Source organism: Triticum urartu, chromosome 5 (genome assembly GCF_003073215.2).
Source record: "Triticum urartu cultivar G1812 chromosome 5, Tu2.1, whole genome shotgun sequence".
Classification (NCBI taxonomy): domain Eukaryota; kingdom Viridiplantae; phylum Streptophyta; class Magnoliopsida; order Poales; family Poaceae; genus Triticum; species Triticum urartu.
The window spans coordinates 608,566,323-608,638,411 of record NC_053026.1 but is presented as its reverse complement, the minus strand read 5'-3'; positions in this window follow the sequence as shown (position 1 = coordinate 608,638,411).

The window sequence follows — 72,089 nt, the reverse complement described above, 5'->3', positions numbered from 1 at the left end:
TTGCTATGCCTCTCTTTCTTAGATTATCACATGTCATGATTTTATTATGTGAAAAAAGCCACAGGAAACCCTGAACTCTAGGTGGTACTTTCACATTCCAAACAGCAGGAAGATAAACAGGCTGCACTTCCCTGAAATTAACAATAGCATAGAGGGATTTAGAAGAGTAAACTCCTTTAGACTCATATTTCCAAATCAAAGAATCAGTCCCCTGAGTAAAATCAGTCAGGGAAAGGATTTCAACCAACTCAAACCATTGTGACATCAATTCATCCGAGAAGGTCCTTCTGAAGGTGCATTTAAGCTCATGTCCATCCCAGATCTCTGCAATGGTTTTATTCTTCTCATTTACCAAGACATACAGGTCCCAGTACTGCGTGGCTAGAGGAGTGTTACCATACCAGGTATCTTCCCAAAATCTAATCAATATACCATCATCTACTTGCCATTTGTATCCCATCTTCACTACCTGCAAAACCCACATAAAACTTTTCCAAAACTGGGAAGGGTGTGGATCTCTACAACATAGAATATTGGGATTTTTAGTATTATATTTGCTATCTACAATCTTTCTCCAAAGTGACCCCTCTCCGGCTATGTATCTCTTAACCCAGAAACCAATTAGGCAAAGGTTCATATCCTGGAGGTTTGGGACCCCCATCCCTCCAAACTCTTTCTTCATGCAAATGGAAGGCCAGTTAGCTAGGTGAATTTTGTGAGCACCATCAGCGTCACTCCACAGACAATTAGCCATGTGAGAATTAATCAAGTTAAGCGCCCACTTTGGGAATTTAAAAAAAGACAGTAAGTAAAGAGGAATGCTAGCTAAACAAGTTTTAATAAGAGTAATTTTCCCTAGGTAAGACAACAACTTCCCTCTCCACCCTGCTATTCTGGCCAAAATCTTATCAATCAGGTACTGCAGGTCATCCCTGCTCAATTTATCAAAATGCAGGGGAATACCTAAATATTTAATTGGGAAGGATCCCACTACACATTGAAAAATATCTACAAACTCATCCAACTCCTGAGGGGCAACATTTATAGGGACTAAAGCACTTTTATGGTAGTTGATCCTCATACCAGAGACCTGTTCGAAATAGGTAAGAATCCATTTAAGATTTAAAGCCACTCTACTATCTTTTTCTAAAAATAATAAAGTATCATCAGCATATTGCAAACGCATAACCCCTCCAGGAACCAATTCAGGGCACAACCCCTAATCAGCCCAGAGTGGGAGCCTTTAACTAGCATCCTAGAGAAAACATCCACCACCAAATTAAAAAGCAAAGGAGCTACAGGATCTCCATGTCTCAAACCTTTGCCAGTTAGGAAGAAATCACTTTCCTCCCCATTTAGTTTGACTCCCACGGAGCCTCTTTGGGTGATACTCTTAATCCAAGCGATCCATCTAGACCCAAACCCTCTCAGAGCCAACATCTCATAAAGGAAATCTAGGTTTACTTTGTCATATGCTTTCTCATAATCTATTTTAACACACTAACCCTTCTCTACCAGTAGAATGCACTGCATGCACAACTTCATGGGTAGACACCACACTCTCTAAGATATATCTCCCCCTTACAAAGGAAGATTGGAAGTCGGAGATTAGTCTACCGATCACTCCAGCAAGCCTATTAGTGAGTACCTTAGTAAAAATCTTGAACACACAATTGAGGAGACTAATAGGTCTAAATTTGCTCATAGTCTTTGCATCATTTTATTTAGGAATCAAGGTAATCATGGAAAAATTAAGTCTAAAAAGGTCCAGATTACCTTCAAACCAAGCATTAAACATCTCAATCAGATCACCCTTCACCAATTCCTAGAAGTTTTGATAAAACATAAAAGGTAGCCCATCAGGCCCAGGGGCTCCATCTGAATAGGAACCAAACACAACATTTTTAATCTCATCTTCTGAGAACTTGGCCTCTAACCTAGCATTCTCCTCAGGAGATACTTTATCCTATTCACTATAAAATTCATCCTGCAGATGTATGTCAGGTTTAGGCTCCCACCCAAACAATTTCTTGTAATAATCAATAGCTATTTTCTTCATACCTTCACTATCACTAAAAGGGCCATCATCCCCTTCTAGAACATGAATCAACTTCTTCCTCCTCCTCTGATTGGCTACTGCTTGAAAATAAGCAGTATTCTATCTCCCTCTAGGATATCTCTATCCCTAGACCTTTGCCTGGCTTTGATCCACTCTATCACCCACACATGTTGCAACTCTTTAAGGATGCAACACATTCTCTCCTTATCCTCTTCAGTCACTACACCAGATTCAACCCTGATGTCTAGAGAATCATATTCCTCCATAAGCTCTTTTTTATCTTTTCTCAGGGCAGCTTCTATATTCCTACTCCACCCTTTGGCTAGCTTCCTAAAGGTTCTGACCTTATGTTGCCAAATGTCTACAGGGTTATTACTGTTACACCCACTAGCCCAAGATTTTTCTACTACATCTTTAAAGTCAGGCCTGGTCAACCACCATTTCTCAAACTTAAAACTACAGTTTTTGGAAATCAAATTGACTCCAGACTCCCAATCTATAGGGGTGTGATCACTACCCACCCTAGGTAAGACTCTAGCACTAGCCAGAGGATATGCAGCATCAAACTCAGTGGTGCAGAAGATTCTATCAATCTTAGACATAATCAAATTCTCGTGGTTGTTACCCCAAGTATACAATCTACCAGACATGTTGATCTCCAACAGAGACCACATATCTACCCACACATTGAATTTATCTGCCCACCTAAAGTTGATATTACCATTATTTTTGTATTATGTGGATCTAACTAGATTAAAGTCACCACCAATAATAGCAGCACCAACCCAATCTAGAAACAAACTATGTAACTCAGAAAGAAAAGCAGCCTTCTCCTCTTCATAAGTAGGACCATAGACTGTGGTAATTCTAGATACCAACCCTCTACTTTTCTCCTTAACTAAAACTTTAACAGAAAACTGCTTGATATCCCAACTAATTACATCAAAGTAATCTAAATCTACTCCTACTAAAATGCCTCCAGCAGAGCCATTAGAGGGTAAAATATTCCAATCAAAATTCCTATTACCCAAAAGGTTCTCGAGATAATTCCTAGTAAAACTTCTTTGCTTAGTTTCCTGAAAACCAACATAAACATGATTTAGAGGAACAATCATATCCTCAATACACTTCTTTCTCCCAGGAGCCATAATGCCCCTAGCATTCCAGAAGATGTATCTCATTGACACTCCCCTCTGGGGTGCTTGCCCCATTTATGTCTAACAGGAGTCCACTCTGCTCCATCTTCTACAGTAGAACCTTTATCTATACTATTATTTTGACCAAGACTACCAGAACCAAGATTAGACTCACTTAAACTACTAATAGCATTTAAAGACATATTTTCACCAATTCTAACACCAACATTACTAGTTATATCAACTAATTCATCAACGGGAAGAACACAGAAAGGGTTTTTTGAAGCAATACCTCTCATTGTAGGGATCTCAAGATTTTGCTTCATTTTCAACATTTGGGCTTTTTCAATAGTGTTTTGATTTCCAATCACCCTGGCACTTTTTCTGGCAGCTTGAACAGGGCCGCAGTTTTTCTACTTCCTCCTTTTCTGAACCCCTTGTTCCTCTGGCACCTTTTGCCCTTGATGCTCCCCAGTAGCATCCAAAGACTGAAAGGTGGGCATGATATCCTCAGGGAGATTATCAGCTTGGTCCAGCTCCTCCAAGGCAACCTCCTGAACCTCAATTTCCAGCTCTTCCAATTCTTCAACCACCTTATCCAATTGCTGCAGCTCACAAAAACATGAAGGTAGTAGCCTCCATCTTAGGGTTCTCCACCGGCATCACAGATGAACTGTCCAAGCCTACATCACATTGAGGTTGAAATTCTCCATAATCCAAGCTAGCCAAGTTGGCAGAACAGCCTCCCAGAGATCTTTTCTGAACATTAGTATTACTGCAGCTTCCTTTTCCAATCAAGGACCCTCCATTACTCCCAGGGTTATTACTGTTTTCCTCACCATTGTTTTGAATTTCCATGCCATCAGTGTCCATACCTCTGTTTTTGCTTGAATCCTCATTCGTGTCATCATCTTCTCCATCTCCCACAGTATCCGTGCTAGCTAAATCAACAATGGGTATCTCAACAGTCATCCTAACCTTAAAGGTTTTCCCTCCAATACCAAACACTCTTTCAGTAGGAATCTTGGAGGGATCCCTACATTGAACTTTAACTCTAACACACTCAAATAATGATTGAAACATTCCATGCCAATCTAGGTCTATCAGCAAACCAAATGTTGAGGTGCACTGGTCCAAGACAGACCACTCACACCATTTGGGTAGCAAACCCCTGATCTGCACCCAAACTTCTTTCAGATCTTCCATGCACTTCAGATCTTCTTTCCACACCTCCACATTCACAGTAATATCTGGATTTGTCAAACCAAAACAGGGATATCCTGCAACTTGCTCAACTGGGATGTGTGATGGGAATTTGACCACATAAGACCATCTTCCCAAAGCTCTCACTTGCCAAGGCCAATTTGTCTTATTAATCTCAGAGAATTCTTTGATCAGTTCCTCCTTGGACAGCTCTCCAGCTTCCACATATACAATTCCACAGTTCCTCATATTTCCCAAAGCATTTGCACCTAAGTCTGGAGCTTCCACATGGTAAAACCCAAGTCCTGGAGCAGCGCTCCCAATATACTTCGCCACCTGATGTGGTCTTTTTTTGACTGGGCAAGCATCAACCTGATGAGCAGAGGACTTGCAGACAAAGCACTTTTTTGGTAGATCACACATGGCCACAGTTAAAGTAGGTCACCTGAGCATAATCTATAAATTCTCCATTGCTTGGCCCCTGCACATGAGACTAAGCATAATTTCCTCCAGCACCCTTGTCCAAATTCTTCTTCAGTTTCTCCTTCCCTGGCACTCCACCCTGTCCCTGGTGGGCTTGCATTTTACCAATCCCCTGTTTCTTCAACTGTGGATCAGCCACCTGCGGCCGCAGCTGGCCCTGCCCTCCAGAGTGATCCCACTGCTGCCCCTGCGGGTGAACCATGGGAGGGGCAGGGTATGGAGGATACCCACCCGCAAACATCCATGGCGGTGGAGCCCCCGGAAAACCGAAGAACGGGGGCGGATAACCAAACTGCTGTGTCCCCCCCGGCTCTAGAACCGACCCCTGTTGCTACTGCTGTAGAGAAGAAGCTGGGCGAGACCCGCGCCCTCTTCCCCTACCTCTGCCATCAGCCATCACGCACTTCTCCTGGATCTCGATAAAACTTGGTCCTGTGGTATCCTGTCTTGATCTTCGCTGTTTTTAACCCCTTCGTACATCACCCAGGTACTTCTCGTGGTTAGGTTAGCTACCTTCTTACAATAGAATTCTCTTGCGTTTCTCATCGACGATGATAGCAACGGCATGATTCTACAATCCCTAAACTGGTACAACAAATGTTTTTATTGGGTTTCTTTTAGACAAATGTTTTTATTAGGTTTTTTCAGCAATATGTGTTTATTAGGTTATTTTAGTCTAAACGCACATCACTTTATTCATTATAAAAGTTTGTAGGGATACAATCTAGATTCAGGGGATTAAGGAGCCACATATGACATCACAAAGAAAAGGTCTAGAGTATGTTCAGCGAGGCTACATGCCTGATACGTCTCTGTCGTATCTACTTTTCCAAACACTTTTGCCCTTGTTTTGGACTCTAACTTGTATGATTTGAATGGAACTAACCCGGACTGACGCTGTTTTCAGCAGAATTGCCATGGTGTTGTTTTATATGCAGAAAACAAATATTCTTGGAATGACCTGAAACTCCACGGAACATCTTAGAAAAAACAATAAAAAATCCTCGCCAAAGATGAAGACCAGGGGGCCCACACCCTTCTCACGAGGGTGGGGGCGCAACCCAGGGCGCCCCCCAGGGCGCGCCCCCCCACCTCGTGAGCCCCCTAGATGCCCTCCGATGCCAACTCCAACTCTATATATTTGCTTTCTGAGAGAAAAAATCAGGAAGAAGAAATCATTGCGTTTTACGATACGGAGCCGCCGCCAAGCCCTAAAACCTCTTGGGAGGGCTGATCTGGAGTCCGTTCGGGGCTCCGGAGAGGGGGATTCGTCGCCATCGTCATCATCAACCATCCTCCATCACCAATTTCATGATGCTCACCGCCGTGCGTGAGTAATTCCATCGTAGGCTTGCTGGACGGTGATGGGTTGGATGATATTTATCATGTAATCGAGTTAGTTTTGTTAGGGTTTGATCCCTAGTATCCATTATGTTCTGAGATTGATGTTGCTATGACTTTGCTATGCTTAATGCTTGTAACTAGGGCCCGAGGGCCATGATTTCAGATCTGAACCTATTATGTTTTCATGAATATATGTGAGTTCTTGATCCGATCTTGCAAGTCTATAGTCACCTACTATGTGTTATGATCCGGCAACCCCGAAGTGACAATAATCGGGACCACTCCCGATGATGACCATAGTTTGAGGAGTTAATGTATTCACTATGTGCTAATGCTTTGTTTCGGTTCTCTATTAAAAGGAAGCCTTAATATCCCTTAGTTTCCAATAGGACCCCGTTGCCACGGGAGGGTAGGACAAAAGATGTCATGCAAGTTCTTTTCCATAAGCACGTATGACTATATACAGAATACATGCCTACATTACATTGATGAATTGGAGCTAGTTCTGTGTCACCCTATGTTATGACTGTTACATGATGAACCGCATCTGGCATAATTATCCGTCACTGATCCGATGCCTACGAGTTTTCCATATACTGGTTTACGCTTATTTACTTTCCCGCTGCTACTGTTACACTCACTATAAAATACAAAAAAAACATTACTTTTGTTGTCTTTACTTTTGTTGCCGCTACCGCCACTATCATATTACTTTGCTACTAAACACTTTGCTGCAGATACTAAGTTTCCAGGTGTGGTTGAATTGACAACTCAGCTGCTAATACTTGAGAATATTCTTTGGCTCCCCTTGTGTCGAATCAATAAATTTGGGTTGAATACTCTACCCTCGAAAGCTGTTGCGATCCCCTATACTTGTGGGTTATCAAGACTAATTTCTGGCGCCGTTGCTGGGGAGCATAGCTCTATTCTTTGAGTCACTTGGGATTTATATCTGCTGGACACTATGAAGAACTTGAGAGATCCAAAAACCAAGATCTATCCCTCAACTACGAGGGGAGGTAAGGAACTACCATCTAGCTCTGCACTTGATTCACCTTCTGTTATGAGTAAGTTTGCGACACCTACACCTGCTTCTGCTATTCGTTCTGATATGTCGCATGTTATTGATGACGCCACTTCTGCTATGCATGATACTTATGATGAAACTGCTTCTATGCCTGATACTAGTGTGCCCCTTGGTGAATTTCTTGATGAACAAATTGCTAGGGCTAGAGAAAAAGAAATTATTGAATCTGAATACGATGATGATAGTGATGATGAAAATATGCCTGTTATTCCTGAGGGCTATCTTTTTGATATGGAATCTTCTGCCGCTATTTTAGCTTGCCGAGATAGATATGAGCTTAAGAGGTTATTAATTAAATGGAACAAAGAATCACTTAGATATAAAATGAAACCTGACCCTGCTTTTGCTACTTCACCTATTTGTGTTCCTGATAAGGATTATGAATTCTTTGTTGATCCTGATATAATTATTTTGGTTGAATCTGATCCGTTTTATAGCTATGAATCTGAAACTGTTGTGGCACATCTTACTAAGTTAAAGGATATAGCTGCCCTGATTACTAATGATGAGAGATCACGTGATTTTATATACTCAAAATATTTCCGTTCTCATTAAAGGGTGATGCTAAGATATGGTTTAATTCTCTTGATCCTGGTTGTGTGCGTAGTCCCCAGGATATGATTTATTACTTCTCTGCTAAATATTTCCCTGCTCATAAGAAACAAGCTGCTTTGAGGAAAATATACAATTTCATGCAAATTAAAGAAGAGAGTCTCCCACAAGCTTGGGGAGGCTTCTCAAGTTACTTAATGCTTTGCCTGATCATCCTCTTAAGAAACCCGAAATACTTGATATCTTTTATAATGGACTAACCGATGCTTCCAGAGATTACCTGGATAGTTGTGCTGGTTCTCTTTTCAGGGAAAGAACACTGGATGAAGCTGAAATTCTATTGAATAATATGTTGACAAATGAAAATAATTGGGCACCTCCTGAGCCAGCTCCTGCTCCAATTACTGAGCCTATTCTTAAACCAACTCCGAAGAAGAGATGTGTTTTATTTCTCAGTCCCGAAGATATGAAAGAGGCAAAGAAATCTATGAAAGAAAAAGGTATTAAAGCTGAAGACGTTAAGAATTTACCTCCTATTGAAGAAATACATGGTCTTAATATACCGCCTATTGAAGAAACATATGATCTTAACTCTTTATTTACTGAAGAACCTCCTGATCCCGATATCCCGACACAGGTAGTAAAGGTAAATTCTCTCTATAGATATGATAAAGCTGTAGTCCCTCCTACTAAAATTTCTAGTCAGTGTTTGGATGAGTTTGATAACTTTATGTTTAAGCAAGACGACTTCAATGCTTATTTTGGTAGACAATTAAAAGAAAATGCTTATATGATTAGACGCTTGGGTAATTATATGGCTAATATTAAAGATGAACTTAAACTTGTTAGCAAGCATGCTTCTATGGTTACCACTCAAGTAGAACAAGTACTTAAGGCTCAAAAGGAAGTGCTTGATGAAATGAATAGTGAGAAAAATGATTATGCTGTTAGAGTGGATACTAGAACTAGTAGAATGACTCAGGAACCTTTGTATCCTGAAGGCCACCCTAAGAGAATCGAGCAAGATTCTCAAAGAAATAATATTGATGTTCCTAGTTCTTCTAAAAAGAAGAAGAAGAAAAATGATAGAACTGTGCAAAATTCTAGTGAACCTATTGCTGAACCACCTGATAATCCAAATGATATTTCTATGTCTGATGCTGAAACACAATCTGGTAATGAACATGAACCTAATGAAAATATTAATAATGATGTTCATGATGATGCTCAACCTAGTAATGACAATGATGTAGAAGCTGAACCTGCTGCTGATCTTGATAACCCATAATCAAAGAATCAACGTTATGATAAAAGATACTTTGTTGCTAGGAAGCATGGTAAAGAAAGGGAACCTTGGGTTCAGAAACCCATGCCTTTTCCTCCAAAACCAGCCAAGAAAAAGGATGATGAGGATTTTGAGCGCTTTGCTGAAATGATTAGGCCTATCTTTTTGCGTATGCGATTAACTGATGTGCTCAAAACAAATCCTTATGCTAAATATATGAAGGAGATCATTACTAATAAAAGAAAGATACCGGAAGATGAAATTTCCACCATGCTTGCTAATTATACTTTTAAGGGTGGAATACCAAAGAAACTTGGAGACCCTGGAGTACCTACTATACCTTGCTCCATTAAAAGAAATTATATTAAAACTTCTTTATGTGATCTTGGAGCCGGTGTTAGTGTTATGCCTCTCTCTTTATATCGTAGACTTGACTTGAATAAGTTGACACCTACCGAAATATCTTTGCAAATGGCTGATAAATCAACTCCTATACATGTCGGTGTCTGTGAGGATGTGCCTGTTGTGGTTGCAAACATTACTATTTTAACGGACTTTGTTATACTTGATATTCCCGAGGATGATAGTATGTCTATTATTCTTGGAAGACCTTTTCTTAATACTGCAGGGGCTGTTATTGATTGCAACAAAGGTAATGTCACTTTTCATGTTAATGGTAATGAGCATACTGTACACTTTCCGAGGAAACAACCTCAAGTTCATAGTATCAATTCTATTGGAAAAATTCCATCGATTATATTTGGAGGTTTTGAATTTCCTCTACCAACTGTCAAGAAGAAATATGATATACTTATTATTGGGGATGTGCATATCCCCGTTGAGGTAACTTAGTGTTATTCGAAATTTCTCCGGTTTCATGATTATCGGAATGAGTTTGTTAACAAGACTTGATCAACCTTGTTAGTGGATTCTTTTTGATGAGCATGAGATGGATGAAACTAGAAGCACAAACTTCTGTACCCCACTTTTACTTTCTGTTATTTATATTAAATAAAGTAAAAATAGTATTTCTGTCTGTTTCCTGACTTATCCGTGCAATATAAAAATATCCCGAAAAATAAAAGTCCTCAGAATGCCATGCCAATTTAATATGATTTTTTCAGGAATATTTGAGGATTTACTGTGCAAAAATTACCACGGGAGGAGCTGCCAGCTGGCCATGAGGGTGGTGGGCGCCCCCCCTAGGGCGCGCCCCCTGCCTCGTGGGCCCACGGTGGCCCTCCTCCACTTATCCCAGCACCCATCTTCTTCCTCTATCTCACACAAACCCGAAAAACCAACTCAAGCACGAGTTCCAGCCACTTTTGCTGCGATTTTTGATCTCCTTGCTCAAACTGCTTGGGGAGATTGTTCCTTGGTATGTGACTCCTCCATTGGTCCAATTAGTTTTTGTTCTAGTGCTTTATTCTTTGCAAATTTGTGCTGCATAGGTGACCATGTTCTTGAGCTTGCATGTCAAATTTATATGGTTCCAAGTAGTTCTAATGCTTGATTTAGGCTCTAGGCACTTGTAGGAGTAGTTGCTATCAATATTATTGAAGTTGGTTCATTTTTGTTTGAAGTTACTAAAAATTACAGATTGTTTCAGAAAAATAATGATGAGATTTTTGAGGGGCTCGTCGAGCCAAAGCTCGAAGGAAAAGGCACCGAAGCCTAAGTATAATTTGCCGCGCACCGCGGAGATTCGGGCGTGTGAATGGCCTTCTGAAGATTTCTTAAGAGCAGCCGGTATCTATGAAGATTTTCATGAATTGGCTCACAATGCAGGCCTCACCGCTTTCCTCCACGACCAATGCGATCAGTATCTCTTACTCACAAATACTTTTGTGCAAAACTTTCATTTTCATTCTAGGAACTCACCACCTATGGTGGAGTTTCATTTATATGATGAGCATAAGGAGATGTCACTTTATGATTTCTGTCGGATTTGTTTAATCCCTTTTGAGGGCAAGACAGAAGAACCACATCATGATGATGCGGCTGGGTTTATTGATACTATCACTGTAGGAGAAACTAGAAAGGTTTCCGATGCACGAATCACTAGCATACATTTTCCTGTTTTACGTTACTTTGCATTATTTGCTAGTCGTTGTCTAATTGGACGCGGAAACAGTGGAAACCTTAGTATCCCTGATATAATTATTCTGCACCACGGTTTATACAGTGATAACACTTTTAGTATGGGCGGTATTATTGCTAGACGGTTAAGTATGAACCGTACTAAGGGTCCCATCTTTGGAGGCGTCTATACCTATTAGGCATGCTGAGAAGGAAGAAAAGGTGATGCCCCGTGTTTATCTAGATCATAAAAGTATGGTGGCACATGATTTTATTGTTAAGAATAGGGCAGGAGAGCTTAAATATCAATTGTTCTTTAACAAACATCATCATGAGACTATTATCCTGCCTGCTCCTTCTTTGTTTAATTTTGTAGGACCCGGAACAGGAACCACAAGATGAGCCTCCATGACAATCTGTTTATTCTTGGGATCCAGAGATGACTGTCAGCCAGTGGCAGTCAGAGTCTTCTTCTTCATCACAGTATGATCTCAACTATTCCTCCTCATCACAGTACGACCCCAACAACTATTATTATGCATATCCGCCAGGCCAGCCGTGGCCATAGACCAACTTAGGCCAAAAGCCTAAGCTTGGGGGAGTACGTGTTTCTCACCGACATTACATTTATGTTCACACACACTCATTGCTAGATGTCGGTGCTCATACTTTTTCACTGTAATATCCATGCTAGTTTATTTACTTTTTTCTGCTTTCTTCTTGTGTGTTTGCGAAACCTTAAGAAAAACCCAAAAAAAATAGTAGTAGTTTATTTTTCTGCTGTAGTAGTAATAATTAAAAAGAAAACCCAAAAATATTTCCCGTTCTTCTTTTGCTTGTTGGGAGCTTTCCCGTGTAAATAGTTTTTTTTTCTTTTTTTCTTTGGGGGTCAGTAGGAGAAGACCATAATTAAATTGTTGAAGTTACTCTTATATGCATTATTGTTGAATTAACCCAAAGCCCATATTGCCTTGTCTTCTCCTGTTTATTGAATGCTCGCAGATTCCAGCTTAGTCCAATGCACGTACACTCTTATTTATGTTCGGTTGTGCAAGTGAAAGGCAATTATGATGATATATGATGGACTGACTGAGATGAGAAAAGCTGGTATGAACTCGACCTCTTTTGTTTTTGTAAATATGATGAGTCCCTCGTTCTTGATTCAGCTTATTATGAATAAACATGTTTGCAATGACAATTAGAGATCATAGTTGCTTGTGCCATGCTTGATTAGCTATGAGTTATAATGGTTTACCTTGTGTGCCAACATGCTATTGAGATGATTATGATGTGGTATGATGGGGTGGTATCCTCCTTTGAATTACTTAAGTGACTTGACTTGGCACATGTTCACACATGTAGTTGAAACAAATCAACATAGCCTTCACGATATTTATGTTCATGGTGGATTATATCCTACTCATGCTTGCATCCAATGTTAATTAATTTTAATGCATGTACATGGCTGTTGTCGCTCTCTAGTTGGTCGCTTCCCAGTCTTTTGCTAGCCTTCACCTGTACTAAGCGGGAATACTGCTTGTGCATCCAATACCTTAAACCCCAAAGTTATTCCAGATGAGTCCACTATACCTTCCAATATGCGGTATCTACCTACCGTTCCAAGTAAATTTGTATGTGCCAAACTCTAAACCTTCAAATAATCATTCTGTTTTGTATACTCGAATAGCTCATGTATCAACAAAGGTTGTCCGTATCTTCCGTGTTAGGCGGGTTATTCTCAAGAGGAGTGGACTCGGCTCCTCACTCACGACAAAATGGCTGGTCACCGGGATGCCTAGTCCCATGCTTTATGCAAACTAAATCAAAATTAATTGCAAACAAAACTCCCCCTGGGACCTGATGTATGTTGGAGGCACTCGTTGTTTCGAGCAAGCCATGGATTGATGCTGGTTGGTGGAGGGGGAGTATAAACTTTACCATTCTGTTTGGGAACCGCCTATAATGTGTGTAGCATGGAAGATATCGCCATCTCTTAGTTGTTACATTGACAATGAAAGTATACCGCTCAAAATACAATTTACCTCTATTGCAAAACTGAGCTCTGGCACCTCTACAAATCTCTGCTTCCCTCTACGAAGGGCCTATCCATTTACTTTTATGTTGAGTCATCACCCTCTTATTAAAAAGCACTAGCTGGAGAGCACAGCCGTCATTTGCATTCATCACTGTTAATGTATATTGCGTATGACTATGATTGGATCTCTTTTACCATGAATTACAATGTCTAGTCAGTCCTTGATCTTTAAAGGTGCTCTGCATTTATGTTTTGCGGTCTCAGAAAGGGCTAGCGAGATACCATCTTGTTATATCATATTATGATTGTTTTGAGAAAGTGTTTGTTGGAAATATGCCCTAGAGGCAATAATAAAATGATTATTATTATATTTCCTTGTTTCCCTAGAGGCAATAATAAAATGATTATTATTATATTTCCTTGTTCATGATAATTGTCTATTGTTCATGCTATAATTGTGTTATCCGGAAATCATAATACATGTGTGAATACATAGACCAACATGTCCCTAGTAAGCCTCTAGTTAACTAGCTCGTTGATCAATAGATAGTACATGGTTTCCTGACTATGGACATTGGATGTCATTGATAACGGGAATCACATCATTAGGAGAATGATGTGATGGACAAGACCCAATCCTAAGCATAGCACAAGATCGTGTAGTTCGTTTGCTAGAGCTTTTCCAATGTCAAGTATCTATTTCCTTAGACCATGAGATCGTGTAACTCCCGGATACCGTAGGAGTGCTTTGGGTGTACCAAACGTCACAACGTAACTGGGTGACTATAAAGGTATACTACAGGTATCCGAAAGTATCTGTTGGGTTGACACGGATCAAGACTGGGATTTGTCACTCCGTATGACAGAGAGGTATCTCTGGGCCCACTCGGTAATGCATCATCATAATGAGCTCAATGTGACCAAGTGTTGGTCACGGGATCATGCATTACGGTACGAGTAAAGTGACTTGCCGTAACGAGATTGAACGAGGTATTGGGATACCGACGATCGAATCTCGGGCAAGTAACGTACCGATTGACAAAGGGAATTGTATGCGGGATTGATTGAATCCTCGACATCGTGGTTCATCCGATGAGATCATCGAGGAGCATGTGGGAGCCAACATGGGTATCCAGATCCCGCTGTTGGTTATTGACCGGAGAGTCGTCTCGGTCATGTCTGCGTGTCTCCCGAACCCGTAGGGTCTACACACTTAAGGTTCGGTGACGCTAGGGTTGTTGAGATATTAGTATGCGGTAACCCGAAAGTTGTTCGAAGTCCCGGATGAGATCCTGGACGTCATGAGGAGTTCCGGAATGGTCTGGAGGTGAAGATTTATATATAGGAAGTCCAGTTTCGGCCATCGGGAAGGTTTCGGGGTAATCGGTATTGTACCGGGACCACCGGAAGGGTCCCGGGGGTCTACCGGGTGGGGCCACCTATCCCAGAGGGCCCCATGGGCTGAAGTGGGAGGGGAACCAGCCCCTGTTCGGCTGGTGCGCCCCCATGGGTCTCCCCCTGCGCCTAGGGTTGGAAACCCTAGGGGTGGGAGGCGCCCCACCTGACTTGGGGGGCAAGTCCCCCCTTGGCCGCCGCCCCCCTTTGGAGATGGGATCTCCTAGGGCCTGCGCCCCCCTAGGGCCCCTATATATAGTGGGGGGAGGGAGGGAAGCCGCACCTAAGTCCCTGGCGCCTCCCTCTCCCCTCGTAACCCCTCTCCCTCTCGTTGGAGCTTGGCGAAGCCCTGCCGAGATCACCGCTGCTTCCACCACCACACCGTCGTGCTGCTGGATCTCCATCAACCTCTCCTTCCCCTTGCTGGATCAAGAATGAGGAGACGTCTTCCCAACTGTACGTGTGTTGAACGCGGAGGTGTCGTCCGTTCGGCGCTTGGTCATTGGTGATTTGGATCACGACGAGTACGACTCCATCAACCCCGTTCTCTTGAACGCTTCCGCTCGCGATCTACAAGGGTGTGTAGATGCACTCCTCTTCCCCTCGTTGCTAGATGATTCCATAGATTGATCTTGGTGATGCATAGAAAATTTTAAAATTCTGCTACGTTCCCCAACAGTGGTATCAGATCTAGGTCTATGTGTAGTTTCTATGCGCGAGTAGAACACAAGTTGTTGTGGGCGTTGATTTTGTCAATTTACTTGCCGTTACTAGTCTTATCTTGATTCGGCGGCATCGTGGGATGAAGCGGCCCGGACCGACCTTACACGTACGCTTACGTGAGACTGGTTCCACCGACTGACATGCACTAGTTGCATAAGGTGGCTAGCGGGTGTCTGTCTCTCCCACTTTAGTCGGATCGGATTCGATGAAAAGGGTCCTTATGAAGGGTAAATAGAAATTGGCATATCAGTTGTGGTTTTGGCGTAGGTAAGAAATGTTCTTGCTAGAAACCTATAGCAGCCACGTAAAAACTTGCAACAACAATTAGAGGACGTCTAACTTGTTTTTGCAGCATATGCCGTGTGATGTGATATGGCCAAAAGGATGTGATGAATGATATATGTGATGTATGAGATTGATCATGTTCTTGTAATAGGAATCACGACTTGCATGTCGATGAGTATGACAACCGGCAGGAGCCATAGGAGTTGTCTTAATTTATTTATGACCTGCGTGTCAACATAAACGTCATGTAATTACTTTACTTTATTGCTAACCGTTAGCCATAGTAGTAGAAGTAATAGTTGATGAGACAACTTCATGAAGACACGATGATGGAGATCATGGTGTCATGCCGGTGACGACGATGATCGTGCGCCTCGAAGATGGAGATCAAAGGCGCAAGATGATATTGGCCATATCATGTCACTTTATGATTTGCATGTGATGTTTGTCATGGTTTTACATCTTATTTGCTTAGAACGACGGTAGCCTAAATAAGATGATCCCTCACAATAATTTCAAGAAAGTGTTCCCCCTAACTGTGCACCGTTGCGAAGGTTCGTTCTTTCGAAGCACCACATGATGATCGGGTGTGATAAATTCTAACGTTCGAATACAATGGGTGTAAGCCAGATTTACACACGCAATACATTAGGTTGACTTGACGAGCCTAGCATGTACAGACATGGCCTCAGAACACGGAAGACCGAAAGGTCGAACATGAGTCGTATAGAAGATACGATCAACATGAAAATGTTCACCGATGATGACTAGTCGTCTCACGTGATGATCGGACACGGCCTAGTTGACTCGGATCATGTATCACTTAGATGACTAGAGGGATGTCTGTCTGAGTGGGAGTTCATTAAATAATTTGATTAGATGAACTTAATTATCATGAACTTAGTCTAAAAACCTTTGCAAAATGTCTTGTAGATCAAATGGCCAACGCTCATGTCAACCTCAACTTCAACGCGTTCCTAGAGAAAACCAAGCTGAAAGATGATGGCAGCAACTATACGGACTGGGTCCGGAACCTGAGGATCATCCTCATAGCTGCCAAGAAAGCATATGTCCTAGAAGCACCGCTAGGTGAAGCACCCATCCTAGAGAACCAAGACGTTATGAACGCTTGGTAGTCGCGTGTTGACGATTACTCCCTCGTTCAGTGCGGCATGCTTTACAGCTTAGAACCGGGGCTCCAAAAGTGTTTTGAGCAACACGGAGCATATGAGATGTTCGAAGAGCTGAAAATGGTTTTCCAAGCTCATGCCCAGGTCGAGAGATATGAAGTCTCCGACAAGTTCTACAGTTGTAAGATGGAGGAAAATAGTTCTGTCAGTGAGCACATACTCAAAATGTCTGGGTTGCACAACCGCTTGTCCCAGCTTGACATTAACCTCCCGGACGAGGCGGTCATTGATAGAATCCTTCAATCGCTCCCACCTAGCTACAAGACCTTTGTGATGAACTACAATATGCAGGGGATGGTGAAAAATATTCCTGAAGTATTTTCAATGCTGAAATCAGCGGAGGTGGAAATCAAAAAGGAACATCAAGTGTTGATGGTCAATAAAACACTAGTTTCAAGAAAGGCAAGGGTAAGAAGAACTTCAAGAAGGACGGCAAGGGAGTTGCCGCGCCGGTAAGCAAGCTGCCGGGAAGAAGCCAAAGAATGGACCCAAACCTGAGACTGAGTGCTTTTATTGCAAGGGAAAGGGACACTGGAAGCGGAACTGCCCAAATACTTAGCGGACAAGAAGGCCGGCAACACTAAAGGTATATGTGATATACATGTAATTGATGTGTACCTTACCAGTACTCGTAGTAGCTCCTGGGTATTTGATACCGGTGCGGTTTGCTCATTTGTAACTCAAAGCAGGAGCTGCGGAATAAGCGGAGACTGGCGAAGGACGAGGTGACGATGCGCGTCGGGAATGGTTCCAAGGTCGATGTGATCGCCGTCGGCACGCTACCTCTACATTTACCTACGGGATTAGTTTTAAACCTCAATAATTGTTATTTAGTGCCAGCTTTGAGCATGAACATTGTATGGATCTCGTTTAATACGAGATGGCTACTCATTTAAATCCGAGAATAATGGTTGTTCTATTTATATGAGAGATATGTTTTATGGTCATGCCCCGCTGGTCAATGGTTTTATTCTTAATGAATCTCGAACGTGATGTTACACATATTCATAGTGTGAATACCAAAAGATATAAGATTGATAATGATAGTCCCACATATCTGTGGCACTACCGCCTTGGTCACATCGGCGTCAAACGCATGAAGAATCTCCATACAGATGGACTTTTGGAGTCTCTTGATTTCGAATCATTTGACACGTGCGAACCATGCCTCATGGGTAAGATGACCAAGACTCCGTTCTCAGGAACAATGGAGCGAGCAACCAACTTATTGGAAATCATACATACTGATGTGTGCGGTCCAATGAGTGTTGAGGCTCGCGGTGGCTATCGTTATGTTTTCACTCTCACTGATGACTTAAGTAGATATGGGTATGTCTATTTGATGAAACACAAGTCTGAGACCTTTGAAAAGTTCAAGGAATTTCAGAATGAGGTAGAGAATCAACGTGACCGAATGAAAATTCTTACGATTAGATCGTGGGGGATAATATTTAAGTCACGAATTTGGTATGCACTTAAGGAAATGTGGAATCGTTTCACAACTCAAGCCGCCTGGAACACCTCAGCGTAACGGTGTGTCCGAACATCGTAATCGCACTCTATTGGATATGGTGTGATCTATGATGTCACTCACTGATTTACCGCTATCATTTTGGGGATACGCTCTAGAGACAGCTACATTCACTTTAAATAGGGCACCGTCTAAGTCCGTTGAGACGACACCATATGAATTATGGTTTCAGAAGAAACCTAAGCTGTCATTTCTAAAAGTTTGGGGATGCGATGCTTATGTCAAGAAACTTCAACCTGAAAAGCTCGAACCCAAGTCGAAAAAATGTGTCTTCATAGGATACCCTAAGGAAACCATTGGGTATACCTTCAACCTCAGATCCGAAGGCAAGATCTTTGTTGCCAAGAACGGGTCCTTTCTGGAGAAAGAGTTTCTCTCGAGAGAAGTAAGTGGGAGGAAAGTAGGACTCGATGAAGTACTGCCTCTTGAACCGAAAAGTAGCGCAGCTCAGGAAGATGTTCCTGTGGTGCCTGCACCGACTAGAGAGGAAGTTAATGATGATGATCAAGGTACTTCGGATCAAGTTGCTACTGAACTTCGAAGGTCCACAAGGACACGTTCCACACCAGAATGGTATGGCAACTCTGTCCTGGAAATCATGTTGTTAGACAACGGTGAACCTTCGAGCTATGAAGAAGCAATGGCGGGCCCAGATTGCAACAAATGGCTTGAAGCCATGCAATCCGAGATAGGATCCATGAATGAAAACAAAGTATGGACTTTGACAGACTTGCCCGATGATCAGGAGCGATAGAGAATAAATGGATCTTTAAGAAGAAGACGGACGCGGATGGTAATGTTACCATCTATAAGGCTCGACTTGTCGCTAAGGGTTATCGACAAGTTCAAGGGGTTGACTACGATGAGACCTTCTCACCCGTAGCGAAGCTGAAGTCCGTCGAATCATGTTAGCAATTGCCGCATACTATGATTATGAGATATGGCAAATGGACGTCAAAACGGCATTCCTTAACGGCTTTCTTTAAGGAAGAATTGTATATGATGCAGCCAGGTTTTGTCGATCCTAAGAATGCTAACAAGGTATGCAAGCTCCAGCGCTCCATCTATGGGCTGGTGCAAGCATCTCGGAGTTGGAACATTCGCTTTAATGAAATGATCAAAGCGTTTGGGTTTATGCAGACTTATGGAGAAGCCTGCGTTTACAAGAAAGTGAGTGGGAGCTCTGTAGCATTTCTCATATTATATGTGGATGACATACTTTTGATGGGAAATGATATAGAACTTTTGGACAGTATTAAGGCCTACTTGAATAAGTGTTTTTCAATGAAGGACCTTGGAGAAGCTGCTTACATATTAGGCATCAAGATCTATAGAGATAGATCGAGACGCCTCATAGGTCTTTCACAAAGCACGTACCTTGATAAGATATTGAAGAATTTCAATATGGATTAGTCCAAGAAGGGGTTCTTGCCTGTGTTGCAAGGTGTGAAATTGAGATCAGCTCAATGTCCGACCACGGCAGAAGATAGAGAAAAGATGAGTGTTGTCCCCTATGCCTCAGCCATAGGGTCTATCATGTATGCCATGTTGTGTACCGGACCTAATGTAAACCTTGCCGTAAGTTTGGTAGGTAGGTACCAAAGTAATCCCGGCATGGAACACTGGACAGTGGTCAAAGTAATCCCGGCAAGGAACACTGGACAGCGGTCAAGAATATCCTGAAGTACCTGAAAAGGACTAAGGAAATGTTTCTCGTTTATGGAGGTGACGAAGAGCTCGCCGTAAAAGGTTACGTCGACGCTAGCTTCGACACAGATCTGGATGACTCCAAGTCACAAACCGGATACGTGTATATTTTGAATGGAGGGGCAGTAAGCTGGTGCAGTTGCAAGCAGAGCGTCGTGGCGGGATCTACATGTGAAGCGGAGTACATGGCAGCCTCGGAGGCAGCACATGAAGCAATATGGGTGAAGGAGTTCATCACCGACCTAGGAGTCATACCCAATGCATCGGGGCCAATCAAACTCTTCTGTGACAACACTGGAGCTATTGCACTTGCCAAAGAGCCCAGGTTTCACAAGAAGACAAGGCACATCAAGCGTCGCTTCAACTCCATTCGTGAAAATGTTCAAGATGGAGACATAGAGATTTGTAAAGTACATACGGACCTGAATGTAGCAGATCCGTTGACTAAACCTCTCCCTAGAGCAAAACATGATCAACACCAGAATTCCATGGGTGTTCGATTCATCACAATGTAACTAGATTATTGACTCTAGTGCAAGTGGGAGACTGTTGGAAATATGCCCTAGAGGCAATAATAAAAGCATTATTATTATATTTCCTTGTTCATGATAATTGTCTTTATTCATGCTATAATTGTGTTATCCGGAAATCGTAATACATGTGTGAATACTTAGACACCAACATGTCCCTAGTAAGCCTCTAGTTGACTAGCTCGTTGATCAACAGATAGTCATGGTTTCCTGACTATGGACATTGGATGTCATTGATAACGAGATCACATCATTAGGAGAATGATGTGATGGACAAGACCCAATCCTAAACATAGCACAAGATCATATAGTTCGTTTGCTAGAGTTTTCCAATGTCAAGTATCTTTTCCTTAGACCATGAGATCGTGTAACTCCCGGATACCGTAGGAGTGCTTTGGGTGTACCAAATGTCACAACGTAACTGGGTGACTATAAAGGTATACTACGGGTATCTCCGAAAGTGTCTGTTGGGTTGACACGGATCAAGACTGGGATTTGTCACTCCGTATGACGGAGAGGTATCACTGGGCCCACTCGGTAATGCATCATCATTATGAGCTCAAAGTGACCAAGTGTCTGGTCACGGGATCATGCATTACGGTACGAGTAAAGTGACTTGCCGGTAACGAGATTGAACAAGGTATTGGGATACCGACGATCGAATCTCGGGGAAGTAGCATACCGATTGACGAAGGGAATTGTATACGGGGTTGCTTGAATCCTCGACATCGTGGTTCATCCGATGAGATCATCGAGTAGCATGTGGGAGCCAACATGGGTATCCAGATCCCGCTGTTGGTTATTGACCGGAGAGCGATCTCGGTCATGTCTACATGTCTCCCGAACCCGTAGGGTCTACACACTTAAGGTTCGGTGACGCTAGGGTTGTAGGGATATGTATATGCAGTAACCCGAATGTTGTTCGGAGTCCCGGATGAGATCCCGGACGTCACGAGGAGTTCCGGAATGGTCCGGAGGTAAAGAATTATATATAGGAAGTGCTATTTCGGCCGTCGGGACAAGTTTTGGGGTCACCGGTATTGTACCAGGACCACCGGAAGGGTCCCGGGGGTCCATCGGGTGGGGCCACCTATCCCGGAGGGCCCCATGGGCTGAAGTGGGAAGGGATCCAGCCCAAAGTGGGCTGGGGCGCCACTTCCCCTAGGGCCCATGCGCCTAGGGTGGGGGAAACCCTAAAGGGGGGGCGCCCCCTTGCTTGGGGGGCAAGCCCCCCACCCCTTGGCCGCCGCCCCCCTAGGAGATTGCATCTCCTAGGGCCGGCGCCCCCCTAGGCCTCTCTATATATAGTGGGGGGGATGGAGGACCTCTGACCTTTGCCTTTGGTGCCTCCCTCTCCCTCTCCAATACCTCCTCCTCCTCCATAGAGCTTGGCGAAGCCCTGCCGGAGTACTGCAGCTCCATCACCACCACGCCGTCGTGCTGCTGCTGGAGCCATCTTCCTCAACCTCTCCTTTCCCCTTGCTGGATCAAGAAGGAGGAGACGTTACGCTGACTGTATGTGTGTTGAACGCGGAGGTGCCGTCCGTTCGGCGCTAGGATCTCCGGTGATTTGGATCATGTCGAGTACGACTTCCTCATCCCCGTTCTTTGAATGCTTCCGCGCGTGATCTACAAAGGTATGTAGATGCAATCCAATCACCCGTTGCTAGATGAACTCCTAGATGGATCTTGGTGAAACCGTAGGAAATTTTTTGTTTTTCTGCAACGTTCCCCAACAGTGGCATCATGAGCTAGGTCTATGCGTAGTTCTCTTTGCGCGATTAGAACACAATTTGTTGTGGGCGTAGATGTTGGCAACTTTCTTGCCACTACTAGTCTCATCTTGCTTCAGCGGTATTGTGGGATGAAGCGGCCCGGACCAACCTTACACGTACTCTTACGTGAGACCGGTTCCACTGACTAACATGCACAAGTTGCATAAGGTGGCTGGCGGGTGTCTGTCTCTCCCACTTTAGTTGGAGCGGATTCAATGAAAAGGGTCCTTATGAAGGGTAAATAGAAGTTGACAAATCACGTTGTGGCTTTCACGTAGGTAAGAAAACGTTCTTGCTAGAACCCTATTGCAGCCACGTAAAACTTGCAACAACAATTAGAGGACGTCTAACTTGTTTTTGCAGCAAGTGTTCTGTGATGTGATATGGCCAAAGTTGTGATGAATGATGAATGGTATATATGTGATGTATGAGATGTTCATGCTATTGTAATAGGAATCACGACTTGCATGTCGATGAGTATGACAACCGGCAGGATCCATAGGAGTTGTCTTTATTTTTTGTATGACCTGCGTGTCATTGAGAAACGCCATGTAAATTACTTTACTTTATTGCTAAATGCGTTAGCCGTAGTAGTAGAAGTAATAGTTGGCGAGCAACTTCATGGAGACACGATGATGGAGATCATGATGATGGAGATCATTGTGTCATGCCGGTGACAAGATGATCATGGAGCCCCAAGATGGAGATCAAAGGAGCTATGTGATATTGGCCATATCATGTCACTATTATTATTTGATTGCATGTGATGTTTATCATGTTTCTGCATCTTGTTTACTTAGAACGACGGTAGAAATAAGATGACCCCTCATAATAATTTCAAGAAAGTGTTCCCCCTAACTGTGCACCGTTGCGACAGTTCGTTGTTTCGAAGCACCACGTGATGATCGGGTGTTAGATTCCAACGTTCACATACAACGGGTGTAAGACAGATTTACACATGCAAACACTTAGGTTGACTTGACGAGCCTAGCATGTGCAGACATGGCCTCGGAACACAGAAGACCGAAAGGTCGAGCATGAGTCGTATAGAAGATACGATCAACATGAAGATGTTCACCGATGTTGACTAGTCCGTCTCACGTGATGATCGGACACGACCTAGTTAACTCGGATCATGTTATACTTAGATTACTGGAGGGATGTCTATCTAAGTGGGAGTTCATTGAATAATTTGATTAGATGAACTTAATTATCATGAACTTAGTCTAATCTTTTTTACAATATGTCTTGTAGATCAAATGGCCAACGTAGTCCTCAACTTCAACGCGTTCCTAGAGAAAACCAAGCTGAAAGACGATGGCAGCAACTACACGGACTGGGTCCGGAACCTGAGGATCATCCTCATAGCTGCCAAGAAAGATTATGTCCTACAAGCACCGCTAGGTGACGCCCCTGTTCTCCCTGCAGAACAAGACGTTATGAACGCTTGGCAGGCACGTACCGATGACTACTCCCTCGTTCAATGCGGCATGCTTTACAACTTAGAGCCAGGGCTCCAAAAGCGTTTTGAGAGACACGGAGCATATGAGATGTTCGAAGAGCTGAAAATGGTTTTCCAAGCTCATGCCCGGATCGAGAGACATCAAGTCTCCGACAAGTTCTTCAGCTGTAAGATGGAGGAAAACAGTTCTGTCAGTGAGCACATACTCACTATGTCTGGGTTGCATAACCGCTTGACTCAGCTGGGAGTTAATCTCCCGGATGACGCGGTCATTGACAGAATCCTTCAGTCGCTTCCACCGAGCTACAAGAGCTTTGTGATGAACTTCAATATGCAGGGGATGGAAAAGACCATTCCTGAAGTATTTGCAATGCTGAAATCAGCAGAGGTAGAAGTCAAAAAGGAACATCAAGTGTTGATGGTGAATAAAACCACTAAGTTCAAGAAGGGCAAGGGTAAGAAAGCCTTCAAGAAGGACGGCAAGGAGTTGCCGCGCCCGGCAAGCAAGCTGCCGGGAGAAGCCAAAGAATGGACCCAAGCCCGAGACTGAGTGCTTTTATTGCAAGGGAAGGGTCACTGGAAGCGGAACTGCCCCAAATACTTAGCGGACAAGAAGGCCGGCAACACCAAAGGTATATGTGATATACATGTAATTGATGTGTACCTTACCAGTACTCGTAGTAGCTCCTGGGTATTTGATACCGGTGCGGTTGCTCACATTTGTAACTCAAAACAGGAGCTGCGGAATAAACGGAGACTGGCGAAGGACGAGGTGACGATGCGCGTCGGGAATGGTTCCAAGGTCAATGTGATCGCCGTTGGCACGCTACCTTTACATTTACCTTCGGGATTAGTTTTAAACCTCAATAATTGTTATTTAGTGCCAGCTTTGAGCATGAACATTGTATCAGGATCTCGTTTAATTCGAGATGGCTACTCATTTAAATCCGAGAATAATGGTTGTTCCATTTATATGAGAGATATGTTTTATGGTCATGCTCCGATGGTGAATGGTTTATTCTTAATGAATCTCGAGCGTATTGCTACACATGTTCATAGTGTGAGTACCAAAAGATGTAAGATTGATAATGATAGTCCCACATACTTGTGGCACTGCCGCCTTGGTCACATAGGTGTCAAACGCATGAAGAAGCTCCATGCAGATGGACTTTTAGAGTCTCTTGATTATGAATCATTTGACACATGCGAACCATGCCTCATGGGTAAAATGACCAAGACTCCGTTCTCAGGAACAATGGAGCGAGCAACCAACTTATTGGAAATCATACATACTGATGTATGCGGTCCAATGAGTGTTGAGGCTCGCGGTGGCTATCGTTATGTTCTCACCCGCACTGATGACTTGAGTAGATATGGGTATGTCTACTTAATGAAACACAAGTCTGAGACCTTTGAAAAGTTCAAGGAATTTCAGAGTGAGGTTGAGAATCAACGTGACAGGAAAATCAAGTTCCTGCGATCAGATCATGGAGGAGAATACTTGAGTCACGAGTTTGGCACACACTTAAGAAAATGTGGAATAGTTTCACAACTCACGCCGCCTGGAACACCTCAGCGTAATGGTGTGTCCAAACGTCATAATCGCACTCTATTAGATATGGTGCGATCTATGATGTCTCTTACCGATTTACCGCTATCTTTTTGGGGCTATGCTTTAGAGACTGCCGCATTCACTTTAAATAGGGCTCCGTCGAAATCCGTTGAGACGACACCGTATGAATTATGGTTTGGGAAGAAACCTAAGCTGTCGTTTCTAAAAGTTTGGGGATGCGATGCTTATGTCAAGAAACTTCAACCTGAAAAGCTCGAACCCAAGTCGGAAAAATGCGTCTTCATAGGATACCCAAAAGAAACTATTGGGTACACCTTCTACCTCAGATCCGAAGGCAAGATCTTTGTTGCCAAGAATGGATCCTTTCTAGAGAAAGAGTTTCTCTCGAAAGAAGTAAGTGGGAGGAAAGTAGAACTTGATGAAGTATTACCTCTTGAACCGAAAAATGGCGCAACTCAAGAAAATGTTCCTGAGGTGCCTGCACCGACTAGAGAGGAAGTTAATGATAATGATCAAGATACTTCTGATCAAGCTCCTACTGAAATTCGAAGGTCCACAAGGACACGTTCCGCACCAGAGTGGTACGGCAACCCTGTCTTGGAAATCATGTTGTTAGACAACGGTGAACCTTCGAACTATGAAGAAGTGATGGCGGGCCCGGATTCCGACAAATGGCTAGAAGCCATGAAATCCGAGATAGGATCCATGTATGAAAACGAAGTATGGACTTTGACTGACTTGCCTGTTGAGCGGCGAGCCATTGAAAATAAATGGATCTTTAAGAAGAAGACAGACGCAGATGGTAATGTGACCATCTATAAAGCTCGGCTTGTCGCTAAGGGTTATCGACAAGTTCAAGGGGTTGACTACGATGAGACTTTCTCACCGGTAGCGAAGCTAAAGTCCGTCCGAATCATGTTAGCAATTGCCGCATTCTATGATTATGAAATATGGCAAATGGACGTCAAAACGGCATTCCTTAATGGTTTCCTTAAGGAAGAATTGTATATGATGCAGCCGGAAGGTTTTGTCGAGCCTAAGAATGCTGACAAGGTGTGCAAGCTCCAATGCTCGATTTATGGGCTGGTGCAAGCATCTCGGAGTTGGAACATTCGCTTTGATGAGATGATCAAAGCGTTTGGGTTTACACAGACTTATGGAGAAGCCTGCGTTTACAAGAAAGTGAGTGGGAGCTCTGTAGCATTTCTCATATTATATGTAGATGACATACTTTTGATGGGAAATGATATAGAGCTTTTGGACAGCATTAAGGCCTACTTGAATAAGAGTTTTTCAATGAAGGACCTTGGAGAAGCTGCATATATATTAGGCATCAAAATCTATAGAGATAGATCAAGACGCGTCATAGGTCTTTCACAAAGCACATACCTTGATAAGATATTAAAGAAATTCAATATGGATCAGTCTAAGAAGGGGTTCTTGCCTGTGTTACAAGGTGTGAAATTGAGCTCAGCTCAATGTCCGGTAGGGATATGTATATGCAGTAACCCGAATGTTGTTCGAGTCCCGGATGAGATCCCGGACGTCACGAGGAGTTCCGGAATGGTCCGGAGGTAAAGAATTATATATAGGAAGTGCTATTTCGGTCATCGGGACAAGTTTCGGGGTCACCGGTATTGTACCGGGACCACCGGAAGAGTCCGGGGGTCCACCGGGTGGGGCCACCTATCCCGGAGGGCCCCATGGGCTGAAGTGGGAAGGGATCCAGCCCAAAGTGGGCTGGGGCGCCACTTCCCCTAGGGCCCATGCGCCTAGGGTGGGGGAAACCCTAAGGGGGGCGCCCCCTTGCTTGGGGGGCAAGCCCCCCACCCCTTGGCCGCCGCCCCCTAGGAGATTGCATCTCCTAGGGCCGGCGCCCCCCCTAGGCCCCCCTATATATAGTGGGGGGGATGGAGGACCTCTTACCTTTGCCTTTGGTGCCTCCCTCTCCCTCTCCAACACATCCTCCTCCTCCATAGAGCTTGGCGAAGCCCTGCCGGAGTACTGCAGCTCCATCACCACCACGCCGTCGTGCTGCTGCTGGAGCCATCTTCCTCAACCTCTCCTTCCCCTTGCTGGATCAAGAAGGAGGAGACGTTACGCTGACCGTACGTGTGTTGAACGCGGAGGTGCCGTCCGTTCGGCGCTAGGATCTACGGTGATTTGTGGCACGTCGAGTATGACTTCCTCATCCCCGTTCTTTGAACGCTTCCGCGCGTGATCTACAAAGGTATGTAGATGCAATCCAATCACTCATTGCTATATGAACTCCTAGATGGATCTTGGTGAAACCGTAGGAAATTTTTTGTTTTCTGCAACGTTCCCCAACACCCAACACTTTTGGTCCAAGAAGCCCGCTGTGCACTAGGGTTTTAATCCTGGCCGTTCACTGCGATCCGACGGCCACGCGCGCGATGCGGTCGAACAAACAACCAACCGCGCCGCTCGGGATGAACCCTAGGCCATTTCGCCCCCTTCCTCTGTCGCTCGCCCGCACGACGTTCACGCCGGCCGGCCGCCGCGCCGCGCCTATCGCCGGCGACGAAAACGGCGCGCCGTGCCAGCCTTCTCTTCTTCCCCTTCATTTCCCCCCGCCCACACCGCTCTGCCTGGCCTCCACCTCCGCGGATCTGACCAGCGGCCCAGTCGTGCCACCGGCGAGCCGGTTACGGCGTCGGACGCCACGCCTGCACGAGCCTTTTTCCTTTTTTACCCCAAACCTCCTGTACGCGCGCGAGAGAGGGAGAGCAGAGAGGTGTAGCGACTTCCGATGCGGCGCCCCCGCGGACCCCTTGCGTGTTCGCTGGCAGCGGCGCAACAGAGGGTCCGGCCGCGCCAGCCGCCGGCGACGGCGTCGAGCGGACACGGCACGACGTCCGGCCGCCGACTCTTTCTCCTTCCCCATTCCTTTCTTCCTCTTTTTCTCCTTTTTCTCCCTCCACCATGTAAAGCTTCGAGCAGTGGAGAGTCAAAGAAGAACGGCGACCCTCTGGCCCCCTTGCTGGCGTGCGCGTGCACTCGTAGATGGGCGCACGGCCGTCAAGCGGTTCAGCGGCGATGCCCTGTTTCGGCGATACTCTTGGTCTCTTTGCCCCCCAAAAGGGGATGGTGCTCTTCTTCTCGATGCCTCGGCTTGCCGATGCGCATCGAGATCGAGAGGAACGGCGCGGCCGGTGCGGCGGCGCTCTTTTCTGCGAGATTCTTTGCCCTTCTTTTGGGGAGGGGAAAACTTTCTGTGATTTCTTTTCAACCGAAAAAATCTAACCCAATCTGGCTGATACCATTGTTAAATCTGTGGGATCGGGTAGGGTAGATTAATCCGGTGAACCTACCTTGTCCTTGTGGTTCGAGGAGCTCCAGTTGCCGGCCATGGTGGATGGCGGCGGTGGTGGCAGAGAGTAGTGGTGGCGGTGCTTCCCGTTAGCCCTGCACTAACCCTAGATCGGTAGGGATGTAGGTGGGGTGTTCGGCGCTGCGACGAACCTCGTGATGCGAGCCGCCGGCCCCCACCTCTTTATATAGTGCAGGTGACAGGGGGCCGTCACCATAGTGGGTTGAGCGCCCCCGATCAGGGCGCGGATCTAAGGGCCCGGTGGGCTGTTGGGCCGACACGGTGGAGATCATCCTAATAGATCTCCCACCACCGAAGTCGTTGAATGAGAGGTCTAGGTACTGCAGATGTTGGAGAGTGAGCAAAGAGGGGTTTATCTCACCTCCTATGCTTCCATACATGAGCGGACCATAGTTGTAGCTGTTGAGATCGAGCTTGATGACGTGGCCAGTCTGGTTGCTGCACCCGACGCCCATCCACCAGCAGCAGTCCTTGTCGACCCGCCACGACGAAAGGTGGTTGCTCGGATCGGTGAGGCCGGCCTTGAAGGTGAGAAGCGCATCTCGCTCGCGGGGGATGCAGAGGGTGCCTCCCGGTGCTGATGGTGGTGGCGGTGGCCGGAGTGCAGGCACGGCTGGGGCTGATGAGCTCCGAAGGAAGACGAGGCACCACGTCGCTAGGGCTAGGAGGATCGCCGTAGCTTGGGTCGGCGGCCTTGGCCCGGCCATTTTGGGAAGTGGACTACTAGTGGGTAAGTTCGTATTGTGTACTCCCTCCATTCTAAAATATAGTGCGTTCATGCTTCCCAAGGTTCAACTTTGATCATAAATTTAATCACCGAGACCAACTGCGGTGGGAGAAAAAATTATATAATTGAAAACTTCTTTCAAATACGAATTCACTGATATAATTTTTGCTCCCGCCGCAATCGGTCTTGATAATTAAATTTACGGTCAAAATTGAAGCACGGGGATAAAGAAAGCATTACATTGTAAAATGGAAGGAGTAGTAGCCTCGGCCATGCACGCTTTGATTTAAGGAGCCAGCAGAGTTCGTTGGTTCCACCCGTGTCAGTGTCAGGGCCTGGTCAGTGTCAAACTACCCTGCATGTGAGTCCATATGAGTTGACTGACCGAGCGCATAAAAATTTCACAGACCAAACTGGGTGGTGGCGAAGCGCGCCAAATCTTGATTGAACTCCGAAGAGACAAACAACCACGGGTCCACACACGGCTACATCTCGTGCCGTGAATCCGGGGGAATGACCACGTCCATGCCAATGTCAAACTACGTTGCGTTCAGCTGTGGCTTTAATCAAGAGATAAGAGATGGATGTTTCTACAAGCCTCCTCAGCGATTTGGATTCCTGGCCGTTGGATCTAGCTGCTTGATACGATCTGGGCCGTCAGATCAACCCCTGGAACGACCTCGTCCGTCGGATAAAAAAAAGTTACTGCTGGAATGAATAATTTCACCTCAACCGTGCCACCGCACGTAAATAGCCTGCCCCGCCGGGGGCATTTTTGTCATTTCACGCTTGCGCGTATAAATTGCGTCCCCGCTCCTGTGGAGATGACCTAGCCGCCTCTCCCCCGCACTCACGCAGCCCCTCTCCTCTTCCTCCCGTCCCCCCTCCTGGCCACTCGCTCGATCCCCACTGCTCGCCGCCTCGGACGCCGGCCGATTCCGGCCGCTCCGTCGCCGCCCGGCACACACGCGGCTGCAGCTCTACTAGCTTCACCGCGTCGATCCACTTTTCCTCGCCTCCTGTGGTCGCCCCATCAATTTCCCCCTGCTAGGGTTTCGGTGGTGGAGGTCGACCTCGCCTCCGGCAGCCGCCTGCTCGTTGCCCGGCGCGACTGGACCGCCGACATCAACACGAAAGAGGTGTTGTTCGTCATCATCAATCTGCCTCGGGTTCACCGGATTCAACAAAGGGCACGGGCGGCAACTCCCTCCTGGATCCCATCCGTTGCAGGCGTGCAGGCAACTCCGGTGAGTCCACCCTGATGCATTGTTTGTACCTTGCGCACTTCTTTCCCTCTCTCGTGGTTCGGTGGGGAGCGAGCGGCGGTTGCAGATCGATGCCATGTGGTGGAGCGGTGGGGGGTTTGTAGGGGGAACCACGCCATGGCGGGTGAGGCGGACTGTGCCAGCTAGAGAGGTGCAGGCGCGTTTGATGGGGCGGATGGTTCACGACCGGCGTGTGGCGAAGGGAGGGGCGTTGATGTACAGGGCGTAGGAGAGCATGGTGATGCTTCCGTACAGCATGGTGACCACGGCGGGGCGTGCCTAGGTGCATGGGGGCAAGCTGGAGTTTGTTTCTATTGATGGGCTCGTGGGAGGGGCCGTACCCCAGGGGAGGTGGCGACGGTGGCTTAGGCTTGTTGTTTTCTTCCATATGCAAATTTTCAGGCTTTATGTTGCCGCCTGACTTATTCAGTTCAGAGGCTATGTGCAAGTTTTAGGCTGCTGCTACTGTCTATCTATGCATGTTTGTCCTCGCCTTCTATGTCGTTGCTGATGTTTATCTATACAAGTCTATGCTGATGCCTTTTATTTTCCAGTTGTCTGATGGTGAACTAGGAGTTTTTTTTGCTGATTAGAGATGATGCTGCTACTTTTATTTATTCCAGTTGATTGATGAACTAGATGTAGTCACCGGTTTGGTGTTTACAGTCCTGTGAATGGAATATGTTTATTTGTGTCATCATTGCTGCTTCCTGTCTCCTTTTCTCTGCATCTCAACATATTTTTATCATCATGAGAATCCTCGGTCTTGTAGTTTATCTGTAGTGTCAAGCTTATCTTATTCCTGCCAATAGTTACCTTGCTTTTTCCAGGCAACATCAGTAGCTTTTTACCTGAACAAAATGCATGCATTTGATCCTTGGGGAGAAGCTAACCTGAATTGCATATTGGTTATGTGAGAAGTGCCCTCTCTCCCTCTCTCATGGTGTGTTTCTTCCTCCTCTGTGTGTTTTCTTAAACAGGGGGAGGGGGTGTCGATATGCCAAGCAGGAAGAAAGCTGGATCCGGATGCAAGGGGCAGGCGGACAGACAATAAGGTGTGTGCCGACTACACAACTGCCAACCTTTTCTGTTTTAGTGAGATATTTTTTTGTGATGTTTCCTCTAGACACAAACCATAATTGTTTCGAATATAACTAGCATTTTTTATTTCTTAGGAGTGTATTTCAGTGCAAGGGGGGGTTTAATTTGATAGTCCATGTCAGCAGTTGCCATGTTTTTTTTACTATTTTGACCATATTAACCATTGAGTGGTTGCCAGATTAATCATACCTTGTTGTCATGTGTTTTTTCATATGACCTTGCCATGTTTATAAACCCGTAGTTGCCGCGAATATACTTTGCTATCCGCGACAAGGGGGTGGTTGCCATTTTTTTATAAATACATGGTTGTTGTGTTTAATAAAGCGTAGTTGTCAGGTTTTAAGTGGGTTGTAGTCAGATATACAACACCTGGTTGTCAGGTTTTAATGATGTATAAGCAGGTGTAGTTGTAGTGCAGCTGCTTGGTTTGCTGCTAATTTGCTACCATTATGATTCCCGATCGTTGAAGAAGCCGGTGGTTCCACTCATAAGTAACTGAAAACAAGCGGATGCTCCTTTGCCATCTCCTGTGCACAAAATTTGTGAACTCATTGTGATTCAGAAATACATGGTAGCGTGCAACAGATATTCTGTGGTTATTTTACTGATGTAGCTTACCAATCATGTTATTTGCTGTTACCAACATGTACCTGATTTTGGCCATTGTCATTTAACATAGTTTTTGGTCTCATTAACAACACACGTTGGTGTCAAGACGAGCGACATGGCCTGCTATGATCAACAACTTCTGAGTCATAGGATTTGATGCATTATTCTGTGTGAAAAAGGGCAATGAATGCATGAATTAAGTTTTTTTGGTTTGAAGCAACTTGCAATTTCTATGTATAACTATACTAATAGATGAGAGCATGTGTGCATATGTATGTGGTTTTCAAGGAGAGTTATGTGACCGTGGCGTTCGTGCTCGTCGGCAGGACGGTGCAAGGCACAACTCCGACGCGGTCGCGTGGTGGATGTGCGGTGTAGGAAGCGGTTCCTTGCCGGTTGGACGACGTTCAGGCGCAACCCTGGTGCCCACTGAGTACTGCCTCAGCTACAACCTCCCTCGGTGAGCTCCATCTTCCTCCTGCTCATCTGCTTCGGCTACTATATTGGACATGGTCGTGGCTATATTGATGTGGTGCTTGTCTGGTTGATGCTCTATGACCTACTCATGCATCGGTCCCTACCTGAGCTCTGTAGTTGTGGATGCATGCTATTCTAGGGTTTGCAGGATGTTGTTCATGTTTGGTTGCTATCATAGGAGCTCCTGTGATGATTTGGTTTACATGTGGATGTCGTATAGCTATGCTCCTGGATTTGCTAAATTGACCAGTGGTGTTAGTGCTAGGGCGATGATGATTAACATTGGCTGAAATAAGTGTGCCTTTGAGCAATCGAGGCATCGGTGGGTATCAAGTTGGATCCTCCCTCTTGTCTCTAGAATCCTTTTTGATCATGTGATACTTGCTGTTCTGCCCTTGGATGGTCATTCTTGTTGAGTGATAACCAGGGTAGCTACTGAAGGAAATATGCCCTAGAGGCAATAATAAAGTTATTATTTATTTCCTTATATCATGATAAATGTTTATTATTCATGCTAGAATTGTATTAACCGGAAACATAATACATGTGTGAATACATAGACAAACAGAGTGTCACTAGTATGCCTCTACTAGACTAGCTCGTTAAACAAAGATGGTTATGTTTCCTAACCATGGACAAAGAGTTGTTATTTGATTAACGAGATCACATCATTAGGTGAATGATCTGATTGACATGACCCATTCCATTAGCTTAGCACCCGATCGTTTAGTATGTTGCTATTGCTTTCTTCATGACTTATACACGTTCCTATGACTATGAGATTATGCAACTCCCGTTTACCGGAGGAACACTTTGTGTGCTACCAAACGTCACAACGTAACTGGGTGATTATAAAGGTGCTCTACAGGTGTCTCCAAAGGTACATGTTGGGTTGGCGTATTTCGAGATTAGGATTTGTCACTCCGATTGTCGGAGAGGTATCTCTGGGCCCTCTCGGTAATGCACATCACATAAGCCTTGCAAGCAATGCAACTAATGAGTTAGTTGTGAGATGATGTATTACGAAACGAGTAAAGAGACTTGCCGGTAACGAGATTGAACTAGGTATTGAGATACCGACGATCGAATCTCGGGCAAGTAACATACCGATGACAAAGGGAACAACGTATGTTGTTATGCGGTCTGACCGATAAAAGATCTTCGTAGAATATGTAGGAGCCAATATGAGCATCCAGGTTCCGCTATTGGTTATTGACCAGAGACATGTCTCGGTCATGTCTACATTGTTCTTGAACCCGTAGGGTCCGCACGCTTAAGGTTTCGATGACAGTTATATTATGAGTTTATGCATTTTGATGTACCGAAGTTGTTGGGGAACGTTGCAGAAAAAACAAAAAATTTCCTACGGTTTCACCAAGATCCATCTAGGAGTTCATCTAGCAACGAGTGATTGGATTGCATCTACATACCTTTGTAGATCACGCGCGGAAGCGTTCAAAGAACGGGGATGAGGAAGTCGTACTCGACGTGATCCAAATCACCGGAGATCCTAGCGCCGAACGGACGGCACCTCCGCGTTCAACACACGTACGGTCAGCGTAACGTCTCCTCCTTCTTGATCCAGCAAGGGGAAAGGAGAGGTTGAGGAAGATGGCTCCAGCAGCAGCACGACGGCGTGGTGGTGATGGAGCTGCAGTACTCCGGCAGGGCTTCGCCAAGCTCTATGGAGGAGGAGGAGGTGTTGGGGAGGGAGAGGGAGGCACCAAAGGCAAAGGTAAGAGGTCCTCCATCCCCCCCACTATATATAGGGGGGCCTAGGGGGGGCGCCGGCCCTAGGAGATGCAATCTCCTAGGGGGGCGGCGGCCAAGGGGTGGGGGGCTTGCCCCCCAAGCAAGGGGGCGCCCCCCTTTAGGGTTTCCCCCACCCTAGGCGCATGGGCCCTAGGGGAAGTGGCGCCCCAGCCCACTTTGGGCTGGATCCCTTCCCACTTCAGCCCATGGGGCCCTCCGGGATAGGTGGCCCCACCCGGTGGACCCCCGGGACCCTTCCGGTGGTCCCGGTACAATACAGGTGACCCCGAAACTTGTCCCGACGGCCGAAATAGCACTTCCTATATATAATTCTTTACCTTCGGACCATTCCGGAACTCCTCGTGACGTCCGGGATCTCATCCGGGACTCCGAACAACATTCGGGTTACTGCATATACATATCCCTACAACCCTAGCGTCACCAAACCTTAAGTGTGTAGACCCTACGGGTTCGGGAGACATGTAGACATGACCGAGATCGCTCTCCGGTCAATAACCAACAGCGGGATCTGGATACCCATGTTGGCTCCCACATGCTCCTCGATGATCTCATCAGATGAACCACGATGTCGAGGATTCAAGCAACCCCGTATACAATTCCCTTCGTCAATCGGTATGCTACTTGCCCGAGATTCGATCGTCGGTATCCCAATACCTTGTTCAATCTCGTTACCGGCAAGTCACTTTACTCGTACCGTAATGCATGATCCCGTGACCAGACACTTGGTCTCTTTGAGCTCATAATGATGATGCATTACCGAGTGGGCCCAGTGATACCTCTCCGTCATACGGAGTGACAAATCCCAGTCTTGATCCGTGTCAACCCAACAGACACTTTCGGAGATACCCGTAGTATGCCTTTATAGTCACCCAGTTACGTTGTGACGTTTGGTACACCCAAAGCGCTCCTACGGTATCCGGGAGTTACACGATCTCATGGTCTAAGGAAAAGATACTTGACATTGGAAAACTCTAGCAAACGAACTATACGATCTTGTGCTATGTTTAGGATTGGGTCTTGTCCATCACATCATTCTCCTAATGATGTGATCTCGTTATCAATGACATCCAATGTCCATAGTCAGGAAACCATGACTATCTGTTGATCAACGAGCTAGTCAACTAGAGGCTTACTAGGGACATGTTGGTGTCTAAGTATTCACACATGTATTACGATTTCCCAGGATAACACAATTATAGCATGAATAAAGACAATTATCATGAACAAGGAAATATAATAATAATGCTTTTATTATTACCTCTAGGGCATATTTCCAACAGTCTCCCACTTGCACTAGAGTCAATAATCTAGTTACATTGTGATGAATCGAACACCCATGGAATTCTGGTGTTGATCATGTTTTGCCCTAGGGAGAGGTTTAGTCAACGGATCTGCTACATTCAGGTCCGTATGCACTTTACAAATATCTATGTCTCCATCTTGAACATTTTCACGAATGGAGTTGAAGCGACGCTTGATGTGCCTGGTCTTCTTGTGAAACCTGGGCTCCTTGGCAAGAGCAATAGCTCCAGTGTTGTCACAGAAGAGCTTGATCGGCCCCGACGCATTGGGTATGACTCCTAGGTCGGTGATGAACTCCTTCACCCAAATTGCTTCATGCGCTGCCTACGAGGCTGCCATGTACTCCGCTTCACATGTAGATCCCGCCACGACGCTCTGCTTGCAACTGCACCAGCTTACTGCCCCACCATTCAAAATATACACGTATCCGGTTTGTGACTTAGAGTCATCCAGATCTGTGTCGAAGCTAGCGTCGACGAAACCCTTTACGACGAGCTCTTCCTCACCTCCATAAACGAGAAACATTTCCTTAGTCCTTTTCAGGTACTTCAGGATATTCTTGACCGCTGTCCAGTGTTCCTTGCCGGGATTACTTTGGTACCTTCCTACCAAACTTACGGCAAGGTTTACATCAGGTCTGGTACACAGCATGGCATACATAATAGAACCTATGGCTGAGGCATAGGGGATGACACTCATCTCTTCTATATCTTCTGCCGTGGTCGGACATTGAGCTGAGCTCAATTTCACACCTTGTAACACAGGCAAGAACCCCTTCTTAGACTGATCCATATTGAATTTCTTCAATATCTTATCAAGGTATGTGCTTTGTGAAAGACCTATGACGCGTCTCGATCTATCCCTATAGATTTTGATGCCTAATATATAAGCAGCTTCTCCAAGGTCCTTCATTGAAAAACTCTTATTCAAGTAGGCCTTGATGCTGTCCAAGAGCTCTATATCATTTCCCATCAAAAGTATGTCATCTACATATAATATGAGAAATGCTACAGAGCTCCCACTCACTTTCTTGTAAACACAGGCTTCTCCATAAGTCTGTGTAAACCCAAACGCTTTGATCATCTCATCAAAGCGAATGTTCCAACTCCGAGATGCTTGCACCAGCCCATAAATCGAGCGTTGGAGCTTGCATACCTTGTCAGCATTCTTAGGATCGAACAAAACCTTCCGGCTGCATCATATACAATTCTTCCTTAAGGAAACCATTAAGGAATGCCGTTTTGACGTCCATTTGCCATATTTCATAATCATAGAATGCGGCAATCGCTAACATGATTCGGACGGACTTCAGCTTCGCTACCGGTGAGAAAGTCTCATCGTAGTCAACCCCTTGAACTTGTCGATAACCCTTAGCGACAAGCCGAGCTTTATAGATGGTCACATTACAATCCGCATCTGTCTTCTTCTTAAAGATCCATTTATTTTCTATGGCTCGCCGTTCAACGGGCAAGTCAGTCAAAGTCCATACTTCGTTTTCATACATGGATCCTATCTCGGATTTCATGGCTTCTAGCCATTTGTCAGAATCCGGGCCCGCCATCGCTTCTTCATAATTCGAAGGGTCACCGTTGTCTAACAACATGATTTCCAAGACAGGGTTGCCATACCACTCTGGCGCGGAACGTGTCCTTGTGGACCTTCGAATTTCAGTAGGAGCTTGATCAGAAGTATCTTGATCATTATCATTAACTTCCTCTCTAGTCGGTGCAGGCACCTCAGGAACATTTTCTTGAGTTGCGCCATTTACCGGTTCAAGAGGTAATACTTCATCAAGCTCTACTTTCCTCCCACTTACTTCTTTCGAGAGAAACTCTTTCTCTAGAAAGGACCCATTCTTGGCAACAAAGATCTTGCCTTCAGACCTGAGGTAGAAGGTATACCCAATAGTTTCTTTTGGGTATCCTATGAAGACGCATTTTTCCGACTTGGGTTCGAGCTTTTCAGGTTGAAGTTTCTTGACATAAGCATCGCATCCCCAAACTTTTAGAAACGACAGCTTAGGTTTCTTCCCAAACCATAATTCATACGGTGAGCCCTATTTAAAGTGAATGCGGCAGTCTATAAAGCATAGCCCCAAAAAGATAGCAGTAAATCGGTAAGAGACATCATAGATCGCACCATATCTAATAGAGTGCGATTACGACGTTCGGACACACCGTTACGCTGAGGTGTTCCAGGCGGCGTGAGTTGTGAAACTATTCCACATTCTCTTAAGTGTGTGCCAAATTCGTGACTCAAGTATTCTCCTCCACGATCTGATCGTAGAAACTTGATTTTCCTGTCACGTTGATTTTCAACCTCACTCTGAAATTCCTTGAACTTTTCAAAGGTTTCAGACTTGTGTTTCATTAAGTAGATATACCCATATCTACTCAAGTCATCAGTGAGGGTGAGAACATAACGATAGCCACCGCGAGCCTCAACACTCATTGGACCGCATACATCAGTATGTATGATTTCTAATAAGTTGGTTGCTCGCTCCATTGTTCCTGAGAACGGAGTCTTGGTCATCTTACCCATGAGGCATGGTTCGCATGTGTCAAATGATTCGTAATCAAGAGACTCTAAAAATCCATCAGCATGGAGCTTCTTCATGCGTTTGACACCTATGTGACCAAGGCGGCAGTGCCACAAGTATGTGGGACTATCATTATCAACCTTACATCTTTTGGTACTCACACTATGAACATGTGTAGCAATACGCTCGAGATTCATTAAGAATAAACCATTCACCATAGGAGCATGACCATAAAACATATCTCTCATATAAATAGAACAACCATTATTCTCAGATTTAAATGAGTAGCCATCTCGAATTAAACGAGATCCCGATACAATGTTCATGCTCAAAGCTGGCACTAAATAACAATTATTAAGGTTTAAAACTAATCCCGAAGGTAAATGCAAAGGCAGCGTGCCAACGGCGATCACATCGACCTTGGAACCATTCCCGACGCGCATCGTCACCTCGTCCTTCGCCAGTCTCCGCTTATTCCGCAGCTCCTGCTGTGAGTTACAAATATGAGCAACGCACCGGTATCAAATACCCAGGAGCCACTACGAGTACTGGTAAGGTACACATCAATTACATGTATATCAAATATACCTTTCGCGATGCCGGCCTTCTTGTCCGCTAAGTATTTAGGGCAGTTCCGCTTCCAGTGACCCTTCCCTTGCAATAAAAGCACTCAGTCTCGGGCTTGGGTCCATTCTTTGGCTTCTTCCCGGCAGCTTGCTTGCCGGGCGCGGCAACCTCCTTGCCGTCCTTCTTGAAGTTCTTTTTACCCTTGCCTTTCTTGAACTTAGTGGTTTTATTGACCATCAACACTTGATGTTCCTTCTTGACTTCTACCTCCGCTGATTTCAGCATTGAGAACAACTCAGGAATGGTCTTTTGCATCCCCTGCATGTTGAAGTTCATCACAAAGCTCTTGTAGCTTGGTGGAAGCGACTGGAGGATTCTGTCAATGACCGCATCATCCGGGAGATTAACTCCCAGCTGAGACAAGCGGTTATGCAACCCAGACATAGTGAGTATGTGCTCACTGACAGAACCATTTTCCTCCATCTTACAGCTGAAGAACTTATCGGAGACTTCATGTCTCTCGATCCGGGCATGAACTTGAAAAACCATTTTCAGCTCTTCGAACATCTCATATGCTCCATGTCTCTCAAAACGCTTTTGGAGCCCCGGCTCTAAGCTGTAAAGCATGCCGCACTGAACGAGGGAGTAGTCATCAGCACGTGTCTGCCAAGCGTTCATAACGTCTTGGTTCTGTGGGACGGGTGGATCACCTAGCGGTGCTTGTAGGACATAATCTTTCTTGGCAGCTATGAGGATGATCCTCAGGTTCCGGACCCAGTCCGTATAGTTGCTGCCATCGTCTTTCAGCTTGGTTTTCTCTAGGAACGCGTTGAAGTTGAGGACTACGTTGGCCATTTGATCTACAAGACATATTGTAAAATATTTTAGACTAAGTTCATGATAATTAAGTTCATCTAATCAAATTATTAATGAACTCCCACTTAGATTAGACATCCCTCTAGTCATCTAAGTATTACATGATCCGAGTTAACTAGGCCATGTCCGATCATCACGTGAGACGGACTAGTCAACGTCGGTGAACATCTTCATGTTGATCATATCTTCTATACGACTCATGCTCGACCTTTCGGTCTTCTGTGTTCCGAGGCCATGTCTGTACATGCTAGGCTCGTCAAGTTAACCCTAAGTGTTTTGCATGTGTTCCGAGGCCATGTCTGTACATGCTAGGCTCGTCAACACCCGTTGTATGTGAACGTAAGGATCCATCACACCCGATCATCATGGCGTGCTTAGAAACGACGAACTTTAGCAACGGTGCACAGTTAGGGGAGAACACTTCTTGAAATTGTTATGAGGGATCATCTTATTTACTACCGTCGTTCTAAGTAAACAAGATGCAAAAACATGATAAACATCACATGCAATCAAATAATAAACGTGACATGATATGGCCAATATCACATAGCTCCTTTGATCTCCATCTTGGGGCTCCATGATCATCTTGTCACCGGCTTGACACCATGATCTCCATCATCATGATCTCCATCATCGTGTCTCCATGAAGTTGCTCGCCAACTATTACTTCTACTACTATGGCTAACGCGTTTAGCAATAAAGTAAAGTAATTTACATGGCGTTTCTCAATGACACGCATGTCATATGAAAGAATAAAGACAACTCCTATGGCTCCTGCCGGTTGTCATACTCATCGACATGCAAGTCGTGATTCCTATTACAATAGCATGAACATCTCATACATCACATATAGATCATTCATCATTCATCACAACTTTGGCCATATCATATCACAAACCACTTGCTGCAAAAACAAGTTAGACGTCCTCTAATTGTTGTTGCAAGTTTTACGTGGCTGAATTTAGGGTTCTAGCAAGAATGACTTCTTACCTACGTTAAAGCCACAACGTGATTTGTCAACTTCTATTTACCCTTCATAAGGACCCTGTTCATCGAATCCGCTCCAACTAAAGTGGGAGAGACAGACACCCGCCAGCCACCTTATGCAACTAGTGCATGTTAGTCGGTGGAACCGGTCTCACGTAAGCGTACGTGTAAGGTTGGTCCGGGCCGCTTCATCCCACAATTCCGCTGAAGCAAGAAAAGACTAGTAATGGCAAGAAAGTTGACAAATCCACGCCCACAACTAATTGTGTTCTACTCGCGCAAGAAGAACTACGCATAGACCTAGCTCATGATGCCACTGTTGGGGAACGTTGCAGAAAACAAAAATTTTCCTACTCGTTTCACCAAGATCATCTAGGAGTTCATCTAGCAACGAGTCATTGGATGCATCTACATACCTTTGTAGATCGCGCACGGAAGCGTTCAAAAGAACGGTGATGATGTAGTCGTACTCGACGTGATCCAAATCACCGATGACCAAGCGCCGAACGGACGACACCTCCGCGTTCAACACACGTACGGGACGGGAGACGTCTCCTCCTTCTTGATCCAGCAAGGGGGGAGGAGAGGTTGATGAAGATCCAGCAGCACGACGGCGTGGTGGTGGATGCAGGGCGTCACAGTAGCAGGGCTTCGCCTATGCTACAAGAGGGAGAGACGTAACAGGGGGGGAGGGAGGCGCCAGGGGCTGGGGTATGAAGTCCCTCCTCTCCCCCACTATATATAGGGGTGCCATGGGGGGGCGCCGGCCCTAGTAGATGAGATCTACTAGGGGGGGCGGCGGCCTAGGGTGAGGGGCTTGCCCCCCAAGCAAGGGGGCGCCCCCTCTAGGGTTTCCCCCAACCCTAGCCACATGGGCCCTTGGGGGGTGGCGCCCCAGCCCACTATGGGCTGGGTTCCCTCCCACTTCAGCCCATGGGGCCCCCCGGGATAGGTGGCCCCACCCAGTGGACCCCCGGGACCCTTCCGGTGGTCCCGGTACAATACCGGTGACATCGAAACTTGTCCCGGTGGCCGAAACAGCACTTCCTATATATAATTCTTTACCTCCGGACCATTCCGGAACTCCTCGTGACGTCCGGGATCTCATCCGGGACTCCGAACAATATTCGGGTTACTGCATATACATATCTTCACAACCCTAGCGTCACCGAACCTTAAGTGTGTAGACCCTACGGGTTCGGGAGACAAGCAGACATGACCGAGACGACTCTCCGGTCAATAACCAACAGCGGGATCTGGATACCCATGATGGCTCCCACATGCTCCACGATGATCTCATCGGATGAACCACGATGTCGAGGATTCAATCAACCCCGCATGCAATTCCCTTTGTCAATCGATATGTTACTTGCCCGAGATTCGATCGTCGGTATCCCAATACCTCGTTCAATCTCGTTACCGGCAAGTCACTTTACTCGTACCGTAATGCATGATCCCGTGACCAGACACTTGGTCACTTTGAGCTCATTATGATGATGCATTACCGAGTGGGCCCAGTGATACCTCTCCGTCATACGGAGTGACAAATCCCAGTCTTGATCCATGTCACCCAACAGACGCTTTCGGAGATACCCGTAGTCTACCTTTATAGTCACCCAGTTACGTTGTGACGTTTGGTATACCCAAAGCACTCCTACGGTATCCGGGAGTTACACGATCTCATGGTCTAAGGAAAAGATACTTTGACATTGGAAAACTCTAGCAAACGAACTATACGATCTTGTGCTATGTTTAGGATTGGGTCTTGTCCATCACATCATTCTCCTAATGATGTGATCTCGTTATCAATGACATCCAATGTCCATAGTCAGGAAACCATGACTATCTGTTGATCAACGAGCTAGTCAACTAGAGGCTACTAGGGACATGTTGGTGTCTGTTATTCACACATGTATTACGATTTCTGGATAACACAATTATAGCATGAATAAAGACAATTATCATGAACAAGGAAATACAATAATAATGCTTTTATTATTGCCTCTAGGGCATATTTCCAACAGTTTGCCAGGGCGCCCTCAGCTGTGCTTGGGCGGGGGAGAGGCAGGCTCAACCTGGCGAGCCTTCCCCTTCTCTGCGGCCGAGAACCTCCTTGACGGGGCCATGGAGAAGAAGGAGAAGCAAGGGGGAATGAACTGGAAGGGCGCGCGCCGATCCGTACTTATAACCGGCGAGGGCCAACCGTCGGCCCCCATGATCGCAGGTAATCATGACCCGCTTTTCATGCAAGGACTTGTCCAATCCGTGCAGTTGCCGAGGCGCCATGGGGAAGTGGAGACGCCCACGTCCAATCAACCGCCACGCAGCGCCCAAGGCCACAGGCTGTTAGGGACCGCGGAGATTCGCACTTTCCCTTTCGCCTCCCTGCACGGCCAAGTCCGGGTGTGCCTTGGGCCCGGGGGCTACTGTCGGCGTTCTGGGAACGGGGGTCCCCAGACTTGCCTGCCTGCAGCCTGCGGCATGGCTCGAGGAGGGCCCCAGCATGGCCCATCTTCATCAACACGGACCCAAGACCCTCGCGAGGGGTCAAGCCTCGCGGGGCGGACGACACAGAGCTTCCTCAGGCACTGCCTCATGAGGCTGGCTCGCAAGGAGGCGGAGAGATCAAGGCGGGGTACCTCACGATGTGCCCGTGACGCAAGCCATGACGACCAAGGGTGCGAGGCGGGCGTCAGCCCGCGCAGTGTCCTCCTTTCCTCTTTGGTGCAAAGGGAGCAAGCGCAAGCGAGAGCATCAAGCAAAGGCACCCGTTTCGGTGCAACGAGACCAAGACCAACCCAACGGCAGGGAGGAAGTCATTGTGGAGCCCAAGCCATCGTCACCACCAGAGCCTTTGGCAGGCGAGGACCAACTTTAGTCAGGATAAGTGTACCAGATGTCCCCCTTCAAAATGGCCAATTGTTGGCGCCCTTCCCGCTCAATATTTGGGAAGAGGCCCAGGGCCTTTGCCTATAAATAGGACTAGCCACCCCCAGGGTAGGAGGAGGGAAAATCGGAGAGAGAATCGAGAAGAGAGAGAGAGAGAGAAGGGTGACTGAACTCCTCCTAGCAGTTCGTCGCCCCAGCCAAGAACAGACCCTCGCGAGGCTGTTCTTCCTTGTATTGCTCATCATCATCAGCCCAAGAGGCAATCCACCACACCACACACTGGAGTAGGGTATTACACCACAACGGTGGCCCGAACCAGTATAAACCCTGTGTCTCTTGTGCTGTTCTTTCCATAGCTTAGATCTTAGCGAGGCGGAGGGGTGCAGGTAGGTAGAAGGCGAAATCTCCGCGCGCACCCCAGTGTTCGAACCTCAAGGGTCTGCCGGAACCCGTAATCCGACAATCACCAAGATCAATCTATGGAGTCATCTAGCAACGAGCGAGAGAGGATTGCATCTACATACCCTTGTAGATCGCGCACGGAAGCGTTCAAGCGAACGGGGTTGATGGAGTCGTACTCATCGTGATCCAAATCACCGATGACCTACCGCCGAACGGACGGCACCTCCGCGTTCAACACACGTACGGTTGGGAAGACGTATCCTCCAACTTGATCCAACAAGAGGAAGGAGAGGTTGATGAAGATCCAGCAGCACGACGGCGTGCTGGTGGAAGCAACGGTGATCTCGGCAGGGCTTCGCCAAGCACAGGGAGAGGGAGGAGTGTCATGGGAGGAGGAGTGTGACGCCCCCGATTTAATCATACACTAATCATACACGCAAACGTGTACGATCAAGATCAGGGACTCACGGGAAGATATCACAACACAACTCTACAAATAAAATAAGTCATACAAACATCATATTACAAGCCAGGGGCCTCGAGGGCTCGAATACAAGAGCTCGATCATAGACGAGTCAGCGGAAGCAACAATATCTGAGTACAGACATAAGTTAAACAAGTTTGCCTTAAGAGGGCTAGCACAAACTGGGGTACAGATCGAAAGAGGCGCAGGCCTCCTGCCTGGGATCCTCCTAAACTACTCCTGGTCGCCGTCAGCGGGCTGCACGTAGTAATAGGCACCTCCCGAGTAGTGGTAATCGTCATCGACAGTGGCATCTGGCTCCTGGGCTCCATCGTCTGGTTGCAGCAATCGGATATAGGAAAGGGGAAAAGGGGAAGAAAAGCAACCGTGAGTACTCATCCAAAGTACTCGCAAGCAAGGAGCTACACTACATATGTATGGATTGGTATCAAATGGAATAAGGGTATCATATGTGGACTGAACTGCAGAATGCCGGAATAAGAGGGGGATAGCTAGTCCTTTCGAAGACTACGCTTCTGGTAACCTCCATCTTGCAGCAGAAGAAGAGAGTAGATGGTAAGTTCACCAAGTAACATCGCATAGCATAATCCTAACCGATGATCCTCCCCTCGTCGCCCTGTGAGAGAGCAACCACCGGTTGTATCTGGCACTTGGAAGGGTGTGTTTTATTAAGTATCCGGTTCTAGTTGTCATAAGGTCAAGGTACAACTCCAAGTCGTCCTGTTACCGAAGATCACGGCTATTCGAATAGATTAACTTCCCTGCAGGGGTGCACCACATAACCCAACACGCTCGATCCCATTTGGCCGGACACACTTTCCTGGGTCATGCCCGGCCTCGAAAGATCAACACGTCGCAGCCCTACCTAGGCACAACAGAGAGGTCAGCACGCCGGTCTAAATCCTATGGCGCAGGGGTCTGGGCCCATCGCCCATTGCACACCTGCACGTTGCGAGGGCGGCCGGAAGCAGACCTAGCCTAGCAGGCGTTCTAGTCCAATCCGGCGCGCGCCGCTTAGTCGCTGACGTCACGAAGGCTTCGGCTGATACCACGACGTCGAGTGCCCATAACTGTCCCCGCGTAGATGGTTAGTGCGTATAGGCCAGTGGCCAGACTCAGATCAAATACCAAGATCTCATTAAACGTGTTAAGTATCCGCGAACGCCGACCAGGGCCAGGCCCACATCTCTCCTAGGTGGTCTCAACCTGCCCTGTCGCTCCGCCACAAAGTAACAGTTGAGGGTCGTCGGGAACCCAGGCCTACCTCTACCGGGATGGCGCCACCTGCCCCTTCAGCCCCCAACGCCGAACAGTACCACAGGTAATGTAACAGTGCAAAGTATATAGTATATGCCCGTGATCACCCCTCGAAGTGATCATGGCCCAGTAGTATAGCATGGTAGACGGACAAGAGTGTAGGGCCACTGATGGTAATCTAGCATCCTATACTAAGCATTAGGATTGCAGGTAAAGGTAACAACAGTAGTAGCAAGGACAGGCTATACATCAGGATAGGATTAACGGAAAGCAGTAACATGCTGCACTACTCTAATGCAAGCAGTATAGAGAAGAGTAGGCGATATCTGGTGATCAAGGGGGGGGCTTGCCTGGTTGCTCTGGCAAGAGAGAGGGGTCGTCAACACCGTAGTCGTACTGGGTAGCAGCGGCGTCGGTCTCGGTGTCTAGTGAGAGAAGAGGGGGAAGAAACTATAAATATTAAGCAAACAGATGCATAGTGATGCATGACATGACAAAGCGTGATGCTGGGTGTGCCCTAACGCGGTATGAGGTGGTACCGGTGAAGGGGGGAAACATCCGGGAAAATATCCCTGGTGTTTCGCATTTTCGGGCAGAGGAGCCGGAGGGGGAAAGTTGCGTTTTTGCTATGCTAGGGATGCGTGGCGGACGAACGGGCTGCGTATCCGGGTTCGTCTCGTCGTTCTGAGCAAATTTCATGTACAAAATAATTTAATCCGAGTTACGGATTAAAAGATATGATTTTCTAAAGATTTTATTAATTTCTGGAATTATTTTTAATTCGAGAATAATTGCTAAATTGTTAGGCGCACCCAGCACAGTGTACACAAAAGTGTACCCAGTGACTGACAGGTGGGCCAGAGGGACCCAGTTGACCAGTCAACGTTTGACTGGTCAATAGGGGTGGGACCCCCCGTCATTGATTGTTTTAGTTAATTAGGGTTTAGGTTAATTAGTTAGGCTTAATTAGTTGTTTTAGTTTAATTAATCAAAATTAATTAAGTTAATTAATTAATTAATTAATTAATTTTATTTTATTTTAATCACGTTCTGGGGCGGGCCCCACTGGTCATAGGCCCAAGGGCCAAAGCGGGCTAATGGGCGTGGTCATGCGAGCGCTAGCGGGCATCAGCGCCTGGAGCGAACCCGAACAAGCGCTCGGCCCCAACGGCCATGGCGGCCATGGCAGGGCGACCGCAGGGAACGAGGGGGGCAGGTTGGCGCACCGGCATGGAGCAGCGGCAGGGCCGCCGTAAGGCGGTAGCAGGGCGACGGCGGGTGGAGCCGGGCGATGACGGGTAGCGTCAGCAGCAGGGGAGGCAGTGCAGTGGCGGGAGCCACGGCGGCAGGTCGAGGTGCGGCGAGCGTGTTCCGGCGTGGTCCGACGGAGGTGGAGGTGGCCTGGGCGAGGCCAGGGAAGGCGGCGCGGGCGCGAGGCGCGCAAGGGCCATGGGTGCGGCGACAGCGGGCGCCGGAGCGCTGTCGATCGAGCGAGCAGTCGAGAACCGGGACGAGGCCCTTGCGTGAGGGGGGCGTGGCCGTGGCAAGTGCGCGCCCGGGCACTACAGCGGCGAGTAGAAGGTGAGGCAGGCGCGCTGTGGCCGGGACGGGCGACAGGGATGGGGAGAGCGAGGGAGGTGCTCACTGCGGGGCCGTAGGGCACTGGCAGTGGGCTCGGGGAGGTTCGGCGAGGCGGCACCGGTGACGGAGAGGGCGGCGGCGTCCGACGCGGGGTCGAGGGCGCGGTGTAGGAACTGCGGCCTTCGCACGGGGCGGGGAGGAGGACATGGGCGAGTCGGCGATGACGGCGTCGGTGGAGAGGACGGCGAGGCGTCCAGCGAGGAGTGGTCGAGGCGGCGCGGTGGGTCGATCCGGGCGGCGGGGTCGTCGTTTCCCCCGATCCAGATCGGGGGGGCGAGGGAGAGGGAGTGGGGGCGGTCGTGGGGGGAGGATTGGGGGGGGGGTGGGGAGGGGCCGCTGGGGTTTGGGGGGGGGTGGGTTAGTAGGCAGGGGGTGGGCCGGCCTGGAGTTTGGCCTAGCTAGTAGCTGGGCCGAGTGGCCCAGTGGGGAGGGAGGGTTGCTTTATTCCCTTCCTTTTTTTACCTTTTCATATTTTTGTTTTTTTGTTTTATTTTAGTTACACATTAATTTTAATTTTAGACAAATATATCTATAGCCCCTAAAATAATGTTTCAGAACAATGCACTACTATAAAAAGTTTTACCCTCATAAAAATAGTCTAGTATTTTATAAAGTACCAAAGTCGTTTAAATAGTTGTTTAGCTACTGTTTAAATCATTTTAGTGCTTTAAATCTTTTTACTAAAATGTGGTTCCTCCACCATTTGGACTTAGGATTTATTTGTCCCATTTTGAACATTTTAGTTTTAGCGTTTGAAGAATTTACCGTTTGACTCGATTTTGAATTTGAATTTAAATCGGTTTCGAACTAACACGAGATTAGCAACAGTAACCATCGTGACGTGGCATCATTAACACAGGTTTACTGTAGCTCAAATACCCGGGCGTCACAGGGAGGGAGAGGGAGAGGCCAGGGGCTAGGGTGCGGCTGCCCTTCCTCCCCCCCGCCACTATATATAGGGTCCCTAGGGGGGGCGCCGGCCCTAGGAGATCCAATCTCCAAGGGGGGGCGGCGGCCAAGGGGGTGGCTTGCCCCCCAAGCCAAGTGGGGCGCCCCCACCCCTAGGGTTTCCAACCCTAGGTGCAGGGGGAGGCCCAAGGGGGGCGCACCAGCCCACTAGGGGCTGGTTCCCCTCCCACTTCAGCCCATGGGGCCCTCCGGAATAGGTGGCCCCACCCGGTGGACCCCCGGGACCCTTCCGGTGGTCCCGGTACAATACCGATTACCCCCGAAACTTTCCCGATGGCCGAAACTTGACTTCCTATATATAAATCTTCACCTCCGGACCATTCCAGAACTCCTCGTGACATCCGGGATCTCATCTGGGACTCCGAACAACTTTCGGGTTACCGTATATTAATATCTCAACAACCCTATCGTCACCGAACCTTAAGTGTGTAGACCCTACGGGTTCGGGAGACACGCAGACATGACCGAGACGACTCTCCGGTCAATAACCAACAGCGGGATCTGGATACCCATGTTGGCTCCCACATGCTCCTCGATGATCTCATCGGATGAACCACGATGTCGAGGATTCAATCAATCCGTATACAATTCCCTTTGTCAATCGGTACGTTACTTGCCCGAGACTCGATCGTCGGTATCCCAATACCTCGTTCAATCTCGTTACCGGCAAGTCACTTTACTCGTACCGTAATGCATGATCCCGTGATCAACCACTTGGTCACATTGAGCTCATTATGATGGTGCATTACCGAGTGGGCCCAGAGATACCTCTCCGTCATACGGAGTGACAAATCCCAGTCTCGATTCGTGCCAACCCAACAGACACTTTCGGAGATACCTGTAGTGTACCTTTATAGTCACCCAGTTACGTTGTGACGTTTGGCACACCCAAAGCACTCCTACGGTATCCGGGAGTTGCACAATCTCATGGTCTGAGGAAATGATACTTGACATTTGGAAAAGCTATAGCAAACGAACTACACGATCTTTGAGCTATGCTTAGGATTGGGTCTTGTCCCTCACATCATTCTCCTAATGATGTGATCCCGTTATCAATGACATCCAATGTCCATAGTCAGGAAATCATGACTATCTTTTGATCAACGAGCTAGTCAACTAGAGGCTCACTAGGGACGTGTTGTGGTCTATGTATTCACACATGTATTACGATTTCCGGATAACACAATTATAGCATGAACAATAGACAATTATCATGAACAAAGAAATATAATAATAACCATTTTATTATTGCCTCTAGTCATGAACAAAGAAATATAATAATAACCATTTTATTATTGCCTCTAGGGCATATTTCCAACAGTCTCCCACTTGCACTAGAGTCAATAGTCTAGTTACATTGTGATGAATCGAACACCCATGCAGTTCTGGTGTTGATCATGTTTTGCTCTCAGGGAGAGGTTTTAGTCAACGGATCTGCACATTCAGTCGTATGTACTTTACAATATCTATGTCTCCAGTTTGAACACTTTCACGAATGGAGTTGAAGCGACTGCTTGATATGCTGGTCTTCCTATGGAACCTGGGCTCCTTGGCAAGGGCAATAGCTCCAGTGTTTTCACAGAAGAGTCATCGGTCTCGACGCATTGGGTATGACTCCTAGGTCGGTAATGAACTCCTTCACCCAGATTGCCTCTTGTGCTGCCTCCGAGGCTGCCATGTACTCCGCTTCACATGTAGATCCCACCACAACGCTTTGCTTGCAACTGCACCAGCTTACTGCCCCACCATTCAAAATATACACGTATCCGGTTTGTGACTTAGAGTCATCCAGATCTGTGTCGAAGCTAGCATCAACGTAACCCTTTACGACGAGCTCTTCGTCACCTCCATAAACGAGAAACATATCCTTAGTCCTCTTTAGGTACTTCAGGATATTCTTGACCGCTGTCCAGTATTCCATGCCGGGATTACTTTGGTACCTTCCTACCAAACTTACGGCAAGGTTTACATCAGGTCTGGTACACAACATAGCATACATGATAGACCCTATGGCCGAGGCATAGGGGACGACACTCATCTTTTCTCTATCTTCTGCCGTGGTCAGGCATTGAGCCGTGCCCAATCTCGTACCTTGCAATATAGGCAAGAACCCCTTCTTTGACTTATCCATTTTTAACTTCTTCAATATCTTGTCAAGGTATGTACTCTGTGAAAGACCAATGAGGTGTCTCGATCTATCTCTATAGATCTTGATGCCTAATATATAAGCAGCTTCTCCAAGATCCTTCATTGAAAAACACTTGTTCAAGTAGGCCTTTATGCTTTCCAAGAATTCTATATCATTTCCCATCAACAGTATGTCATCCACATACAATATGAGAAATGCTACACAGCTCCCACTCACTTTCTTGTAAATGCAGGCTTCTCCATAAGTCTGCATAAACCCAAACGCTTTGATCAACTCATCAAAACGAATGTTCCAACTTCGAGATGCTTGCACCAGCCCATAAATCGAGCGTTGGAGCTTGCACACCTTGTCAGCATTCTTAGGATCGACAAAACCTTCCGGCTGCATCATATACAATTCTTCCTTAAGGAAACCATTAAGGAATGCCATTTTGACGTCCATTTGCCATATCTCATAATCATAGAATGCGGCAATTGCTAACATGATTCGGACGGACTTCAGCTTCGCTACGGGTGAGAAAGTCTCATCGTAGTCAACCCCTTGAACTTGTCGATAACCCTTAGCGACAAGCCGAGCTTTATAGATGGTACATTACCATCCGCGTCTGTCTTCTTCTTAAAGATCCATTTATTTTCTATGGCTCGCCGATCATCGGGCAAGTCAGTCAAAGTCCATACTTCGTTTTCATACATGGATCCTATCTCGGATTTCATGGCTTCCAGCCATTTGTCGGAATCCGGGCCCGCCATCGCTTCTTCATAGTTCGAAGGTTCACCGTTGTCTAACAACATGATTTCCAAGACAGGGTTGCCGTACCACTCTGGTGCGGAACGTGTCCTTGTGGACCTACGAAGTTCAGTAGCAACTTGATCTGAAGTTTCATGATCATCATCATTAACTTCCTCTCTAGTCGGTGCAGGCACCTCAGGAACATTTTCTTGAGCTGCGCCACTTACCGGTTCAAGAGGTAATACTTCATCAAGTTCTACTTTCCTCCCACTTATTCTTTCGAGAGAAACTCTTTCTCTAGAAAGGACCCATTCTTGGCAACACGGATCTTGCCTTCGGATCTGAGGTAGAAGGTATACCCAATAGTTTCTTTAGGGTATCTATGAAGACGCATTTTTCCGATTTGGGTTCGAGCTTTTCAGGTTGAAGTTTCTTGACATAAGCATCGCATTCCCAAACTTTTAGAAACGACAGCTTAGGTTTCATCCCAAACCATAATTCATACGGTGTCGTCTCAACGGATTTCGACGGAGCCCTATTTAAAGTGAATGCGGCAGTCTCTAAAGCATAGCCCCAAAATGATAGCGGTAGATCGATAAGAGACATCATAGATCGCACCATATCCAATAGTACGACGTTCGGACACACCATTACGCTGAGGTGTTCCAGGCGGCGTGAGTTGTGAAACTATTCCACATTTTCTTAAGTGTGTGCCAAATTCGTGACTCAAGTATTCTCCCCCACGATCTGATCGCAAGAACTTGATTTTGCTGTCACGTTGATTCTCAACCTCGGTCTGAAATTCCTTGAACTTTTAAAAGGTCTCAGACTTGTGTTTCATTAAGTAGACATACCCATATCTACTCAAGTCATCAGTGAGGGTGAGAACATAACGATAGCCACCGCGAGCCTCAACACTCATTGGACCGCACACATCAGTATGTATGATTTCCAATAAGTTGGTTGCTCGCTCCATTGTTCCTGAGAACGGAGTCTTGGTCATTTTACCCATGAGGCATGGTTCACACGTGTCAAATGATTCGTAATCAAGAGACTCCAAAAGTCCATCTGCATGGAGCTTCTTCATGTGTTTGAGACCTATGTGACCGACGCGGAAGTGCCACAAGTATGTGGGACTATCATTATCAACCTTACATCTTTTGGTATTCACACTATGAATATGTGTAACATTACGCTCGAGATTCATTAAGAATAAACCATTTCACCATCGGAGCATGACCATAAAACATATCTCTCATATAAATAGAACAACCATTATTCTGGATTTAAATGAGTAGCCATCTCGAAATAAACGAATCCTGATACAATGTTCATGCTCAAAGCTGGCACTAAATAACAATTATTGAGGTTTAAAACTAATCCCGTGAAATGTAGAGGCAGCGTGCCGATGGCGATCACATCGACCTTGGAACCATTCCCGACGCGCATTCGTCACCTCTCCTTCGCTAGTCTCCGCTTATCCGCAGCTCCTGCTTTGAGTTACAAATATGAGCAACTGCACATATCAAATACCCAGGAGCTACTGAGTACTGGTAAGGTACACATCAATTACATGTATATCACATATACCTTTAGTGTTGCCGGCCTTCTTGTCCGCTAAGTATTTGGGGCAGTTCCGCTTCCAGTGACCACTTCCCTTGCAATAAAAACACTCAGTCTCGGGCTTGGGTCCATTCTTTGGCTTCTTCCCGGCAGCTTGCTTACCGGGCGCGGCAACTCCCTTGCCGTCCTTCTTGAAGTTCTTCTTACCCTTGCCTTTCTTGAACTTAGTGGTTTTATTCACCATCAACACTTGATGTTCCTTTTTGATTTCCACCTCTGCTGATTTCAGCATTGAATATACCTCAGGAATGGTCTTTTCCATCCCCTGCATATTGAAGTTCATCACAAAGCTCTTGTAGCTCGGTGGAAGCGACTGAAGGATTCTGTCAATGACCGCGTCATCCGGGAGATTAACTCCCAGCTGAGTCAAGCGGTTATGCAACCCAGACATTTTGAGTATGTGCTCACTGACAGAACTATTTTCCTCCATCTTACAACGAAGAACTTGTCGGAGACTTCATATCTCTCGACCCGGGCATGAGCTTGGAAAACCATTTTCAGCTCTTCGAACATCTCATATGCTCCGTGTCGCTCAAAACGCTTTTGGAGCCCCGGTTCTAAGCTGTAAAGCATGCCGCACTGAACGAGGGAGTAATCATCAGCACGTGTCTGCCAAGCGTTCATACGTCTTGGTTCTGCTGGGGGAGGTGCGTCACCTAGCGGTGCTTCTAGGACATAATCTTTCTTGGCAGCTATGGGATGATCCTCAAGGTTCCGGACCCAGTCCGTATAGTTGCTGTCATCTGTTCAGCTTGGTTTTCTCTAGGAACGTGTTGAAGTTGAGGACAACGTGGGCCATTTGATCTACAAGACATATTGTAAAGATTTTAGACTAAGTTCATGATAATTAAGTTCATCTAATCAAATTATTCAATGAACTCCCACTCAGATAGACATCCCTCTAGTCATCTAAGTGAAACATGATCCGAGTCAACTAGGCCGTGTCCGATCATCAGTGAGACGGACTAGTCAACATCGGTGAACATCTTCATGTTGATCATATCTTCTATACGACTCATGCTCGACCTTTCGGTCTTCCGTGTCCCGAGGCCATGTCTGTACATGCTAGGCTCGTCAAGTCAACCTAAGTGTATTGCATATTTAAATCTGGCTTACACCCGTTGTATTCGAACATTAGAATCTATCACACCCGATCATCACGTGGTGCTTCGAAACAACGAACCTTCGCAACGGTGCACAATTAGGGGGAACACTTTCTTGAAATTATTACGAGGGATCATCTTATTTAAGCTACCGTCGTTCTAAGCAAATAAGATGTAAAACATGATAAACATCACATGCAATCAAATAGTGACATGATATGGCCAATATCATTTGCTCCTTTTGATCTCCATCTTCGGGGCTCCATGATCATCGTTGTCACCGGCATGACACCATGATCTCCATCATCATGATCTCCATCATCGTGTCTTCTTGAAGTTGTCTCGTCATCTATTACTTCTACTACTATGGCTAACGCTTTAGCAATAAAGTAAAGTAGTTACATGACGTTTATGTTGACACGCATGTCATAAATAAATTAAGACAACTCCTATGGTTCCTGCCGGTTGTCATACTCATCGACATGCGTGATTCCTATTACAAGAACATGATCAATCTCATACATCACATATATCATTCATCACATCCTTTGGCCATATCACATCACACGGCACATGCTGCAAAAACAAGTTAGACGTCCTCTAATTGTTGTTGCAAGTTTTTACGTGGCTGCTATAGGTTTCTAGCAAGAACGTTTCTTACCTATGCCAAAACAACAACGTGATATGCCAATTTCTATTTACCCTTCATAAGGACCCTTTGCATCAAATCCGATCCGACTAAAGTGGGAGAGACAGACACCCGCTAGCCACCTTATGCAACTAGTGCATGTTGGTCGGTGGAACAAGTCTCACGTAAGCGTACGAGTAAGGTCGGTCCGGGCCGCTTCATCCCACGATGCCGCCGAATCAAGATAATACTAGTAACGGCAAGTAAATTGACAATATCGACGCCCACAACTGCTTTGTGTTTACTCGTGCATAGAAACTACGCATAGCCTAGCTCATTGATGCATTGTTGGGGAATGTAGCAGATTTTAAATTTTCTATCGCATCGCAAGATCATATATGGAGTCATCTAGCAACGATGGAGAGAGGAGTGCATCTACATACCCTTGTAGATCGCGCGTAAGCGTTCAAGCGAACGGGGTGATGAGTCGTACTCGTTGTGATTCCAAATCACGATGACTAGCGCCGAACGGACGACACCTCCATTTCAACACAGTACGGTTCGGAAGACGTCTCCTCAACTTGATCCAGCAAGGGGAAGGAGAGGTTGATGAATATCCAGCATGCACGACGGCGTGGGGGTGGAAGCAACGGGTATCTCGGCAGGGCTTCGCAAGCACAGGGAGAGGGAGGAGTGTCACGGGAGGGAGAGGGAGAGGCCAGGGGCTAGGGTGCGGCTGCCCTCTCCCCCCACTATATATAGGGTCCCTAGGGGGGGCCGGCCCTAGGAGATCCAATCTCCAAGGGGGGGCGGCGGCCAAGGGGGTGGCTTGCCCCCCAAGCCAAGTGGGGCGCCCCCCACCCCTAGGGTTTCCAACCCTAGGCGCAGGGGAGGCCCAAGGGGGGCACCAGCCCACTAGGGGCTGGTTCCCCTCCCACTTCAGCCCATGGGGCCCTTGGGATAGGTGGCCCCACCCGGTGGACCCCCGGGACCCTTCGTGGTTCTGGTACAATACCGATTACCCCCGAAACTTTCCCGATGGCCGAAACTTGACTTCCTATATATAAATCTTCACCTCCGGACCATTCCGGAACTCCTCGTGACGTCCGGGATCTTATCCGGGACTCCGAACAACTTTCGGGTTACCGTATACTAATATCTCAACAACCCTAGCGTCACCGAACCTTAAGTGTGTAGACCCTACGGGTTCGGGAGACACGCAGACATGACCGAGACGACTCTCCGGTCAATAACCAACAGCGGGATCTGGATACCCATGTTGGCTCCCACATGCTCCTCGATGATCTCATCGGATGAACCACGATGTCGAGGATTCAATCACCCGTATACAATTCCCTTTGTCAATCGGTACGTTACTTGCCCGAGACTCGATCGTCGGTATCCCAATACCTCGTTCAATCTCGTTACCGGCAAGTCACTTTACTCGTACCGTAATGCATGATCCCGTGATCAACCACTTGGTCACATTGAGCTCATTATGATGATGCATTACCGAGTGGGCCCAGAGATACCTCTCCGTCATACGGAGTGACAAATCCCAGTCTCGATTCGTGCCAACCCAACAGACACTTTCGGAGATACCTAGTGTACCTTTATAGTCACCCAGTTACGTTGTGACGTTTGGCACACCCAAAGCACTCCTACGGTATCCGGGAGTTGCACAATCTCATGGTCTAAGGAAATGATACTTGACATTCGGAAAAGCTATAGCAAACGAACTACACGATCTTTGAGCTATGCTTAGGATTGGGTCTTGTCCATCACATCATTCTCCTAATGATGTGATCCCGTTATCAATGACATCCAATGTCCATAGTCAGGAAACCATGACTATCTTTTGATCAACGAGCTAGTCAACTAGAGGCTCACTAGGGACGTGTTGTGGTCTATGTATTCACACATGTATTACGATTTCCGGATAACACAATTATAGCATGAACAATAGACAATTATCATGAACAAAGAAATATAATAATAACCATTTTATTATTGCCTCTAGGGCATATTTCCAACAACACTTCATTAGAAATTCATAAGATGAAGTGCAATGGATTGATATCCTCGAGATATCAGGGGGTAATACTCGAAGGTAGAACAAAATAGAAGTTGGGAAGGCGTACTGATCTACAAAAGGCAAGTACTTTAACTTGTCCGAGAAATAGAATCAAAGGAGAACAATCATGGTCGGAACCACGGTTGCAAAGGATCAATTCACACATACCAGATGATACTTATCAAGGAAATAGTTACTATTACAAGAAGTTTCCATGATAGGATCTACATCATGTCCATGGGCATGAACACAAAGTTCAACGTCGACTCCCACTTCTCTAATGCAGAACCTTTCATTCACTTCTCGCCTTCGACGAAGTTGTAGGTGTTGAAGTTTTATCTGACATAACAACAGTAGAGTATGACCCGTAGTAGTTTCCGGGTTCACACAGATTAGAAAAGGCATAGGTCCAACCCATCAGGGCCTCTTAGGAACATATACCACAAACTTTGGGAGTAATTTGTACAAGCTCGAAAGTAGAGCAAGGTTGAGAAAGTAGATGATACAATTTACCGAAGGCATTATGTATCCGAGGGAAGGCTCACAAGGTTATTGAATATGAAGGACGCTGTCGGATAAAATCCATTAAAGCGTCTGCCGGTCCATAACAGAGCTGATGTGAGCATCGGTACACAACCAGAGGAAGTAACAATGCAAAGGCATTGGATTATAGAAACAACTGACTAATCCAGAGCTCAAATGCAAAGGAATTATGATTTTCAAATCAAGGGATCAGAAGCAATGTTCTAATTAGGGATGGATAAGTTGAATAGCCTTAGGGGTACAATCAACGACAATTGGATTGGTTGAGAACCAACTCATGCTTAAAATGACGTCTGAGCCCAATCAACGACAATTGGATTGGTTGAGAACCAACTCATGCTTAAAATGACGTCTGAGCCGAAAATATAATTTAAAAGGATCAACTGATTATTGCGTGCATTCACACTCACGTTGAATCAAAAGGATCTAAATGACGGTGCCTAAGGATACTAATGAATATTGCCAGACATATGGAAAGCATCCATCATGCAAGCAGACACGTATTGCAGAGCAATAAGCTACTAAGGATTTTTGGAGGATCGAATAGTATTTCGAAGACCATTGTGAAACACATGAACAACTGGGGGATGAGCGGATACTCGATAAGTGCGAGAATTATCTGCAGGGGTATTCAGGTGACAAAGAACAGAAAGGCAGTAAGCTCAAAGGATTATTGAAACTACGACGAGTATTTTGGGGTATCTTGTAATAACAAGACCAACTGGGGATGAATGTAAGAATAACAACTGCAAGTAGTTATCCATAAGGGTTGACGATGGAAGGGGAATTGCAAACGCGATGAACACAAGTTCTCGAGTTAACAACGGAGAGTATCTTCAGGGTCTTCACGTGTAGCAGATGATCATCGGTAATAAGGGGCTCTCCGGGTGAAAGTGATAACGAGATCCTAATGTTAGATTTAGCAAAATTCATTTAACCTGAATAGAAGAGAGATCAGAGTCCCAGAGTATAGACAAGGAGTAAAAGATTCTAATACCACCCAATGGCGACGTGGGCCCATAGGCCACACAACCATGTTAGTAAAGGTTTTGCAATGACTAGACTCAACTTCGGCCAGGGAGTTGGAAAGGGGGATTCCTACAGGCAGTCAGCTCTGGTACCAACTTGTGACGCCCCCGATTCAATCGTACACTAATCATACACGCAAACGTGTACGATCAAGATCAGGGACTCACGGGAAGATATCACAACACAACTCTACAAATAACATAAGTCATACAAGCATCATATTACAAGCCAGGGGCCTCGAAGGCTCGAATACAAGAGCTCGATCATAGACGAGTCACCGGAAACAACAATATCTGAGTACAGACATAAGTTAAACAAGTTTGCCTTAAGAAGGCTAGCACAAACTGGGATACAGATCGAAAGAGGCGCAGGCCTCCTGCCTGGGATCCTCCTAAACTATTCCTGGTCGCCGTTAGCGGGCTGCACGTAGTAGTAGGCACCTCCCGAGTAGTAGTAGTCGTCATCGACAGTGGCGTCTGGCTCCTGGGCTCCAACGTCTGGTCGCAGCAATCAGGTATAGAAAGTGGAAAAGAGGGAGCAAAGCAACTATGAGTACTCATCCAAAGTACTCGCAACCAAGGAGCTACACTACATATGTATGCATTGGTATCAAATGGAATAAGGGTATCATATGTGGACTGAACTGCAGAATGCCAGAATAAGAGGGGGATAGCTAGTCCTATCGAAGACTACGCTTCTGGTAACCTCCATCTTGCAGTAGGAGAAAAGAATAGATGGTAAGTTCACCAAGTAGCATCGCATAGCATAATCCTAACCGATGATCCTCCCCTCGTCGCCCTGTGAGAGAGCGACCACCGGTTGTATCTGGCACTTGGAAGGGTGTGTTTTATTAAGTATCTGATTCTAGTTGTCATAAGGTCAAGGTACAACTTCGGGTCGTCCTTTTACCGAGGGACACGACTATTCGAATAGATCAACTTCCCTGCAGGGGTGCACCACATTTCCCAACACGCTTGATCCCCTTTGTCCGGACACACTTTTCTGGGTCATGCCCGGCCTCGGAAGATCAACACGTCGCAGCCCTACCTAGGCACAACAGAGAGGCCAGCACGCCGATCTAAATCCTATGGCGCAGGGGTCTGGGCCCATCGCCTATTCCACACCTGCACGTTGCGAGGGAGGCCGGAGAGCAGACCTAGCAACCTCCATTACAAAGGAAGTTGCGTTACACGGTCCAACCCAGCGCGCGCCGCTCAGTCACTCACGTCACGAAGGCTTCGGCTGATACCACGACGTCGAGTGCCCATAACTGTCCCCGCGTAGATGGTTAGTGCGTATAGGCCAGTGGCCAGACTCAGATCAAATACCAAGATCTCGTTAAATGTGTTATCTTGAAATAACCACGAAAGCCGACCAGGGCCAGGCCCACCTCTCTCCTAGGTTGTTTCAACCTGCCCTGTCGCTTCGCCACAAAGATCCACACAGAGGGCCGTTGGGACAAAGGTCCTTTTAGCCCCCAATCCGTGAATCACTCGCGGGTGCTCCACGAGCCGACCCGATGTTAGTCACCACATGTATCATGTATAAAGTATATAGTATATACCCGTGATCACCTCCCGAGTGATCACGGCCCGATAGTATAGCATGGCAGACGGACAAGTAGGTAGGGCCACTGATGATAAATTAGCATCCTATACTAAGCATTAGGATTGCAGGTAAAGGTAACAACAGTAGTAGCAAGGACAGGCTATGCATCAGGATAGGATTAACGGAAAGCAGTGACATGCTACACTACTCTAATGCAAGCAGTATAGAGAAGAGTAGGTGATATCTGGTGATCAAGGGGGGGGCTTGCCAGGTTGCTCTGGCAAGAGAGAGGGGTCGTCAACACCATAGTCGTACTAGGTAGCAGCGGTGTCGGTCTCGGTGTCTAGCGAGAGAAGAGGGGGAAGAAACAATAAATATTAAGCAAACAGATGCATGACATGACAAGTAGCGGTGCTAGGGGTGCCCTAACGCGGTATGAGGTGGTACCGGTGAAGGGGGGGAACATCCGGGAAATTATCCCCGGTGTTTCACGTCTTCAGACAGATGAACCGGAGGGGGAAAGTTTCATGTTCGCTATGCTAGGGATATGTGGCGGATGAACGGGCTACGTATTCGGATTCGTCTCGTCGTTCTGAGCAACTTTCATGTACAAAGTATTTTCATCCGAGCTACGGTTTATTTTATATTAATTTTTAAAGATTTAATCAATTTTCTGAATTTATTTATCTATTTAATTCTAACATTATCCAGAATAGTGTATGATGACGTCATCATGACGTCAGCAGTCAACAGGGCACTGACTGGGTCAATCTGATGTGTGGGTCCCACATGTCATACTCTGCTTATTCTAATTAAGGTTTAACTAATCTAATTATTGTTTCATTAATTAACAATAGTTAATTAGGTTAACAAAACATGATTAATTAGGTTAATTGTTTAATTAATTAATTTTATTATTCTTCTTTTTTAATCTCTTTTTTTAATGTTCCAGGGGCGGGCCCCATGTTCCATAGGCACAAGGGCCATAGTGGATTCGGGCAGCGGTTAACGGGGCGGGCGCTAGTTGCGGGCGCTCGTGCCCAAGGCCACCAGGGGCGGGGAACAACCGTGCGCCCAGGAGGGCGAACGCCGGTGGCCACGGCGCGGCTGGAGCCGCGGGGGGGGTGGCCGGAGGGGGCGCAGAGGGGCGAGGTGGGACTGGCGGCAGAGGTAGGCGAGGGTGAGGCGCAGGTAGCGCGCTGTAGGATCGAAAGTATGTCTAGAGGGGGGGTGATTAGACTACTTGACCAAATAAAAACGTAACCTTTTCCCAATTTTAGTTCTTGGCAGATTTTAGATATTGTAGGACAAGTCAAGCAATCATCACACAATTCAAGCAAGCATGCAAAGAGTATATTGGCAGCGGAAAGTAAAGCATGCAACTTGCAAGAATGTAAAGGGAAGGGTTTGGAGAGTTCAAACGCAATTGGAGACACGGATGTTTTTCCTGTGGTTCGGATAGGTGGTGCTATCCTACATCCACGTTGATGGAGACTTCAAGCCACGAAGGGTAACGGTTGCGCGAGTCCACGGAGGGCTCCACCCACGAAGGGTAATAGTTGCGCGAGTCCACGGAGGGCTCCACCCACAAAGGGTCCACGAAGAAGCAACCTCCCACAAAGGGTCCACGAAGAAGCAACCTTGTCTATCCCACCATGGCCATCGCCCACGAAGGACTTGCCTCATTAGCGGTAGATCTTCACGAAGTAGGCGATCTCCTTGCCCTTACAAACTCCTTGGTTCAAATCCACAATCTTGTCGGAGGCTCCCAAGTAACACCTAGCCAATCTAGGAGACACCACTCTCCAAGAAGTAACAAATGGTGTGTAGGTAATGAACTCCTTGCTCTTGTGCTTCAAATGATAGTCTCCCCAACACTCAACTCTCTCTCATAGGATTTGGATTTTGTGGAAAGAAGATTTGAGTGGAAAGCAACTTGGGGAAGGCTAGAGATCAAGATTCATATGGTAGGAATGGAATATCTTGGTCTCAACACATGAGTAGGTGGTTCTCTCTCAGAACATATGAGTTGGAATTGTGTATGTGTTCTGATGGCTCTCTCACGAATGAAGAGGAGGTGGAGGGGTATATATAGCCTCCACACAAAATCCAACCGTTACACACAGTTTTCCAATCTCGGTGGGACCGAATCAACAAGCTCGGTCGGACCGAAAAGGTAAACCTAGTGACCGTTAGAGATTTTCGGTGGGACTGACATGCAACTCGGTAGGACCGATATGGTTAGGGTTTGGGCATAACGTAACCTCGGTGAGACCGATTACACAAACTCGGTGAGACCGAGTTTGGTAATAAGCTAACCAGAGAGTTGGTCAGGCAAACTCGGTGGGACCGATTTGCTCTTTCGGTGAGACCGAAAAGTTACAAAAGGGAAACACTGAATTTACATTGCAATCTCGGTGGGACCGATTCGCTCTTCCGGTGAGACCGAAAAGTTACGAAAGGGAAACAGAGAGTTTGCAATCCCATCTCGGTGAGACTGAGATCCCTATCGGTAGAACCGAATTGCTAGGGTTTGGCAGTGGCTTATGACAAGTGAAACTCGGTGGCGCCGGATAGAAAGAATCGGTAGGACCGAGTTTGGCTTAGGGTTTAGGTCATATGTGGATATGGGAAAGTAGTTGAGGGTTTTGGAGCATATCACTAAGCACATGAAGCAAGAGGCTCATTAAGCAACACCTCATCCCTCCTTGATAGTATTGGCTTTTCCTAAAGACTCAATGTGATCTTGGATCACTAAAATATAAAATGAAGAGTCTTGAGCTTTTGAGCTTGAGCCAATCCTTTGTCCTTAGCATTTTGAGGGTTCCACTTTCACATCCATGCCATGCCAATCATTGAGCTTTCCTGAAATAGTCATCTTGGAATAGCATTAGCTCAATGAGCTATATGTTGTTATGAATTACCAAAACCACCTAGGGATAGTTGCACTTTCACGCGCGGGCCGCAGTAGCAGGGCGGTGCGGTCACAGGCGGCGCGTGGGCGTGCGTGGCTACGGGGAGCCGTGACCAGGGAGGCTGCGCGCGGGGGGGTGCAGGGGAGCGCCCGGGCAACGGCGGCCATGGGCGTGGGCGGAGGGCGACTGCGGCTTCGGTCGCGGCGGCGATGACAGCTACGAAACGGTGGCGAGGGTGCTCGAGCTCGAATCCGAGCTTGGGAATAAACAGGGAAGTGGCGGAGCTCACATTGAGCCTGCAGATGTGCTTAGTGGGCTCGGGGAAGGCTCGGAGGTGCCGGAATCGACGACGAAGCTCGACGAGGCGGACGAAGAACAAGGCGGTGCGGGGCTCGACGCGGTGGCTTTCGGGAGAGAGATGGCGTCCGCGAGGTGGTGGTGGGACGAGGCGGTGACGCAGCGGCGGCGGTTGGCGTTGGTGCGACGAGCACGACGTCCTGCGGAGCTCGGGAAAGACGGGCGCGGTGCCGGAGGGTGAGGAAGCAGGCCGGGAGAGGGCGGCGAGGACGAGGCGTTCGGCGAGGTCCGGCGACGGGGCCGGGGCGTCACCAGGCGGCGGCGTTGGGGGCGCGTGCGATGGCGCCGGGGATGCGTCGGGGGCGGGCATGAGCACCCCGATCTCGATCTGGATCGGGGGAGAGAGGGAAAGAGACGTGGGAGAGAGTGGGGGGTCGTGCGGGGTGAGTGGGGGGTGTGCGCTAGGGTTCCTGGGGGTGGGGGCATGTATGCCAGGCACGGGGTGGGCCGGCTGGTCAGCTGGGCCGGCCGACTGGGCTGAGTTCCAGTTGACCATAGGGGGTTGTTGTTTCCTTTTTTTACCTTGCTTTGACTTTTCAATTTACTTTTCCTTATTTTCCTTTTGTTGGTTTAATTTTATTTTGGTTTAGTAAAATATGATGATAGCTCCTAGAATAATGTTTCAGAATAACCCACTACCACAAAAGGTTTTAACCAAAATAAAATTGTTTAGTATTTGAGAAAATACCAAAGGCATTTAAATAATGTTTTTGGCTACCGTTTAAATCATTTTAGTACATTTATACATTATATAATAATGAGGATTCTTCATCATAATCACGTATGCATTATCTGGCACAACCTGAACATTTTGGTTTTAACATTTGAAAACTTTTGAGGTTTTCCTTTATTTTAAATTTGAATTTGAATCGTTTTTGAACCATCGCGAGATTAACAACTGTAATCAAGGTGATGCGGCATCATTAACGTGTGATTACTGTAGCCTGATTATCCGAGCGTCACACCTTGGACTTAGATTGACTATATTATATAAAATTACATGTTGGAAGTACATAGTGATTTCATACAGAAACACACTTACATCCACCAAACTAAAAAACTTGTGTCTTCAACAAATACGACCATGAGTAAACCTTGGGCACAAATTCTCTTATATGATGTGTTGAATCCATTGCAAAGAAAAAAGTATACTGGAAGTGATGAACAAGGATTAGAGTAGGTGATAAGAATGTGCGGCTTTATAATTTTAATGGATGTTTTAATATTTTTACCTAAGAAATTAATTTGTGGCATACAAAGAATAGTAATGTGTATGCATGTTTTTCGGTCTATTTTAATACCACGAAATATTTAACATTGAGCACTGGGCCATCTCATGAAATATATATCTCCATAGAGGGTTTTAGAGAATAATAAATATAGAGTTATAGGTATATAGGAAATCCTGGAGTATATCATTGTCTATATTTGGTGTGAGTACATAGAAAGCTCTGGAGTGTATGATGATCAAATATCTCTTCTATATTCATGTCGGGTTGACAATCAAATAATAATGTTGAATTAAATTCACTTGTTCCAGAGACAAATGAAAACCTCTATAGTGTTGTGCATCTGTTTGGTACATACTTTGCGTAAAACTGTGGAACTCAAGGTAGAGAACAACAAGGTTTTGTATACTAAATGACTCAAAACTGATACACATATCAAGATTTGTTTATTAATGTGTTGTTTTTGTAATTCATCTACCAAACACAATTCATGGATGTGAATTCTATTATATCTCTTTGGTAATTCAATTGTCTTTCCAATGTATATCGATGGTTGCTTTTGTACATCTCCTAGAGGAAAGTTTACAACGTTCATTGGAAAAAAAAGGGTAGCGATTATAATTTACATTTCAATTAAAAACGGCAGCTTTCTCTCTTTTAGAAGGTGGAAATCCTGGAAATCAGCCTTGTGGTGATCAGAGGGCCACGTAAAGCTTAAGAGCATTTACAGCTGGATTTTGCAAATCCGATCCCTCAAATGCCCACGGATGTGACCGGGCAGGTCTGCGGAGAGTAGACCAGTCACGCATCAAATTAGCAACTTTGCATCCGTCTTTCTTATATTTCATCCCCTAAATCCATACAAAGCATGCAAAAGAAATCCTGCATACTACATCTATGGACTACCCTAACTACTCTTCGTCTTCGGAGATGTTCACGATGACGGTGCCGGGCGCCGGCTGGATGGGCAGATAGGAGGGCTCTGACTCATCCTCCTTCCGTTTGACCTCATCCATGTAGCCGAGTATCTCCGCCTCCTCCACGGTCTGCTGCGCCTCCATCTCCTGCCGGTGACGCCGTCTCGCCTCCGCAGCCGACTCCGATCAGAGGGAATCGAGAATGGCCTGCTGCTCTACCTGTAGATCCCCATCACCAGCGTCCCCCACATCCTCCTCCTCCTCGTCGTCCTCCTCCACCTCCTCCTCCAACTCCTTCTCCGGATCCACTGCATCCGGTGGTACCCCATGGCGATCCGGGCTTCGCGCCTAGCCCGGATCTGCTCAAGGAGCTCGAGCCTGCGTTCCGACGTAGAAAGGGCTCACTCTTCACCCGGCGGCGTGGGGCATGGCTACTAAGCGGACGGATGGAGTAGAAAGTGGCGATTGCATCGAACATGATGAGGAACATGTGGATGGTTGGTAGGGTTTCGGTGCCAATGGTCAACTTAAATATTTGGGTAGGTACTATGTGGCCCGCTGGAGCGGCGGCACGCGGCGCCACCGGTCCGAAGGAGGAGACGAGCTTTGGACCGCTGGGTTTCAGGGCATTTCCGGTTGGGACCTTTTCGTTAGTCTGATGTGGCGAGCGTGCCGGGACGCGTCCGATCGCCTCCATATCTGCCTCATATTTAGGCTGGATATGAAGGTTGCCGGTCGGCCCGGACGTTTGAGACCCGTTTCAGGCGTCCGTCTGGGTCAAAAAGTCATGACCAAGAGAACGGTCCAAACATTTGAGGTTAATTTAAAACGCCCGGCTGTAGATGCTCTAATAGGGGCAGCATATCTCTACTGCTCAAGGAGGAGGGATGCAACGGCCGTGGAGTACGTCGACAGGGAGCTTCTGATTGAAGGGTGAAACCACGTGCCATGGAGCGAGCGCCAACCACGACGGTTCCCTTGAGCGCCCGGCACTCTCCTCCGTGCGGCGTGTTAACTCCGGCCGGTAGAGAGCTGGCTCTCCGTCCCTTTGCCTCTACGTTCCATTTCGGTGGATGTATCTGCTAGCCCAGGTCAAACGGTACTCTACTCTACACTGTCACTCACGCACGTCCTCTGATAATGTACAAGATGGATTTTATTACCGGTACGGACACGATTCGTTTTACTGGCATCAATGATTGGCATCGCTGGTCAGCTCTCCATGGTTCTCACAGACACCTCATCATCAAATAAACTAGTGCTACTCTAGACCGTATCTTCCAAGCCTCTGGTTCTTTCCCGTAGAGTCCGATCGCGGCGGGCCGAGCTAGCTATAGCTTAGCCATGTGATGGATTACACTAGTCACCCTGCATGTCGTCGAGCAGCGAACGGGGTCTCGAGGTCGTCGCCCGCACACCCACGCGCCGCATATATATCCTTGTCATGCCATGCATCACGTACGTCCGCGGATCACGCTGGAACCGGGAGGGCGGGACCATGCATGCATGTGTGGCATGTAGAACCTGCCCTCCCCTGCTTCTGGAATTGTATGTTGGAATTGACCTCGGAGATGTCCGTAGTATGCTAGACTTGCCGACTTGCCGTGGCAGCACGATCCGGTGGACTGGACTCTCAAGTAGAAGGCCATGAATGAATGCAAATTGTCCAGTGTATTTTTTCTGTTGTCTTTTCGGCTGTTGTTAGACAGATCAAGACGGGGGCTAGCTAGCTTAGCTAGCCTCTTGGAAGTTGGAACCCGACCCGAGCAAGCATATGGACATCTGCGTCAGAACTCCGGCTACAAACAAATGAGCAATTGCGGCCCGGGCGATTATTCATCGGCGTCACAGTACCACACGAGGTGATATGTGGTGCGTACTACAGTGCTCCGTTGAAAGTTGATAAAGGCTACAGCATATAGTAGATTCACAAAAAGACAAGCAGAAACGGAACCAAATATCTGCATGCAGTGTACGTACGTACCAATAGTAACTAGCTAGAGCCACTTTCGCCTTTCTCTTGTTGGCCCTGTCCCCTGCGCGTACACTATAGGAGTATACATTTGCGACCCACGACGAAAGTGAGATGAGATATTCCCGGTTTGATCCATCGCGCGCGGCAAGTATGAAACGTACAGCTCGACGCGGCCTTTGTGTGCATGTGATGCATCCCTGAAATGAAAGCTGCCTGCTGCCATCCACGTTACCATGGACGTTCGTTTCAAACTTCTTTCGATGATCTCTTTGCATGCAGACGGCGAGCGTCTGCATGTGCATGTGAAGCCGACAAGTGCATGCACCGACGCGTCAGTTCGTCGCTGTGCCGTGTGCACCGGGCAGCTTTCGCATATGCGTTTCACACACAGTCCCTCCCTGCTTCCGTCTAAACGCCACTGCCATCTTGAGAAGTGTGCGTACAGCGAGATGTGAACCGGGAGGAAGTTTTGTCGACCGGGACGGAAGCCATGCATGGTCGACGACGCATCAGCGAGTTCACTGAGAAGTCAATGGCATTACTGAATAGTTCCTTCCTACACGTATGCGCATGACATAACACATATAGTTATGGCACTCCAACCCAGGTGGCCGGCCGGCCGGCCATGTGCTGGGATCGAGCAGAGTTGGCTCTCTTTTCCCCTGTCCTTTTTGTGTGCATGCATTACCACGGCGTGAGGTGAAGGGCACGACGTACGGTTGCTACTACTACTACTGTTGACACCGCCTGGGCAGGTTGATAGTAATTGAAAGGTTTGACCTCTCAGCACCTGGCTTTTAGTGCGCTTCAATAGTTAGGGTTTTGTCCTCTGGTCGATCATCATCAGCCGCAGCCCGCAGAGCACATGGTCAGTGTAGTACGCCTCAGGTCCGTTACAAATTCTTGCACAAGTTGACCTGGGGGTAGCAGTAGAATTTTATCTGGCTTCTTGTCGGCGTGGTTGGTCACGTAGTAGGATCGGCTGAGCACTGAGCCACTGACTGAGCATACCAAATCCACCTACTACTCCTACTCAGCAGAAGGAAGAAACACAGCAGATCGAAACATACCAAAAGTGTTTGTGCGTGCTTGTGCCCGCGTCAGGCTTTCGGCCGCGGACGGGGCCCGGGGGGTAGGAATTGACCGGCGAGAGTGAGCAATCATGCTCATTCGATCAGATCACGATCACCGTGACCTCAACGGGGATGCCGCCGCTGATCTGCATTGACCCGGGCGACGATCGAGCAGGACACGCTGCAGCGCCGCGCCACCTCGATAAGCTAGCCGCTGCAGCCGGCGCTCACCACCGGTGACGACGCGGCGACTACTTGCTTCGCCGCAGCAATCGATGGATGCGCAGTCGCAGGCGGATCCAAAAGGAAAGGAGAGCGGCGGGGTCTAGTCGGGTGGAGGCAGGCGCCAAGTTTCTGGTTCTAGCATGAGTCCCTTCATGCTTTTTTCTGTAAAATGCACCTGATCATCAATAAAGTTTTCTTGTGTTCAAAAAAAAAAGGTCGTCGTCTCGGGACGTGGGGTGGCAGGCAGGGCTATGCGGTGGTAGTACGAGGCGACTGCCAGTGCAGTGCGGTGTGGTGCTAGTACGGCTGGTGACGCCGGTCTGTTGGTGAGGCGCGGGCATGGGCCATGTGTCGTGCCGTTGCGCATCGCTTTTGTGGCCGGTGGGTTTCGGTTCGTGTGTTACCGCCCGTCGCCCGTCGGCCCACGAGAAAAAAGAACCTCCCTGCGTGTATGCCAGTTTGATCTGCAGGGGTGTTGTACATGGACAAAGATAACAATGGTTTGCTTGGCATTACATCCGTTTCAATGAAAACCATGGGCTTCCGGAAAAAGAGAAATCATCCTTGCACGATTTTCCTAGGTGAATGTTCGTACATTGCTACGGAACAACAATGTTTGTCTGTTACCGCCCGTCGCCCGTCGGTCCATCGGTACAGAGAAGCTCCTATGCCAATTTGATCTGCAAGGGTTTATAGACAAAGATAACAATGGTTTAATTGCCATTCCGGGTTCATCTGTTTCAATGAAAACGATAGGCTTCCCAAAAATAATCATCCTTTCACGTTTTTCTTTTAACATCAGTACAGACACAAGCACTCATATATATGCGCATATATTCACACTACGAACGCACACACGCACACCCTATCCCTGTGAGCACCTTCGAAAGACTGAAACCGACATATCATTTTAAGATTTTACAAAGTCACCGTAGACGTCTCGTAGTCGACGGAAACGTATCCCCCCACTAAATGCGTATCGCCGGAATCCTGAAATAAATCCAGGATAAATGCGAGTAGGACCTGAAACCTGATGGGTTGGGGAATCCAATACAGGTTGATACACGCCCTTTCACAGTTTTACTAGGTGAATGTCGGTATGTTTGCCATGGAACAATTATAAAACGTAAAATAAGATAAATCAATTCAAAAGGCCAAACTTTGCATAAGCATGTTACTTCATACACGATACATTGTCTTTCTTTCTCCCTCTGTCACCACGAACACATCTCTTCCTTCCTCGCAAAAAAAAGAACACGTCTCTTCCTTTTTCATTAATACCAGACACATGCATGTTTCTTTTTGCGAGAAATATCAGATACATGTTTCGTTCATCCTCGTCCCCAACCCGACCCTTGAAGCAGGTAATACTTCCATCCTCCATCTCTTTTTGTCCATCGGCCTTGGCTGTTTTTTGAGAGATATCCATCGGCCTTAGTTTTTTTTTTTGAAAGCTTAATCTAAGTTTTATTGACCAAACTATAAATGGAGAGGAATACAAGAGGGATCATGTGGTTGCATCAACCAGTCATGTCTTCCCTGATCAAGAGAATACAAAACTTGGCTAACCTGTCTAGTTTATCAATAAACCTAGTTATGAATTGGCGCGTGGCGGAGGGGCTTTAGCTTTGCGCATGGTTTTCCCGCCAATCACGCTAGTCGGGTCAAGCGAGCTTTTGGGCTCAACATCAATCAGCTCAGCTCCCGAGAGGTGAGCAAGCCGTGCTTAGTGGGCCTTTTTCGGCTTTGCGTAATGGGCCGAGACTAGGCATGTATGACTCTCGTGTGTGCCAGACCAAAGCATGTGGTATGAAGGGCAGATCCTATATGTCACATTTTGCGACAAATAGTCAGTGATTCATGTTCGGGCTCTCAGAGATTCACCAAAGGCGAACCCTTTCGAGTCAACATCCAATCTACTCACTTCACCCACCATCCCTGCAAACCTCTTCGGCCATGGCGGGTACCGAAGGTTGAACGGCAGATTTATAATTCTTGGCCATATTTGTAACTTCTCAAACTTCCAGTCGGATGGCCTTGATCTGCAGTCAAAAACTTCCAGTACTGCTGCGTGTTTGCCAGCCATCCACGGACCACCCTCAAAGATGCGATCTCGGTCCCTCTGTCCCTCCAGGTTCGCCACAAACATGTTCTCCCCCACAGGATTAAAAGTCAGCCCTCTCGGATTACCCCAAGCCGGGCGTAGTGCGTCTTCTATTGTGTTCATATGCAGAAACTTACGGTACAACACCTTGCCCACGAGCGCCCACTGAGGAGCGCCTCCTTCATCTTCCTGATCGTCAACCACCAGCTTTGTGTTCTCCTTCTCCGTCAGATTCATTCTCTCCAACATCCGTTCCACTCCCTCTCTCGCCCTGCTAGATTCTGTCTGCTCCGACGCCGCCATCCTCCAAACCCTAGGTTCCCCCGCTCCCCTCGCTCCCCAAGGGTGGGCAAAGACACAAAGGTCCTCCCTGAATCACCCCGAAGGCAGTCGCAGGAGAGACGGAGTCCAAGGAGCCGATGGGGAGGACGCGGTGGACAGTAGGTCTTGCGAGCGCGCCGGAGATCGAAATCGCCCCCGAGCGCCGAAGGGTTCAGATCGAATCGGAAAAAACAAAAGAGACTATTCTTTATGACATACAGTATGAAAATCTGCCATATTCTTGCTTTTCATGTGGAAGGCTTGGACACGCTGAAGGTTTTTGTCACAGCCCAGCTGAAAGAGATGCAGACGGCTGCTTGCCTTATAAGGAGAAGCTAAGGTGGTCGGGAATAAGGAAAAGCTGGGGGAGTGGAATACCGACGAACAAGGGCCAGAATCAAGGGGCCGGTGTGAAGAAGAGTGATAGGCAAGAGGAAGAAGAGGAGGTGGAAGAAGGTGATGAGGTGACATCGCCACTGAAAAAGCGAGACGGGAGCGTTAGGAATGCAGTCCACCAGTTCAACGCCCGTGGTGGCGGTCAAGGAGGAAGAGGTGGTTTTGACACAGGCTTTGTTAAGGGTCGTAGCGGAGGAAAAAATGCAGTGTACCGTCGAGTTGATATGAATGCAGATGGTCCTGCAAACAAATCGGTAAGGCGGCTTATGCTCTTGGATCAGGAAACACTAAATAAAAAACGAGCTATGGAGAATGAGTTGTCGACCAGCTCAAAGGAGGATAGTAGGGACTCAAAGAAGAAGAAAGCGTTGGGAGAGACTCAAGATGTTGACTTGGCGGCGACTGCGGTGTAGTCCCGCCAGTACAAATGAATTGTTTAATTTGGAACTGTCGCGGGCTTGGGAACCCGAAGACAGTTCGTGAGCTTCATCCTTTGGTGA